The 72,089-nt window shown below is 38.8% G+C and overlaps 4 protein-coding genes and 1 long non-coding RNA gene across 22 annotated transcripts in view; 4 read left to right on the top strand and 1 right to left on the bottom strand.

Moving 5' to 3' along the window:
- The first annotated feature begins 45,033 nt into the window (after positions 1-45,033).
- On the top strand, positions 45,034-46,992 carry LOC110942293 (vacuolar protein sorting-associated protein 60.2). The gene is made up of 7 exons (XM_022184033.2): positions 45,034-45,300; positions 45,615-45,766; positions 45,838-45,931; positions 46,039-46,110; positions 46,176-46,287; positions 46,376-46,533; positions 46,822-46,992. Exons 1-7 carry the CDS (start codon positions 45,232-45,234, stop codon positions 46,873-46,875), a joined length of 711 nt encoding a protein of 236 aa, XP_022039725.1. The 5' UTR covers positions 45,034-45,231; the 3' UTR covers positions 46,876-46,992.
- Positions 46,993-50,524: 3,532 nt separating this feature from the next.
- On the bottom strand, positions 50,525-53,461 carry LOC110942294. Of its 2 annotated transcripts, none has more exons than XR_002594733.2 (7): positions 53,154-53,461; positions 52,959-53,055; positions 52,782-52,875; positions 52,405-52,515; positions 52,121-52,323; positions 50,972-51,753; positions 50,525-50,897 (listed from the first exon to the last, which is right to left on the bottom strand). It is a non-coding gene; the product is annotated as an uncharacterized LOC110942294 (long non-coding RNA). The 2 variants fall into 2 exon arrangements; XR_004879715.1 differs by having other exon boundaries at positions 52,994-53,055.
- Positions 53,462-57,420: 3,959 nt separating this feature from the next.
- Positions 57,421-60,735, top strand: LOC110942295 (dnaJ protein homolog). Of its 2 annotated transcripts, XM_022184035.2 has the most exons (7): positions 57,421-57,553; positions 57,634-57,815; positions 59,047-59,197; positions 59,294-59,444; positions 59,522-59,798; positions 59,891-60,089; positions 60,184-60,735. In XM_022184035.2, the coding sequence occupies exons 2-7, from the start codon at positions 57,666-57,668 to the stop codon at positions 60,504-60,506; spliced, it is 1,251 nt and encodes a 416-aa protein (XP_022039727.1). In that variant the 5' UTR covers positions 57,421-57,553; positions 57,634-57,665; the 3' UTR covers positions 60,507-60,735. The 2 variants fall into 2 exon arrangements, with proteins under 2 accessions (XP_022039727.1, XP_022039726.1); XM_022184034.2 differs by having other exon boundaries at positions 57,537-57,815.
- Positions 60,736-64,190: 3,455 nt separating this feature from the next.
- Positions 64,191-64,758, top strand: LOC110939492 (stellacyanin). Its single transcript, XM_022181071.2, has 2 exons — positions 64,191-64,450; positions 64,524-64,758. Exons 1-2 carry the CDS (start codon positions 64,249-64,251, stop codon positions 64,745-64,747), a joined length of 426 nt encoding a protein of 141 aa, XP_022036763.1. The 5' UTR covers positions 64,191-64,248; the 3' UTR covers positions 64,748-64,758.
- Positions 64,759-71,385: 6,627 nt separating this feature from the next.
- The window catches only part of LOC110942296 (mitogen-activated protein kinase 3-like), a 1,652-nt gene continuing 948 nt past the window's right edge, over positions 71,386-72,089 (top strand). For 4 of the 16 annotated variants that reach the window (XR_004879713.1, XR_004879712.1, XR_004879714.1 and 1 more), the window contains exons 1-2: positions 71,386-71,611; positions 71,679-72,089. The exon at positions 71,679-72,089 is cut by the window's right edge and continues 419 nt beyond it. Coding sequence is in view for 1 of the 16 variants with exons in the window: in XM_022184036.2 (XP_022039728.1) it covers positions 71,561-71,611 (51 nt within the window). In the remaining 15 variants the exon portion in view is untranslated. The remainder of the gene's footprint in view (positions 71,612-71,678) is intronic. The other 12 variants (XR_002594745.2, XR_002594742.2, XR_002594747.2 and 9 more) reach the window with 5 other exon arrangements.

Here is a 72,089-nt window from a genome sequence, read left to right as displayed (position 1 = left end):
AATAACAGCAAACCTGTTTTGAAAACGAAAACCTCACAACCTAGGAATAAAAACTCAACTTCTGTTAAAAAGATTAGTTTTGTTCAAGGAAGTGACATGCAAAACGAAGCAGCTGTTATTGAAAATGAATCGAACGTAGAGTTTGCAAAAAATAAAAACAATGAAAATTCTGAAATTAAGCAAACTAAACCAAATCCTTCTGTGCCATCATCATCAAAGCCTGAATCCAGTTCAAAGGCTTCAGATAAGAAGTCTTCGAAAAGGATGTCGTGCTTCAAATGTCATACCAAAGGACATGTAGCTAGCTGCTGTCCTAACAAAACGAATGAAGCACAGGTGAATGAGAGGAAGAGAGAGAAGTCACCAGAGAAAAATGGTGATAAGCAGGAGAGAGAGTCCAACTCTCCAAAGAAATCTGCTCCTAAGCAACCAGAGCCAGTTGCTGTTGGTGAGGATAAGGCTGAAAAAGGAACTCCACAAGTTCCTCGTTTTCAAAGAAATCAACCTAGATTTCAGCCTAGATCTCCACCAGGCAGATTTGAGAGACCTAGAAGCAGTTCACCAAGAATGAACAATCAAAATACCAATAATTTCAGAAGTCAAGGTCAATATCAAAATCGATACCAAAATAATGGTGGTCGAAATTTTTATAACAATGGCTTTAGAAATTATAACTATAATGCTTCTTGGTATCAAAATCAAAATTTTCAAAGGTCAAATAGTCCAAACACACATAGGAACCCTCAGGACCAAAGACCTGGTGGAAGTCAAAATCAATTTCCAACAGGTCTACGATCCAAGACTCCAGCTAGGAGTAATGGATATTGGATGGACGTTCCGGTGGTTGGTGAATTTGGACGACCCAAGACCATTAAGGCTTGGGTCCCCCAATCTAACTAATCTTTTGGTTGGTGTGTGCAGGAGCTGCTAAGGAGGATTATCAACTTGTGGTATGTTGATAGTGGCTGCTCTAGGCACATGACGGGGGATGCGAGGTTGTTGACTGAATTTGAAGAATATGATGGAGGACAAGTGAATTTTGCGGGTGCAAAAGGTGGTAGAATTACAGGCCGAGGAAAGGTGACCAATGGGAAGATCACACTGGACAAAGTGAACTATGTTGAGCAGCTTAAACACAATCTTATGAGCGTGTCACAAGTCTGCGACAAGGGTCACTCGGTCCATTTTACCAAGAATGAAGCATTAGTGTTGAAACCAGGTTTGAAGATACCGGACGATTGGATAGTCATGCGAGCGCCAAGGAGAAATGACACTTATGTCATGGACATGGGTGCTAAGGATCCAACTGCAGTGGTGGCGTGTTTACTATCAAAAGCATCTGAAGCTGAATCGATGTTGTGGCACAGACGCATGGCCCATATTCACTATCGCAAAATGAACTATCTTGTTAAAAATGAGCTAGTGAGAGGGGTTCCATTGCGGAGGTTTCAAGTGGAAGACAAATGTCTTCCATGTCAAAAGGGAAAACAACACAAGAAACCTCATAAATCTAAAACAGTAAATTCCATAGATGCCCCTTACGAATTACTTCACATGGACTTGTTCGGTCCAGTGAACGTGAGGAGCATAGGTGGAAAGTACTATTGTTTAGTTGTCACTGATGATTACTCACGTTATTCATGGGTTTTCTTTTTAGGTACAAAAGATGAGACAGCAGAGATGTTGATAGATCTTTTTACAAAATTGGAAAACGTCCATGATGCAAAGATCAAGAGGATAAGGAGTGATAATGGCACGGAGTTCAAGAATCGTATTCTGGATCTCTACTGTCTTCGCAAGGGAATTGAACATCAATATTATGCTCCTTATACGCCTCAACAGAATGGAGTTGCTGAGAGGAAAAACAGGACGTTGATTGAAGCCGCTAGGACGATGCTTTCAGATTCTAAGCTACCAGTTCTTTTCTGGGGAGAAGCTGTGAATACAGCTTGCTATGTCCTGAACAAAGTGTTGACTGTTAAACGTTTTAACAAGACTTGTCATGAATTAATGTTTAACAAGAAACCAAACTTAGAAGGCTTTGAACCATTTGGATTACCCTGCACCATTGTGCGAAATAAAGATAAACAAAAATTCGGTGAGGTGGCAGACGAGGGCTACTTTCTAGGTTACGTACCTGGCGCACCGAATAAAAGGGTTTTTAATCTAAAAACTGGTAAAATTGAGGTTGTATTTAATGTTGAAATCACTTCTTACAAACCTCAACAGTCAACGAGTGGACCAGCTATATTATATGATTATGAAAGTGTTTTTAAATCATTTAATATTCCTGAGTTTTCCGATGCAGATGAGTCTCAGCTAATTCAAACAGTGATTGGTGATGATGAAGGCGAGTTCATGCCTAGATCAAATGTTGATACAACAGATGCTCCGGGACCTTCTCAAGATGCTGCTGATACTGATTCAAGTGACGATGAACCCGAACCCAATCAGGGGGAGGATTTCATTAATCCGTTTGCGGATCAGCATATTCAGGGGGAGGTTGGCTCAAACCTTGGTGACAATTTAGAAGTCGATGCTGTTGCTACTACACGAGCAAATAGAGATCATCCAGTTGACATGATACTGGGAGATCCTACTGCAGGTGTTCAAACGAGAAGAAGCATAGCAGCGAATACAGGTTTATTTGTGTCGATTGAGAAGACTGGGATAGTGAATGAGTGCTTGTATAGTTGCTTTATTTCCCAAGAGGAGCCGAAGAACATTCATATGGCTCTTAAAGACAATTCATGGGTTGAAGCTATGCAAGAGGAATTGGCCCAGTTTGCTAAGTTGAAGGTTTGGGAGTTGGTTGATCTTCCTAAAGGTGAAAGAGAGATTGGCACCAAATGGGTATTTAGGTGCAAGAAGGATGAAAGAGGTATAGTCACGCGAAACAAGGCTCGATTGGTGGTCAAAGGGTTCAATCAGCAAGAAGGAATAGATTACAATGAGGTGTTTGCACCAGTGGCGAGGTTGGAGGCAATTCGGTTGTTTCTAGCTTTTGCTTCTTTCAAGGGCTTCAAAGTTTTCCAACTAGACGTGAAGAGTGCGTTTCTTTACGGGAAAGTCCAAGAAGTGGTGTATGTCTCACAACCAGATGGGTTCGTTGATCCAGATTATCCAGATCGAGTGTACAAACTTGATAAGGCTTTGTATGGGTTACATCAAGCTCCCAGGGCGTGGTACGAGACACTGTCTACACATCTGATCAAGAATGGTTTTGAAAGAGGTCAGATTGACAGTACACTGTTCATCAAGAGGAAGAAGGAAGATTTTCTGCTGGTACAGGTGTACGTGGATGACATCATCTTTGGGTCATCTGATGTCAGCATGTGTAAAGAGTTCGAGCAGGTGATGAAGAGCAAGTTCGAAATGAGTGCTATGGGTGAGCTGTCCTACTTTCTGGGATTACAAGTTGAATAGAAGGCGGATGGGATGTTTATTCATCAAACAAAGTATGTGTATGACATTTTGAGTCGGTTCAAAATGAATGATTGCACTACTTCCAACACACCCATATGTGAAAATCACAATCTTGGCCCAGATCATGAAAGTACTGAAGACGTTGATCCTACTCAATACAGGGCAATGATTGGTTCTCTGATGTACTTGACTGCTTCAAGACCTGACATCATGTTTGCAGTATGCTTGTGTGCCAGATATCAGGCAAATCCTAAAGAGTCACACATGAAAGCAGTGAAGCGAATTATTCGTTACTTGAAGGGGAAACCTAAACTTGGGTTGTGGTATCCAGCTGATAGTGATTTGACGTTTGTTGCTTACACTGACTCAGACTTTGGAGGATGCAAATCGAACAGGAAGTCTACAACAGGTGGTTGTCAGTTCTTAGGAGGCAGGATCGTGTCTTGGCAATGCAAGAAGCAATCCTGTGTGTCTACCTCTACGTGTGAAGCTGAATATATTGCTGCTGGAAGCTGCTGCTCTCAGGTTCTCTGGATACAACAGCAAATGCGCGATTACGGTTTGGATTTCACTCGTACTCCTATTATGATAGACAATAATGCCACTATTTCAATAACTAATAATCCCGTGAACCACAGTCGCACAAAACATATTGACATACGTCATCATTTTATACGGGATTGTGCTGAAAAGAGACTAATTGAATTACATCGAGTCGACACAGAGGATAACCTGGCAGATCTTTATACTAAAGCATTTGACAGGGCTCGCTTTGAACACTTAGTCGAACTCAACGGGATGAGGAATCCTGAATAACTGGTTTTTCATAAGAATTTTTTGTAAATAATTTATTGCTTTTCTTAAAAATCAAAAACACAAAAAAAAAATTGAAAAATCAAAAACATAAAAAAAAAATTAGAAAATCAAAAATGAGTTATCACTGTGTGAAAAGGAGAAATGATAGTACATCAGCAAGTTAGACTGTCACACTGAACTTGAAATTAAATTGCTTAAGTGTGATAGCAGCTTCATCATATGATGTACCAGTAGGCAAAAGCATGAAATAATCAACTTACCAATGTGATATAAACTTAAATGAATTGAATATGAGTGGGGAACATATCAGTGATGTATGGGTTAATGACCTTAATTCTTGCGTTGATAGATTGCCAAAATCTGAAGTTTTGGGTCTTTATACTGTTGTTTCAACTAGGGATATCTTGACTGTTTGTCTGTTAGAACTAAAATTGTACATGACCCCAGGAAAGATAGTCACTTGGAATTAGCTCATTTCTATTTGAATGTCTGTATATTTCCTGATACACACAATTTTGATCTGATTCTGAAATCTTCTCTGAAAAAAGTCGTGTACCTCCTCTGCTGCATCCAGATATATGCTGACCTGGAGGTGCTAGGCAACGACAGCTTCTGCTGCATTCAGATACATGCTGACCTAGCTGTTCGTTGTCGCACTATAGATCTAATACACCCGAAAGAGGCCCTCAAGTGCCCAAAAGAAACCCAAGAAACCTATATCAAACTGAGAAAATCTCATTTGATCTGTATATTATACCATCTCTACTAACGATCTATTCTGTTCTCTTCTCAACCTATTCCCAGTTAAGATTTCAGAAATCTGGATTGGACTTGTGAAATATGTGGTAGGGAAGATACTTGCATGATAGAGTGTGATGTTTATATTTCCAGGATTTGATTAGTATTTATTTGGGTGTTCATGGTTACGAAATCAAAACATGATAAAACAGGTTAAATGCAGAACTAAACACAGACAGGATATCTTAAAGGTTGACATCAGTATACTCACCTACTACGATGAATCTTTGTGCATACCTTGATCGTGGGGGTATATCCTGAAGTGGGACACGCTCGTATTTTAGAAAATAAAATTACCTTAATGTATCATATGGTAATGGTACTTGAAATGTTCATGCATTTTGTTTAAGAGGACAAACATACTGGTAATCGTCTTGAACTGCTTTTCACGAAAAATTAAATAAAGAATTATATGATTGTGTGAAACAGTTTGCTTGTGCTGATATGATCTTCTTACCAGTGATTCTCACAAAAATAGAGTGTTTATTGTTTTTGTTTATTTACTTGCTTTCAGAAAAATATAAAAATCCAAAAATAGTGTCATTTTCTGTTTAAAATTCTTAACGTACGGAAAACTGTTATTCATGGAGGAATTGTTACTGATAGGGGGAGACGGTGTTAGAAAGTGAGTTCAAAATTTTCAATCAGGCAGGTTCTTGTGTGTTGAACAAAAAGTTTTGCGTGTTGGTGATGAAATTGAAAATGCTTAATCTGTGATACAGTTTAACTAATCTCTTGAAAAATAATAATTTATTTAACTTTGTTGAAAAATTCTTATGGTTTCTCGAGATGTTTGTTTTATAGTATACAGATTGAAGCAGTTTGTTGCTGAGAAGTTGCTGAGAAGTTGTTGTGAAGTGTGAAGATAAGAGTTTGATTGGATGCATGGTAGAACCTCCTTTCTATATTGCAGACAAGATTGAAGAGTTTGAAGATTGCTTTGCAAATGCTGAACTGGAGTTTGCTCAAACGCTAACGTGTTGAAGATTTGGTGATTGGATGCATCAGCTTAGGGGGAGTCATCTGTTGCTGATAGAAGCTGTTGAAGCTGAAGCTATCCAAAGACCAAAGACAGTGCGAGACTACTTGAAGATTGCAAGAAGACTGAAGACAAAGTTTTGACTCAAGACAAAGTTTTTATGAAGCTATTGTCAAGGGGGAGTTTGTTGATGCATGTTTGTGACAACAGCTTAGATTTGGTCTTTGGATATCTTGTAATTAGTTAAACGATAAACAGTTAGCGGGTTTAGCTTTGTAATAGTTAGTTGTAATGTTTGGGCTAACTAAACCCAAGGAATTGGGTGATGGGGGCGAATTGGGCCTGTCCAATTCGCAGCCCAGGAGTCTTTAACCTAGCCCAGTTGTGAACCTTGTGTTATATAAACAAGGTTAAACATTAGGGTTTAGGTTAATCAGCCAAAACAGTGTTTGTGAGAGGATTTTCGTGAGAGTTCTAGCAATTTCGTGTAAGGGTTAGAGCTTGGACGAATTAGGGTTTGATTGATTGTAATACGTTTGTTTGATAATCAATAGAAACCCGGTTGAAAGTGATTTGCTGTTCTACACGTTTTCTGCTACAATCTGATCTAGAGGATTCCGCACTCTAGGTTAGATAGACGATTCTGTGACGATCCATAAGACTCAAGGGGACCTACATTGTCAAAGTGTCAAAATTTTATTTTTGGCCGACAAGTACCAACCACATTTAGGGTACGAGATCGTCAAGTTAGGGGTGAAACCCGCATCTTGTCGATTAAGTCCCATTCCTTGATTTTATTCTCGCCAAAGTCCCGAATGTTCCAATCATTTAGAGATGTGTAGTAACCGGAAGGGTAAGATACCGTTAATCGCTTCTCGACGAGAGTATCTTACTTATAGGCCAAAGCACAATATCTCTAAATCGAAAGGACTTTCAACCCACTTTGGAATTGTCGACGTTTCTCTACCCGAAACAATCCTATGTTTTATTGAGCCTCTCTTTTATGTATCTCAATTTATATGTGATTTTATACTTGAACGTTCATTTGTTTCGAAATGTCGTTTTAATCATTTCGCACGTTACCGCAATCACAAACAATAATAATTCTCGTAAACAAACTAAATTTATACCCTCTTTACGCAACTTATGTGTTATACTTGTTGAATGCATGTTGGAAACTTATGCTTTATGTGAACTTTACTTGATGCATGAACACTTACTTGCTTTTACATACACAAACCTTATTTTCAATTAATGATCAAGTCTCATCCTTTCCTTCTTTTTTCAATCTTTTAGATGTCGTCTAGTTCCTCCAAGAGACGCAAGTCAAAGAAGGGTTCGACTTCCACTGCCATGTCTCAAAAAGATTGCATGAAATTTATGGCCAAACAATTTGCTAAAGTCCTACCCGACATCGTTAGCAAGATTCAAACCGATTCACCGCATGGCTCTGTTGACTCAAAGGCAGACAAACCCAAACCGACCTTCCAATTTAAGCAGTTCATGGCTTGTAAACCCTTAGAGTTTACTGGCAAGAATGGCGCTACCGCCATGATGAACTGGTTTGATGCCATCGAGCTTACCTTCTTGCAAAGTGGTTGCCCTGACGAACTAAGAACCTTGAATGCAACTGGGGTGTCTCGTGAAAAGGCACTCGAGTGGTGGACGACTGAACGCAACAAAAGAGGAAACGAGGTTGCACATGCTATGCCTTGGGACGATCTCAAACAGCTTATGAAAGACCACTTTTGTCCCCCTCATGAACTCCAAAAATTGGAGAACGAATTTTGGAACCTTACTCAGAAGGGGAGTGACATGGATGGCCTGATTACGCGCTTTAAACATATCAGTGTTCTCTGCCCTGGACAAGTTGAAACCGTTCCCAAAACCGTAGCCAAATTCGTCCGTTGTGTTGCACCTTCCGTGACAAACCACCTTGCATCTGCCAATCCCCAAACCATTGAAGATGCCTTTCGTGTAGCCACCAAACTTAACAACAACTGCGTTCTTCATGGAACCTTTGACAAGGTTTCAACAAAGAGTGCACGCCAAGCTACAATTGACTCTTCTGATGAGCCCAAACCCTCCCAACCGTCTAAGAAAAACCAAGGCAAGAAGCGGAAGGCTTCAAGCCAAAACTGTGCGGTCGTCACTCCGCCAAACCCACAACCCCTACAAACCGTGCCTGCTTTTACCAACAATGAAACTCCACGCAAGGTTTACACTGGAACGCAACCGAAGTGTGGCAAATGCCAGTATCATCACCCTCCAAACGTTCAATGTCGAAAGTGCGACAAGTGTGGCCGAGGTGGGCATACTGCTCCATACTGCCGCTTCCCACCTCATGCCCACCAAGACCAAGCCCTTTTAGCTCCGAATCAAGCCGCCCCTGCGCGAGCATGCTACACGTGTGGTGATACCAACCAAATGGCCAACGTGTGCCCTCAACGATACCAGCCACAACAACCTCGACAGCAGCAACCGCAGCCTCAAAAACAACAGCAACAGGTCCAAGAACCCGCTAGAGGTCGAGCTTTCCTTCTCACCACTGCTCAGGCTCAAAACGCGAACGACGTCATTACTGGTACGTTTCTCGTTAACCATGTCTATGCTTCATGCTTATTTGATACTGGTGCCGATAAAAGTTTTGTGTCGTTAGAATTCGAGTCCTTGCTCAAGTGTAAACGCTCTAAGTTGCCAAAATCTTTCGCTGTCGAAGTCGCTAATGGTAAAACCGTCGTTGTGAATTCTGTTCTCTCCAACTGCTCGTTGATTCTAAACGATCATACGTTTTCAATCGATCTCATACCTATGCAAATGGGTAGTTTCGACGTCATAGTAGGTATGGACTGGCTTAGGCGAGTTCGTGCTGAAGTTGTCTGTTCTGAGAAGTTTATTCGCTTACCTCTTCTAAACGGTGACTCTCTACACGTCTATGGTGAAAAGCCTTCTCAAGGCCTTAAACTTTTGTCGTGTATCAAAGCAAACAAATGCTTACGCAAGGGTACCTTCGCCTTTCTCGCCCACATTGTGGAAAAGAAGGACAAAGGCCCAAGCATAAGCGACGTTCCTATTGTACGCAACTTTCCGGATGTATTTCCCGACGATCTTCCTGGTCCGCCTCCTGCTCGTTCTGTCGATTTTCGCATCGACTTAGTGCCTGGCGCTACGCCTGTCGCTAAGTCTCTCTATCGTTTAGCACCCTCTGAGATGCAAGAGCTCTCGAGTCAACTTCAAGAGCTTCTTGACAAAGGCTTTATACGCCCTAGTACTTCTCCTTGGGGCGCTCCCGTTTTGTTTGTCAAAAAGAAAGATGGATCTTTTCGTATGTGTATTGATTATCGTGAACTCAACAAGCTTACTATCAAAAACCGATACCCTCTTCCTCGCATTGATGACCTCTTCGATCAATTGCAAGGCGCAACCTGCTTTTCAAAGATCGATCTTCGTTCTGGGTATCATCAACTTTGAGTACTCGAAGAAGATGTACCTAAAACCACTTTCCGTACACGTTATGGTCATTACGAGTTCGTGGTCATGCCCTTTGGTTTGACCAACGCACCGGCTGTTTTCATGGATTTAATGAACCGCGTGTGCAAAGCATACTTGGACCGTTTTGTGATCGTCTTCATCGACGATATTCTCATCTATTCCAAGACGCAAGAAGAGCATAAGCGACACTTGCACCTTATCCTTGAACTCCTTCGTACTGAACGTCTATACGCCAAATTCTCCAAGTGTGAATTTTGGCTAAAAGAGGTTCAATTCCTTGGTCATACTGTCAACGAGCTTGGAATTCACGTTGACCCCGCTAAAATCGAAGCTGTGAAAAATTGGATCGCACCTACATCTCCGTCTGAAATTCGCTCGTTTCTTGGTCTTGCTGGTTATTATCGTCGCTTCATCTCCAACTTTTCAAAAATCGCTGTTCCTTTGACCTCCTTGATTCAAAAAGAGAGACCTTTTGTTTGGGGTCCCGAACAAGAGGAATCTTTTCAAACGCTCAAGGATATGCTTTGCAATGCTCCTATCCTAACGCTTCCTGATGGTAACCATGATTTTGTCGTGTATTGCGACGCTTCAAACCTCGGCCTTGGTTGTGTCCTTATGCAACGTGACAAGGTTATCGCTTACGCATCGAGACAACTCAAAATTCATGAGAAAAACTATACTACCCACGACCTTGAACTTGGTGCAGTCGTTTTTGCATTGAAGATTTGGCGACACTACCTTTATGGTACTAAATGTGTGGTCTTCACCGACCATAAGAGCCTTCAACACATCTTCAACCAAAAGGAACTAAACATGCGTCAACGTCGTTGGGTGGAATTGTTAAACGACTACGATTGCGAAATCAAATACCACCCAGGTAAAGCGAATGTAGTAGCCGACGCTCTTAGTCGTAAAACCCATGTCAAAAGTATCCGTTGTTTCCAACTCGTCCACGATCTTCAAAATCGCATACGTAACGCTCAGTATACATCCGTTAATGAGGGTAACCTCTACAACAAGATGCAATGTGGTGCTGAAAATAGTCTCGTGTCCAAACCTGATGGCATTTTATACTACCTCAATCGTATCTGGATTCCCAACCGTGATGATCTTCGCAAATTCCTGATGAAGGAGGCCCATAACACGAAGTATTCTATTCACCCTGGTGCCGATAAGATGTACCATGATATGCGTACATCCTATTGGTGGCCTGGAATGAAGAAGGATATAGCCACCTTCGTTTCAAAATGTCTCACATGTTCCAAAGTGAAAGCTGAACATCAACGTCCCTCTGGCTTACTCGAACAACCAAGAATTCCTATCTGGAAATGGGAGAGCATTGCCATGGATTTATCACTAAGCTTCCTCGCACTACTGCCGGTCATGACAGCATTTGGGTAATCGTTGATCGATTGACCAAATCAGCTCACTTCCTCCCCATTCGTGAAGATTTCAAAGTCGAGAAATAGGCTAAGGTCTACATGAAGGAGATAATCTGTCGTCATGGTACTCCCATTGACATCATTTCTGACCGTGATGCTCGTTTTACGTCTCGTCTCTGGCAAACTTTTCAATCTGCTATGGGTACTAAACTCAACCTTAGCACCGCCTTCCATCCTCAGACTGACGGTCAAACCGAGCGTACTATCCAAACCCTAGAGGATATACTTCGTTCATGCGTAATAGATTTTGGTGGCAACTGGGATTCACACTTGCCCTTGGTCGAATTCTCGTACAATAACAGTTATCACGCGAGTATTCAAATGGCACCTTTCGAAGCATTGTATGGTCGCAAGTGCCGTTCGCCTATTTCTTGGCACGAGATTGGTCAAGCCCAAATCACCGGTCCCGAGCTTATACAAGAGGCGACGGACAAGATTTTACAGGTTCGAGACAACTTATTGAAAGCCAGGAGCCGACAAAAGAGTTACGCTCACAAAGGACGCAAACCTATGGAATTCGAGACAGGTGACTTCGTGCTTCTCAAGGTATCCCCTTGGAAGGGCGTGGTTTGATTTGGCAAGAAAGGGAAACTCGCACCTCGCTACGTTGGTCCTTTCAAAATTCTCGAGAGGATTGGCAAGGTTGCGTATAGACTGGACCTGCCCGAAGAACTCAGCAATGTACACCCTGTCTTCCATGTGTCCAACTTAAAGAAATGTCTAGCTGACGAAGGACTCCATGTTCCTCTCGAAGACTTGCAAGTCAACGAAACACTTCACTTTGTGGAAAAACCGGTCGAAATCATGGACCAAGGAACCAAGCAATTGAGGCGCAGTCGAATTCCTATTGTCAAAGTTCGATGGGAAGGAAAACGTGGCGCTGAATTTACTTGGGAGCTCGAAAGCGAAATGAAGTCTAAATATCCTCATCTTTTCCCTAAGTCTTCCTAAATTTCGGGACGAAATTCCCTAAAGGAGGGGAGACTGTAACGCCCAGCGTATTTGTACTTTCCATTTATAGCTTGTCTTGCTCGTATTTCTAATTTTGGAAGCTTTGTATCATTGTACTCGTTCTTTCTTGTACTCGCTGTAAACTCGAGATTTTGATCATGAATGAAAAACTTGCACTTTGTTGTTACATACTATGCATACATCATAATACAATTAATCATGAGATCATTTGATACTTCTTTGTGATGCTTACAAACATATGTTGAACTTGTAAATATGTAACATACGTACTTTATACTATGCACATATTGATTTGATCTTAAACATACTCATTTGTACGCTTATGCAACTTTTGGAACATGTTACATAAACTTAAAATACCTAAAGAAGTCCCAAAACCCGTAACATACAACCTTGGAACATGTTACAAATCAAGAAAACACAAAACAAAAACAAATGTGTTTCTGGCTAGGCTTGACGGACCGCAAAGCTTCCCCTTACGGTCCGTAAGGGGGTCTGGCGGGCAGCAGATTTGAAATGGTCGCGGAAATGCACGAAATCCCAAGATTTCTTCTCCTCCAATGGCCTCAAATCCACCTCCAACCTCCTCCAATCAACCCTAACTCATTCCCCTATAAATACCCATCCTCTCCAAGCATTCTTACACTTTCACGACATCAAAATCTCTCTCAAACACTCTCAAGTTCTTGCAAATTTCAGAAATTCGGACAGATTCATACACCTTTACAAAAGTGAGCATAACTTGCTCATTTCTTAACGAAATCACTCGATTCTTCTTCCTACTGGCTTGGATAATCATGGAGTTTGATTCCTTGACTTCTCCTTGGAGAAATCAGACCTGGAATTGCTCCGAAATTGTTCAAAAACTTTCTGTTTTGTTTTATGTTCTTCAAAAACTTGTTTAAACTTATCCAACTTGTGTCTAACACATCTCATACCTATGTCCCAATGCTTACAACCTCTTTTATGGTTGGTTAAGCTTAAAAACAAGGTTGAGACACTATAAATCAGAGGTTAAAACCTCAAATACTTTCTGTTTTATGAGGGTATTTCACCCACAAGTCATGTTCAAGCTTGGTTCTTGATGAAGAGTGATTATGGAACAACTTGGGTTGTTCCAACATAAAATCCTCACATGGTTTGATGATTTCTCGTTAGTTAAGTTGTTTGTATTATTGTACTAATCCTAGTTCGTGACCCTCCTTGGTTGTTTTTACATCAAGTGAAGTGGTGAACATTCAAGGGGTCCCTAAATGGAAGCATGTTCTTCCTACCCCATACATGACTTTCATGAAAACTCGAGGTGCCTAAATGAGGATTCTAATCCTCTACCTCCTATTTGAATTATTGGACTAAATAGCATATAAAACCTAAATATATGTATACACTCATTCGAACCTTTAATGTTGAACTTGTGTTTATATGTTAAAGTAGTAGAATATCATCGATGACCTAAAACCACAAGTATGATTCTAATGGGCATATTACCCATGAAAGCATTCTAACCATATTGGTTACACAGTGTCATACAAGGGTTACTAAGTTAAAGATGATTACTTTTCGTAGCATACTTTATTCTACTTTATGTTATGTTAAAACTCCGAATCTATAATCTTCCGTAAACGACAAACTCACACACCTTGTTTGCCTCGTGTAGAAGGACAAGGTGCTCCAAACTAATCCATCCACCAACTCACTCGCGGGAATTCAAGTAGGAAAAGCTTGCAACCACCGTAAGTATACTCGTATTCCCCTTTTTACTTTTACCACTTTTGGGGTGTAACATGTTTATCTATCCACAAACTTACACATAAACATTTTTCTTAAACACATGAACATTCCTATAACATGCTTGTATACGTGATGGCTTGATGCTTTATACTTGGATTAATCTTATGTGTTAAATTTATCATTAACTTCGTACGAGCCAAACCGTGACATATGTAGCGCTATAGGATTAACGACCCGCCTCTTTATCTTCGGTTATGTCATGAGCATATTGCATTTCCTTGGTTTGATATGTTAGACACATACCATGTTTAGATGTTTATCTTGAATCACATGCTTGCTATGAGGAATTGTTTAAAACTTATCTTTTGCTATGTATGTATCAAACTTGTATACTCGCCTTTGCTTTTGCATTGAATTGTATTTTTAAACATATACAGGTTGATGATGACGATGCTATAAAAAGAAGTAGCGTTGATGCCTAGATACACATATAGACGTTTAGGTTAATATGTTGTATCAAATTTTGCTTATGTTGTTATGTATTACTTTTGGAACTTGTTGTCATTTGAGTTTATGTAATGTTGACTATTTGAAGTTATGAAATGAAATTGGGATTATTAAAATATTGTCACAAATAGCGTTATGATGTCTCTAGCAATCTTCACACTTCGTCTCATCCCGATGTTTCCGCCATTGGTTGGGGTGTGACAGATTGGTATCAGAGCCATAACTATAGGGAATTAGGAAAATTGCTATGCTTTTCCCCTAGTCTATAGTTTTAGGAACTTTGTCTCTTATTTGTTGTTTAAAACTTTTGTACTCTACCATGCATGCTTCCTAGCTACACTTCTTGTTATTAAATTTATGCGCCTTTCCTAAGGCTAACACGAATACACTTATGCTATTTTATACTCTTGTAACATCAACGAGACAACTTTACCAAAATAGGCGTGAAACCCACAATTTGGTAAACGACTCTCACTCTACCTTTAATCTATTTTTGCACGAAATTTCACCATTAAGCTAGGAGTGACATCCACAACTTAATGGTAATTTCCATTTCAACTCTAGTGGACCCTTGTCAAAGTGTCAAAATTTTATTTTTGGCCGACAAGTACCAACCACATTTAGGGTACGAGATCGTCAAGTTAGGGGTGAAACCCGCATCTTGTCGATTAAGTCCCATTCCTTGATTTTATTCTCGCCAAAGTCCCGAAGGTTCCAATCATTTAGAGATGTGTAGTAACCGGAAGGGTAAGATACCGTTAATCGCTTCTCGACGAGAGTATCTTACTTATAGGCCAAAGCACAATATCTCTAAATCGAAAGGACTTTCAACCCACTTTGGAATTGTCGACGTTTCTCTACCCGAAACAATCCTATGTTTTATTGAGCCTCTCTTTTATGTATCTCAATTTATATGTGATTTTATACTTGAACGTTCATTTGTTTCGAAATGTCGTTTTAATCATTTCGCACGTTACCGCAATCACAAACAATAATAATTCTCGTAAACAAACTAAATTTATACCCTCTTTACGCAACTTATGTGTTATACTTGTTGAATGCATGTTGGAAACTTATGCTTTATGTGAACTTTACTTGATGCATGAACACTTACTTGCTTTTACATACACAAACCTTATTTTCAATTAATGATCAAGTCTCATCCTTTCCTTCTTTTTTCAATCTTTTAGATGTCGTCTAGTTCCTCCAAGAGACGCAAGTCAAAGAAGGGTTCGACTTCCACTGCCATGTCTCAAAAAGATTGCATGAAATTTATGGCCAAACAATTTGCTAAAGTCCTACCCGACATCGTTAGCAAGATTCAAACCGATTCACCGCATGGCTCTGTTGACTCAAAGGCAGACAAACCCAAACCGACCTTCCAATTTAAGCAGTTCATGGCTTGTAAACCCTTAGAGTTTACTGGCAAGAATGGCGCTACCGCCATGATGAACTGGTTTGATGCCATCGAGCTTACCTTCTTGCAAAGTGGTTGCCCTGACGAACTAAGAACCTTGAATGCAACTGGGGTGTCTCGTGAAAAGGCACTCGAGTGGTGGACGACTGAACGCAACAAAAGAGGAAACGAGGTTGCACATGCTATGCCTTGGGACGATCTCAAACAGCTTATGAAAGACCACTTCTGTCCCCCTCATGAACTCCAAAAATTGGAGAACGAATTTTGGAACCTTACTCAGAAGGGGAGTGACATGGATGGCCTGATTACGCGCTTTAAACATCTCAGTGTTCTCTGCCCTGGACAAGTTGAAACCGTTCCCAAAACCGTAGCCAAATTCGTCCGTTGTGTTGCACCTTCCGTGACAAACCACCTTGCATCTGCCAATCCCCAAACCATTGAAGATGCCTTTCGTGTAGCCACCAAACTTAACAACAACTGCGTTCTTCATGGAACCTTTGACAAGGTTTCAACAAAGAGTGCACGCCAAGCTACAATTGACTCTTCTGATGAGCCCAAACCCTCCCAACCGTCTAAGAAAAACCAAGGCAAGAAGCGGAAGGCTTCAAGCCAAAACTGTGCGGTCGTCACTCCGCCAAACCCACAACCCCTACAAACCGTGCCTGCTTTTACCAACAATGAAACTCCACGCAAGGTTTACACTGGAACGCAACCGAAGTGTGGCAAATGCCAGTATCATCACCCTCCAAACGTTCAATGTCGAAAGTGCGACAAGTGTGGCCGAGGTGGGCATACTGCTCCATACTGCCGCTTCCCACCTCATGCCCACCAAGACCAAGCCCTTTTAGCTCCGAATCAAGCCGCCCCTGCGCGAGCATGCTACACGTGTGGTGATACCAACCAAATGGCCAACGTGTGCCCTCAACGATACCAGCCACAACAACCTCGACAGCAGCAACCGCAGCCTCAAAAACAACAGCAACAGGTCCAAGAACCCGCTAGAGGTCGAGCTTTCCTTCTCACCACTACTCAGGCTCAAAACGCGAACGACGTCATTACTGGTACGTTTCTCGTTAACCATGTCTATGCTTCATGCTTATTTGATACTGGTGCCGATAAAAGTTTTGTGTCGTTAGAATTCGAGTCCTTGCTCAAGTGTAAACGCTCTAAGTTGCCAAAATCTTTCGCTGTCGAAGTCGCTAATGGTAAAACCGTCGTTGTGAATTCTGTTCTCTCCAACTGCTCGTTGATTCTAAACGATCATACGTTTTCAATCGATCTCATACCTATGCAAATGGGTAGTTTCGACGTCATAGTAGGTATGGACTGGCTTAGGCGAGTTCGTGCTGAAGTTGTCTGTTCTGAGAAGTTTATTCGCTTACCTCTTCTAAACGGTGACTCTCTACACGTCTATGGTGAAAAGCCTTCTCAAGGCCTTAAACTTATGTCGTGTATCAAAGCAAACAAATGCTTACGCAAGGGTACCTTCGCCTTTCTCGCCCACATTGTGGAAAAGAAGGACAAAGGCCCAAGCATAAGCGACGTTCCTATTGTACGCAACTTTCCGGATGTATTTCCCGACGATCTTCCTGGTCCGCCTCCTGCTCGTTCTGTCGATTTTCGCATCGACTTAGTGCCTGGCGCTACGCCTGTCGCTAAGTCTCTCTATCGTTTAGCACCCTCTGAGATGCAAGAGCTCTCGAGTCAACTTCAAGAGCTTCTTGACAAAGGCTTTAATCGCCCTAGTACTTCTCCTTGGGGCGCTCCCGTTTTGTTTGTAAAAAAGAAAGATGGATCTTTTCGTATGTGTATTGACTATCGTGAACTCAACAAGCTTACTATCAAAAACCGATACCCTCTTCCTCGCATTGATGACCTCTTCGATCAATTGCAAGGCGCAACCTGCTTTTCAAAGATCGATCTTCGTTCTGGGTATCATCAACTTCGAGTACTCGAAGAAGATGTACCTAAAACCACTTTCCGTACACGTTATGGTCATTACGAGTTCGTGGTCATGCCCTTTGGTTTGACCAACGCACCGGCTGTTTTCATGGATTTAATGAACCGCGTGTGCAAAGCATACTTGGACCGTTTTGTGATCGTCTTCATCGACGATATTCTCATCTATTCCAAGACGCAAGAAGAGCATAAGCGACACTTGCACCTTATCCTTGAATGTAACGCCCTGCGTTTTCAAACATCCTACATTTAGAAACCTTACGTGAAATTCTATCTTTGGAAATCTTGTGTTCTTATAACCATTCTTTCATCGTAATCGTTGTAAAATACGGAACTTGCTTCGTAAATAAAACTTGTACATTACACTTTTTACCTAGTTAAATCATGTTTTATTTCATATTTCACCTTGTTACAAGTTAGGGGAAACATTGTTGCATATTATTACACAACTTAATTAACAAAATTACTCATTATAATGTTTTAAAAAAATAAAAAAATAAAGAAATATGGCAGCCCAATTCAGCAAAATTCAGCCCCATATAGTTGGGTTTTGTGGGCTAGTTTCAAGGTGTAACCCCTTCTAAACACTTCCAAAGCCCAACCCATTGAAACCCTAATCCTTCCCCCTATAAATACCACTTATAACCAGCCTCCCTACCACTTTTGCAACCCTAAAAACTCACAAAACATCCACCAAACCGTAGCTGAAAGCAAGGGTTCGAGTAGATTGACACCCCTTCACGAAAATGAGCATAACTCACTCAATTCTTATCCGATTCACTCGATTCTTTTTCCTACTTGCTTGTATAATCATGGGGTTCGATTCCTAGACTTCTCCTTGGAGAAATCAGACCTGGAAATGCCCCGAAATCGTCCATAAACTTTCTGTTTGTTTTTATGTTCATCAAAAACTTGTTTAAACCTATGTAACTTGTGTTCAACACATCTCATACCTATGTCCTAATGCTTACAACTTATCCCATGGTTGGTTAAGCTTAAAAACAAGGTTGAGACATTTAAAATCAGAGGATTAAACCTCATAAACTTGGTGTTTTGTTTAGGGTTTCAACCCACAAATCATGTCAAACATAGCCTTTGATACATGAGTGATTATGGAACAACTTGGGTTGTCCTACATACAATCCTCACATGATTTGATGATTTCTCAATAGTTAGGTTGTTTATGTTATTGTGCAAATCCTAGTTCGTGACCCTCCTTGGTTGTTGTTACACCAAGTGAAGTGGTGAACATTCAAGGGGTTCCTAAATGGAAGCATGTCCTTCCTACCCCATACATGACATCTATGATAACACGAGGTGCCTAAATGAAGATTCTAATCTTCTACCTCCTACTTGAATTATTGGACTAAATAATATATAGTACTTAACCTAGATATATATATACACTCATTCGAACCTTTAATGTTGAACTCATGTTTATATGTTTTAAAGTAGTAGAACATCACCTAAGACCTAAACCTTGTTGTGATTCTTATGGGTGTTCAACTCATGAAAATATTATCATAACCCTTGTGGTTACCAAGTGTCATACAAGTGTTATGGGTTGAAGATGATTACTTTCACATGCTATTCTCATATCTTACTTTTATGTTGTTTTTAAATACCGAATCTCGACTCTAAGCATACATGAACTTTAACCCTACACATTCAACCTTCTAACCTCATCAACTCGTCAACAATTGGATAATCGGAAAACATATGCAAACTTTGTGAGTATACTCGCATCTTCCCCTTTTTACTTTTACCACTTTTGGGGTGTAACATGTTTACCTATTGAAACTTACACATGAACTTTTGTCTAAACACATGAACATTCCTATAACATGCTTGTATATGTGATGGCTTGATACTTTAAATTTGGGTGATTCTTATGTGTTGAACTTATCATTAACTTCGTACGAGCCAAACCGTGACATATGTAGCGCTATAGGATTAACGACCCGCCTCTACTGAAACTTTGGTTATGTCATGAGCAAGTTGCGTTTTCTTGGTTTGATATGTTATACACATGCCATATTTAATGTTTATCTTGAATCGCATGCTTGCTATGAGGAATTGTTCACATTTTTATCTTATGCTATGTATGTACCAAACTTGTATACTCGCCTTTGCTTTTGCATTGAATTATTTTAAACATGTTACAGGTTGATGAGGACGATGCTAAGAAAAGAGATAGTGTTGATGCCTAGATACACATATAGACGTTAGGGTTTAAAATGTTGTATCAAAATTTTGTTATGTTATCATGTTGTTTTGTTAAACTTGTCGTATTTGAATTTCTTGTAATGTTGACTATTTGAAGTTACGAGATGAAATGAAATTTGGATTTTCTAAATATTGTCACAAATAGCGTTATGATGTCTCTAGCAATCTTCACACTTCGTCTCATCCCGATGTTTCCGCCATTGGTTGGGGTGTGACATTGAACTCCTTCGTACTGAACGTCTATACGCCAAATTCTCCAAGTGTGAATTTTGGCTAAAAGAGGTTCAATTCCTTGGTCATACTGTCAACGAGCTTGGAATTCACGTTGACCCCGCTAAAATCGAAGCTGTGAAAAATTGGATCGCACCTACATCTCCGTCTGAAATTCGCTCGTTTCTTGGTCTTGCTGGTTATTATCGTCGCTTCATCTCCAACTTTTCAAAAATCGCTGTTCCTTTGACCTCCTTGATTCAAAAAGAGAGACCTTTTGTTTGGGGTCCCGAACAAGAGGAATCTTTTCAAACGCTCAAGGATATGCTTTGCAATGCTCCTATCCTAACGCTTCCTGATGGTAACCATGATTTTGTCGTGTATTGCGACGCTTCAAACCTCGGCCTTGGTTGTGTCCTTATGCAACGTGACAAGGTTATCGCTTACGCATCGAGACAACTCAAAATTCATGAGAAAAACTATACTACCCACGACCTTGAACTTGGTGCAGTCGTTTTTGCATTGAAGATTTGGCGACACTACCTTTATGGTACTAAATGTGTGGTCTTCACCGACCATAAGAGCCTTCAACACATCTTCAACCAAAAGGAACTAAACATGCGTCAACGTCGTTGGGTGGAATTGTTAAACGACTACGATTGCGAAATCAAATACCACCCAGGTAAAGCGAATGTAGTAGCCGACGCTCTTAGTCGTAAAACCCATGTCAAAAGTATCCGTTGTTTCCAACTCGTCCACGATCTTCAAAATCGCATACGTAACGCTCAGTATACATCCGTTAATGAGGGTAACCTCTACAACAAGATGCAATGTGGTGCTGAAAATAGTCTCGTGTCCAAACCTGATGGCATTTTATACTACCTCAATCGTATCTGGATTCCCAACCGTGATGATCTTCGCAAATTCCTGATGAAGGAGGCCCATAACACGAAGTATTCTATTCACCCTGGTGCCGATAAGATGTACCATGATATGCGTACATCCTATTGGTGGCCTGGAATGAAGAAGGATATAGCCACCTTCGTTTCAAAATGTCTCACATGTTCCAAAGTGAAAGCTGAACATCAACGTCCCTCTGGCTTACTCGAACAACCAAGAATTCCTATCTGGAAATGGGAGAGCATTGCCATGGATTTATCACTAAGCTTCCTCGCACTACTGCCGGTCATGACAGCATTTGGGTAATCGTTGATCGATTGACCAAATCAGCTCACTTCCTCCCCATTCGTGAAGATTTCAAAGTCGAGAAATAGGCTAAGGTCTACATGAAGGAGATAATCTGTCGTCATGGTACTCCCATTGACATCATTTCTGACCGTGATGCTCGTTTTACGTCTCGTCTCTGGCAAACTTTTCAATCTGCTATGGGTACTAAACTCAACCTTAGCACCGCCTTCCATCCTCAGACTGACGGTCAAACCGAGCGTACTATCCAAACCCTAGAGGATATACTTCGTTCATGCGTAATAGATTTTGGTGGCAACTGGGATTCACACTTGCCCTTGGTCGAATTCTCGTACAATAACAGTTATCACGCGAGTATTCAAATGGCACCTTTCGAAGCATTGTATGGTCGCAAGTGCCGTTCGCCTATTTCTTGGCACGAGATTGGTCAAGCCCAAATCACCGGTCCCGAGCTTATACAAGAGGCGACGGACAAGATTTTACAGGTTCGAGACAACTTATTGAAAGCAAGGAGCCGACAAAAGAGTTACGCTCACAAAGGACGCAAACCTATGGAATTCGAGACAGGTGACTTCGTGCTTCTCAAGGTATCCCCTTGGAAGGGCGTGGTTTGATTTGGCAAGAAAGGGAAACTCGCACCTCGCTACGTTGGTCCTTTCAAAATTCTCGAGAGGATTGGCAAGGTTGCGTATAGACTGGACCTGCCCGAAGAACTCAGCAATGTACACCCTGTCTTCCATGTGTCCAACTTAAAGAAATGTCTAGCTGACGAAGGACTCCATGTTCCTCTCGAAGACTTGCAAGTCAACGAAACACTTCACTTTGTGGAAAAACCGGTCGAAATCATGGACCAAGGAACCAAGCAATTGAGGCGCAGTCGAATTCCTATTGTCAAAGTTCGATGGGAAGGAAAACGTGGCGCTGAATTTACTTGGGAGCTCGAAAGCGAAATGAAGTCTAAATATCCTCATCTTTTCCCTAAGTCTTCCTAAATTTCGGGACGAAATTCCCTAAAGGAGGGGAGACTGTAACGCCCAGCGTATTTGTACTTTCCATTTATAGCTTGTCTTGCTCGTATTTCTAATTTTGGAAGCTTTGTATCATTGTACTCGTTCTTTCTTGTACTCGCTGTAAACTCGAAATTTTGATCATGAATGAAAAACTTGCACTTTGTTGTTACATACTATGCATACATCATAATACAATTAATCATGAGATCATTTGATACTTCTTTGTGATGCTTACAAACATATGTTGAACTTGTAAATATGTAACATACGTACTTTATACTATGCACATATTGATTTGATCTTAAACATACTCATTTGTACGCTTATGCAACTTTTGGAACATGTTACATAAACTTAAAATACCTAAAGAAGTCCCAAAACCCGTAACATACAACCTTGGAACATGTTACAAATCAAGAAAACACAAAACAAAAACAAATGTGTTTCTGGCTAGGCTTTACGGACCGCAAAGCTTCCCCTTACGGTCCGTAAGGGGGTCTGGCGGGCAGCAGATTTGAAATGGTCGCGGAAATGCACGAAATCCCAAGATTTCTTCTCCTCCAATGGCCTCAAATCCACCTCCAACCTCCTCCAATCAACCCTAACTCATTCCCCTATAAATACCCATCCTCTCCAAGCATTCTTACACTTTCACGACATCAAAATCTCTCTCAAACACTCTCAAGTTCTTGCAAATTTCAGAAATTCGGACAGATTCATACACCTTTACAAAAGTGAGCATAACTTGCTCATTTCTTAACGAAATCACTCGATTCTTCTTCCTACTGGCTTGGATAATCATGGAGTTTGATTCCTTGACTTCTCCTTGGAGAAATCAGACCTGGAATTGCTCCGAAATTGTTCAAAAACTTTCTGTTTTGTTTTATGTTCTTCAAAAACTTGTTTAAACTTATCCAACTTGTGTCTAACACATCTCATACCTATGTCCCAATCCTTACAACCTCTTTTATGGTTGGTTAAGCTTATAAACAAGGTTGAGACACTATAAATCAGAGGTTAAAACCTCAAATACTTTCTGTTTTATGAGGGTATTTCACCCACAAGTCATGTTCAAGCTTGGTTCTTGATGAAGAGTGATTATGGAACAACTTGGGTTGTTCCAACATAAAATCCTCACATGGTTTGATGATTTCTCGTTAGTTAAGTTGTTTGTATTATTGTACTAATCCTAGTTCGTGACCCTCCTTGGTTGTTTTTACATCAAGTGAAGTGGTGAACATTCAAGGGGTCCCTAAATGGAAGCATGTTCTTCCTACCCCATACATGACTTTCATGAAAACTCGAGGTGCCTAAATGAGGATTCTAATCCTCTACCTCCTATTTGAATTATTGGACTAAATAGCATATAAAACCTAAATATATGTATACACTCATTCGAACCTTTAATGTTGAACTTGTGTTTATATGTTAAAGTAGTAGAATATCATCGATGACCTAAAACCACAAGTATGATTCTAATGGGCATATTACCCATGAAAGCATTCTAACCATATTGGTTACACAGTGTCATACAAGGGTTACTAAGTTAAAGATGATTACTTTTCGTAGCATACTTTATTCTACTTTATGTTATGTTAAAACTCCGAATCTATAATCTTCCGTAAACGACAAACTCACACACCTTGTTTGCCTCGTGTAGAAGGACAAGGTGCTCCAAACTAATCCATCCACCAACTCACTCGCGGGAATTCAAGTAGGAAAAGCTTGCAACCACCGTAAGTATACTCGTATTCCCCTTTTTACTTTTACCACTTTTGGGGTGTAACATGTTTATCTATCCACAAACTTACACATAAACATTTTTCTTAAACACATGAACATTCCTATAACATGCTTGTATACGTGATGGCTTGATGCTTTATACTTGGATTAATCTTATGTGTTAAATTTATCATTAACTTCGTACGAGCCAAACCGTGACATATGTAGCGCTATAGGATTAACGACCCGCCTCTTTATCTTCGGTTATGTCATGAGCATATTGCATTTCCTTGGTTTGATATGTTAGACACATACCATGTTTAGATGTTTATCTTGAATCACATGCTTGCTATGAGGAATTGTTTAAAACTTATCTTTTGCTATGTATGTATCAAACTTGTATACTCGCCTTTGCTTTTGCATTGAATTGTATTTTTAAACATATACAGGTTGATGATGACGATGCTATAAAAAGAAGTAGCGTTGATGCCTAGATACACATATAGACGTTTAGGTTAATATGTTGTATCAAATTTTGCTTATGTTGTTATGTATTACTTTTGGAACTTGTTGTCATTTGAGTTTATGTAATGTTGACTATTTGAAGTTATGAAATGAAATTGGGATTATTAAAATATTGTCACAAATAGCGTTATGATGTCTCTAGCAATCTTCACACTTCGTCTCATCCCGATGTTTCCGCCATTGGTTGGGGTGTGACAGATTGGTATCAGAGCCATAACTATAGGGAATTAGGAAAATTGCTATGCTTTTCCCCTAGTCTATAGTTTTAGGAACTTTGTCTCTTATTTGTTGTTTAAAACTTTTGTACTCTACCATGCATGCTTCCTAGCTACACTTCTTGTTATTAAATTTATGCGCCTTTCCTAAGGCTAACACGAATACACTTATGCTATTTTATACTCTTGTAACATCAACGAGACAACTTTACCAAAATAGGCGTGAAACCCACAATTTGGTAAACGACTCTCACTCTACCTTTAATCTATTTTTGCACGAAATTTCACCATTAAGCTAGGAGTGACATCCACAACTTAATGGTAATTTCCATTTCAACTCTAGTGGACCCTTGTCAAAGTGTCAAAATTTTATTTTTGGCCGACAAGTACCAACCACATTTAGGGTACGAGATCGTCAAGTTAGGGGTGAAACCCGCATCTTGTCGATTAAGTCCCATTCCTTGATTTTATTCTCGCCAAAGTCCCGAACGTTCCATTCATTTAGAGATGTGTAGTAACCGGAAGGGTAAGATACCGTTAATCGCTTCTCGACGAGAGTATCTTACTTATAGGCCAAAGCACAATATCTCTAAATCGAAAGGACTTTCGACCCACTTTGGAATTGTCGACGTTTCTCTACCCGAAACAATCCTATGTTTTATTGAGCCTCTCTTTTATGTATCTCAATTTATATGTGATTTTATACTTGAACGTTCATTCATTTCGAAATGTCGTTTTAATCATTTCGCACGTTACCGCAATCACAAACAATAATAATTCTCGTAAACAAACTAAATTTATACCCTCTTTACGCAACTTATGTGTTATACTTGTTGAATGCATGTTGGAAACTTATGCTTTATGTGAACTTTACTTGATGCATGAACACTTACTTGCTTTTACATACACAAACCTTATTTTCAATTAATGATCAAGTCTCATCCTTTCCTTCTTTTTTCAATCTTTTAGATGTCGTCTAGTTCCTCCAAGAGACGCAAGTCAAAGAAGGGTTCGACTTCCACCGCCATGTCTCAAAAAGATTGCATGAAATTTATGGCCAAACAATTTGCTAAAGTCCTACCCGACATCGTTAGCAAGATTCAAACCGATTCACCGCATGGCTCTGTTGACTCAAAGGCAGACAAACCCAAACCGACCTTCCAATTTAAGCAGTTCATGGCTTGTAAACCCTTAGAGTTTACTGGAAAGAATGTCGCTACCGCCATAATGAACTGGTTTGATGCCATCGAGCTTACCTTCTTGCAAAGTGGTTGCCCTGACGAACTAAGAACCTTGAATACAACTGGGGTGTTTCGTGAAAAGGCACTCGAGTGGTGGACGACTCGGACAAACAACGAACCGGTCACAGAGGGTCATACCATCATGTAACCTGGTCCTAAGAGAGTCCTAAGGCATATCTAAATTATACCAAAACGGGTCAAAACTGAAGTCAAAGCAAAAGTCAAAGTTTTGCGACTTTCGGTTCCGAACCGGGTCAAAACAGTAAATTGTCGGATCAAACAAGCTTAGACTAGTTAATATACTTATTATCATGTTATATGAGTGTTAAAACAGGTTACACGCTATCTACATTACCGATTATGCATAAAATCGCAAAATAGCATTCTGTTGACTTTTTCTAAGCAAGTTTGACTCGACATTCGGACTAGTTAGAGTGGGAATCAGAGGGTGCCCTTTTAGGGGTTTAAGGCCCACATGATTACCAACATATAACTACCTTTGATTCGACAAACCACTGGACCATTCGTGATTTATCATAAAGTCAATCGTTAATTACGACGGATTGACTTTTAAGCTAAAACTATGTAAAAACTAAACCACAAAGGGTTAGGCATACTTACAGAAGCTTGGTGCACGACCAGAGATGATAGAAGAGTGTTCTTGAGCTCCAGAAGTGATCAAGTGTGACAACCCGAAATCTAGAACTTTTCGTTGTGTCGTGATGTGACTTGTTTGTACATTATGTGACTAGTGACTGACTAAACTTAATGATAACGTGAATCTTTATGTGATATGTGCTTTGTTATGTGTGCATTGGTATGCATATATGTATGTGTTATATGTGAGCCGAGAACCCAACCCGAGAACAAGGAACCCGACTCGAGACCATGAGGTCTCGAGTGATTTGTGACCATGACTCGCAACCGGGCGGTTGCGAGTGGGCCTTTGGGCCGTAACCGGTTTGGGCCGAAACCCCAAGCCCAACCCGAAACATCCCTTGGTATATATACCCCATCTTTCCCCACTTTCCCTCATTTCATACACAACACACAAACACACTTCTACTATTTCTCTCAACTAGAAACCCTCAACAACACACCCCAATCCCTTTCAATTTTCGGTTCAAGCTAGGACCCCGGACAAGAAACTCGGTCATGACCATCACTCGGACACTCCATCTTCTCTCATTTTCTTCCTTTCTTTCGGCTCATCCTCCTTCTTCACAACCGGTTAGTGTTGTTACTATGTGCATGAGATTTATGTATGCTTATGAACTAAGAAATGCTTGGTTAGTAGTTTTGTATGATTTTTAGGAGGATTTGTGAAACTTGACTATATGTGAAAACCCTTGTGAACAAAGCTTGATAACATGTTTAAATGACTAACAAATGGTAGTTCAAGAATGATTATGACTAACCATACTATGCTTCTTTATTCCTTGCAAATAATGATGTTAAACTTAAGATTCGGATATATAAAGTATGTTTTGCATGTTGATCTTGCTAAAACATGTGATTTTGGTTCATAAATATATGATTATGTTGATATGAAAACCCTAGAAAATGATGAACATAAGATGAACTTGTTTGAATATGACTTGAAGATGTAAAAATGGCAAAGTTTGATCTATTTTCATTGCTGGTCAGTTTAGGAAAAGTGTTAAGTGGAACCTTATTGGCTGTTTCCTAATCTGGGTCTGATTTCATATGTACAATCTGGACTGTCATACCTGCATCATCACGTGTACATGAAAGTGACAGATTACGACTCGCAACGACGGCATTACGACTCGCAACCACAGCATTTCCGACTCGAAACCACACCGTTGCGACTCGCAACCAAAGCATGACAAGTCGAAACCACGTGATTGCGACTCGAGACTACGTCGGTTGCGACTCGCAACCACAGCATGATGACTCGAGACCACGGTTACGACTCGCAACCATAACGTGACGAGCCGAAACCACCTGGTTGCGACTCGAGACCAGCTGGTTGCGAGTGGGCTGTCCACTTTGGTTATTGGGCCATTATGTGTTATGGGCTATCTGTTGACTGGGTTATGTGTTACTGTTGACTGCTTAATTGTTTAGGCCGGCCCAATAACCCCATGACTGTTTACTTGTATGCATGTTACGTGCCAGTATGTGTTTTACGTGAATACTTGTATCTGACCTATACCGGTAACCATGTTAGGACGTGGTGACCAGCGTGTTTGACCAAGTAACCTAAACCTACCGAGCAACCCGAGGTGAGTTCACAACTTAAAAGCATGCGTCCCGGTGGTTTGGGACACGAGACTAACAACCCTATCCCCTGGTAAAAGGGGATACCATTTACATACTTTCCCTGGTTATTGGGAACAAAACTTACTTTTCCTTCCCTGGTATTGGGAAACCTTTTGGACAATCCTATCCCCTGGTAAAAGGGGATACCATTTACATACCTTCCCTAGTTATCGGGAACAAAACTTACTTTTCCTTCCCGGGTATTGGGAAACCTTTTGGTTAATTACTGTTTATACGGATTGCAACTAACGGCACTAAACGAAACTCTATCACTCAAGTCCCTACTACAAATACCGATTAGTCGCCGGGTTAGGCGAGCGGGTTATTAGTTGATAGCGCTATTTAGGTGTTTACCAGCCTCACACCGTGCCCTGGTTTGGGATCGGTCGTGAACTAATAGACTCAGAAATCCGTCAATGATGATAGAACATTGACATCGGGGCATCCTGCGGATACGCAACGGTTACCTAGTGTTCGGTATTGGAAAAACAGTTTAGTCGCTAACTTTTGGGGTAGCTCCCCAGGGCATGTATAAACGGATAAATTAACCGGTGAAACAAAGTTTTGGTAATTAAAACTGGACAACTAGTGAACTCACTCAGCATTATTGTTGACTCCTTACTGCATGCTTTGCAGGTAACCATGATTCAGGAGCTGCTGCTTGGGGATGTGTAGTGTTCGTCAAACCCGTGTGTTGGGATAACGGTTTTGAACAATGAACTGCCTTTAAAACTATTCTGGTTTATGCTTCCGCTGTTTTGATTAAACTAATTACCGAACCTAAACTCTAATGTTGCTAATTACTTCGGATATTAAATATTTCTACTATTAATTACATGCTCAGTATAATTGGTGGCTGGATCCTGGTCAGTCACGCCCTCGAAGCGGGTGTTATCCGCAGGTGGAATTTGGGGGTGTGACAGATTGGTATCAGAGCCATTGGTTATAGTGAACTTGGTTTAAAAAAAAAAAGGGGAAAATCTTTTTGGAGAAAACCAGACTATAACCCGTGACTCGTGACGACACTACACTCCAAGTACAAGGCTCAACACTTTTGACCTCATAGCTCGGACCAGTGTTTACTTGTTTGCTTACTTTATGTTTCCTGTTTCGCTATACGTACTAGTATGCCTAACTAGTGAACGCCCACATACGATATTGCATGTGATTGCACGTTAGCACACCAATATGAATTCATGAACACTTTCTCGTATCATGTGATTGATAGGGTGGTAATTCCCTAAACCTCCGTGACTTACACTACTTAATACTCTTTGAAATCTACTCGAGTGTGGGGAACCATTTGACATGAGTTAAGAGGAGCTGAGATGAACATGCAAATCACAATATTATTGTGGGTGCACACATAATAATATAGTGGGGTGGATGTAAGTCCCAGTGAGGCTTAACAAGTGAAAAAGGGGTTCCGTTTCGTTATCTGTATGATGAGAAACACAACAGTCCATAGGAGCCAACTCTTACGAATCAGTCGGGCCATAAGCGGTGACAGTTGACAATGGTGCGGAAACGCGTAACGGCCAGCTCAATAAGTACACCTTGGGACGCGGCACGGAAACGTGACAAGATGGACTTGTCAGTAAAGGATCGTAGCGCACCATTTCAAGCAACGACATCAGAAACAACAGTCGCGACAACATCAAGGTCAACAACCAGGGGAATGATGATAGTAATGGGAGTCCTCGCAACCGTAACAACAACATTAGAAATGATGCTCGTGGAAGGACATTTAGGATTGGCGCAGGCGACGCCAGGCATGGTAGCAACATGGTAGCTTGTATGAGTAGTTGTTTGCTTCATCTCTATTCTGTTTGACCCTGATACTTCTTGAAACCGAACCAGATGCGGAATCGACTGATGGCAAGTCAAATAGAATCTCAAAAGTTCGTTAGGATGTAAACACGACCTTGTGGGACGAGTGTCCGATGTCGACCTTCCTTCTACCACCCTCGATGGTTACAACGCAGTAATTAGTGTGAATTGGTTACCCAGGAATCACGCGAATATAACCAGTAAGGAGAAAACTTTGTGTGGAGAATCGGCATTTGTTCTAAAGCATCAGAGTAGTTCTATAGTTAGCGCCATTTCAGCTGCGAAGGCCAGAAGTGTCTACAAAGGGATTACTCCGCTGTGTTGGCAACCGCTACGGATGTTAGGGCTAAGGAAAAGTGGATCGAGGACCCACCAGTTGTTCGTTGTTTCTCTCGGCGTGCTATCCGAGGAACATTCAGTTTTTCTTCCGAAAATTTGTTAGGCGGAATTTCAGTTTGATCTCACGTCTGAGGCAGCCCTGATTACTTGTACTTTTACCATTTTGCGCCAGGAAGGTCGCAAGATCCATCAAGGCAACTATAGGAACCGTTGGACAGGAGTTTTGTAGGGTCTAGTTCTTCGCCTTGGGGGAGCCCCATTTATCCTAGGGAAGATGGACCTTTTCGTGTGTATACTGACTATTAAGAACTCATCAAGGTGACAGCCCAAAACCGTTTGACTCGATCCTGTATTGACAACCTGTTGACCAGTTACATGGGTCATGCTCCTATGTGAAGATTGAGTAGCGAACGAACTAACATCAGATGGGAATCCAAAGGGAGGATGTTCCTAAAACGGCATCGTGAACGCAATAAGGCCATTTCCAGGAGACACCGGATGAATTATTCCATGACCTTTTGGGGTGAACAACCCACCGGCTGCTTTATGGATCACACTGCAACTGTGTTTATCTAGTACGTTTGAAATCACTTCTAGGAAAAAGGGGCACCTTGAACAACACTTGTATTCCATTGTAGAGCTTCTAGGGGAGGAGCGTCTACGTGCGAAGTCTACCTAGGTATAACTTCAGGATTCGGGAAGTACACACTTTCTTTTTATCAAACAACGAAGTGGGAATACACATGGATCTCGCTAAGATCCATTTTGTTAGGAACTGATCAACATCAAAGATCCCTTCGAGGATACAGGAGTTTCTTGGTCCCACTAGGTACTATCGCAGCTTAATCACAAGATTTTCGAAGGTCGCACAACTTAAGTCTCGTTGGCACATCAGGGTGTTGTGTTCGTGAAAGACCAAAACAGGAGGACGTCTTTTCAGCTTTCGAATCCCAACTTTGTAATGCACTGAGCATCGTCTTCACCCTAGGGTACGGGTGATCTAGCGGTATACCATGATGCTTCGAATTAGGATCCCAGTTACACACGGATGCAACGCGAGAAGGTTATTGCTTACGCCTCTCGACAACTTAGGACGCACGAAAGGAACTACACAACGCTTGATTTGGAACTGGGAGCAGCGATCTTCGCACTTAAGTTATGACGGCATTACCTATACGGAACCAAGTGCGCCATCTACACCGACCACAGAAGTTTAGAACACATATTCAAGCAGAAGGAACTGAATATGCGACAGCGACGATGGGTCGGACTGCTGAATGATTACGAGTGCTCTATCAGGTATCACCCGGGCAAGGCCAATGTAGTGGCAGACGCCCTCAGTCGGAAAGACACTACGCCTAAGCGCGTAAGGGCTTTACAACTCACGATCCATTCTAGTCTACCTTCGCAAATACGAGCTGCTCAGATAGAAGCACTGAAACCAGAGAACGTTAGAGCTGAAGCCCTACGCGGGTCAACGCTTAGAAGGAAGACGGTGCTTATTATGTAACAGGACGCATTTGGGTCCCACTCTATGGCGACTTACGAGAACTTGCGATGGATGAAGCGCACAAATCTCGCTACTCAGTACACCCTGGTTCGGACAAGCTGTACCACGATATTAAGACTACGTATTGGTGGCCTAGCATGAAGGCCCACATAGCAACTTACGTCAGCAAGTGTTTGACTTGTGCGCGAGTCAAGACGGAATATCAGAAACCCTCAGGCCTACTCCAACAACCAGAGATGCCACAATGGGAATGGGAGCAAATTTCCATGGATTTCGTTACTGGCCTACCTAGATCACAGCGCGGAAACGATACTATCTGGGTGATCGTGGATCGACTCACGAAATCCGCACACTTCTTGGCAATCAAAGACAACAGATAAATTCTCCACTCTGGCGAAGATATACCTCAAGGAAGTTGTTTCGAGGCACGGGGTGCCCACCTCTATCATCTCTGATCGAGATGCACGTTTTACTTCGGAACTGTGGCAAGCAATGCACAGGTCTTTTGGCTCACGTTTAGATATGAGCACAGCATATCACCCACAGACGGACGGGCAGTCCGAACGCACTATTCAAACATTAAAAGACATGCTTCGCGCTTGTGTAAACGACTTTGGCAACAGCTGGGAAAGGCATCTGCCACTCGTGGAATTCTCGTATAATAACAGCTACCACACCAGCATTAAAGCTGCTCCGTTTGAGGCATTGTACGGACGTAAATGCCGGTCACCTCTTTGTTGGGCAGAGGTGGGGGATAGTCAAATCACTGGTCCAGAACATGTGGTAGACACTACTGAGCGGATTGCTCAAATACGACAACGCATGGCGGCCGCTCGTGACCGTCAGAAGGCCTACGCCGATAAGGGCAGGAAACCACTTGAGCTCCAGGTTGGGGAGCGGGTATCACTCAAAGTTTCACCCTGGAAGGGTGTGGTTCGTTTTGGTAAACGAGGCAAACTCAACCCATGGTACATTGGACCTTTCGAAATCCTTGAGAAAATAGGCAAGGTGGCCTACAGACTGAACTTACCAGCAGAACTCGGTGCAGTTCACAACGTTTTCCATGTGTCGAATCTGAAGAAGTGTCTGTCAGATGAGACGCACGTAGTTCCTCTGAAGGAACTCACGATCGACGAACAGTTGAAATTCGTCGAAGAACCTGTCGAAATCACGGACCGGGATGTTAAGGTCCTCAAGAGCACTAGAATACCTCTTGTTCGAGTTCGTTGGAACTCACGGCGCGGCCCAGAGTTTACCTGGGAGCGCGAAGATCGGATGAAACAAAAACATCCCCAACTGTTTGAGAACAGTACAAACGCTACTGAGGCTGAAGCTACGGAATTTCGGGACGAAATTCCAGATCAACGGGGGGTGGATGTGACACCCCAGGATAACCGGGAAAACCTTACAACTTGACTAGCTTCCTCAGTGAGTGCCATCAAATTTCGGGACGAAATTTCTTTCAACTTGGGGATGATGTGACAACCCGAAATCTAGAACTTTTCGTTGTGTCGTGATGTGACTTGTTTGTACATTATGTGACTAGTGACTGACTAAACTTAATGATAACGTGAATCTTTATGTGATATGTGCTTTGTTATGTGTGCATTGGTATGCATATATGTATGTGTTATATGTGAGCCGAGAACCCAACCCGAGAACAAGGAACCCGACTCGAGACCATGAGGTCTCGAGTGATTTGTGACCATGACTCGCAACCGGGCGGTTGCGAGTGGGCCTTTGGGCCGTAACCGGTTTGGGCCGAAACCCCAAGCCCAACCCGAAACATCCCTTGGTATATATACCCCATCTTTCCCCACTTTCCCTCATTTCATACACAACACACAAACACACTTCTACTATTTCTCTCAACTAGAAACCCTCAACAACACACCCCAATCCCTTTCAATTTTCGGTTCAAGCTAGGACCCCGGACAAGAAACTCGGTCATGACCATCACTCGGACACTCCATCTTCTCTCATTTTCTTCCTTTCTTTCGGCTCATCCTCCTTCTTCACAACCGGTTAGTGTTGTTACTATGTGCATGAGATTTATGTATGCTTATGAACTAAGAAATGCTTGGTTAGTAGTTTTGTATGATTTTTAGGAGGATTTGTGAAACTTGACTATATGTGAAAACCCTTGTGAACAAAGCTTGATAACATGTTTAAATGACTAACAAATGGTAGTTCAAGAATGATTATGACTAACCATACTATGCTTCTTTATTCCTTGCAAATAATGATGTTAAACTTAAGATTCGGATATATAAAGTATGTTTTGCATGTTGATCTTGCTAAAACATGTGATTTTGGTTCATAAATATATGATTATGTTGATATGAAAACCCTAGAAAATGATGAACATAAGATGAACTTGTTTGAATATGACTTGAAGATGTAAAAATGGCAAAGTTTGATCTATTTTCATTGCTGGTCAGTTTAGGAAAAGTGTTAAGTGGAACCTTATTGGCTGTTTCCTAATCTGGGTCTGATTTCATATGTACAATCTGGACTGTCATACCTGCATCATCACGTGTACATGAAAGTGACAGATTACGACTCGCAACGACGGCATTACGACTCGCAACCACAGCATTTCCGACTCGAAACCACACCGTTGCGACTCGCAACCAAAGCATGACAAGTCGAAACCACGTGATTGCGACTCGAGACTACGTCGGTTGCGACTCGCAACCACAGCATGATGACTCGAGACCACGGTTACGACTCGCAACCATAACGTGACGAGCCGAAACCACCTGGTTGCGACTCGAGACCAGCTGGTTGCGAGTGGGCTGTCCACTTTGGTTATTGGGCCATTATGTGTTATGGGCTATCTGTTGACTGGGTTATGTGTTACTGTTGACTGCTTAATTGTTTAGGCCGGCCCAATAACCCCATGACTGTTTACTTGTATGCATGTTACGTGCCAGTATGTGTTTTACGTGAATACTTGTATCTGACCTATACCGGTAACCATGTTAGGACGTGGTGACCAGCGTGTTTGACCAAGTAACCTAAACCTACCGAGCAACCCGAGGTGAGTTCACAACTTAAAAGCATGCGTCCCGGTGGTTTGGGACACGAGACTAACAACCCTATCCCCTGGTAAAAGGGGATACCATTTACATACTTTCCCTGGTTATTGGGAACAAAACTTACTTTTCCTTCCCTGGTATTGGGAAACCTTTTGGACAATCCTATCCCCTGGTAAAAGGGGATACCATTTACATACCTTCCCTAGTTATCGGGAACAAAACTTACTTTTCCTTCCCGGGTATTGGGAAACCTTTTGGTTAATTACTGTTTATACGGATTGCAACTAACGGCACTAAACGAAACTCTATCACTCAAGTCCCTACTACAAATACCGATTAGTCGCCGGGTTAGGCGAGCGGGTTATTAGTTGATAGCGCTATTTAGGTGTTTACCAGCCTCACACCGTGCCCTGGTTTGGGATCGGTCGTGAACTAATAGACTCAGAAATCCGTCAATGATGATAGAACATTGACATCGGGGCATCCTGCGGATACGCAACGGTTACCTAGTGTTCGGTATTGGAAAAACAGTTTAGTCGCTAACTTTTGGGGTAGCTCCCCAGGGCATGTATAAACGGATAAATTAACCGGTGAAACAAAGTTTTGGTAATTAAAACTGGACAACTAGTGAACTCACTCAGCATTATTGTTGACTCCTTACTGCATGCTTTGCAGGTAACCATGATTCAGGAGCTGCTGCTTGGGGATGTGTAGTGTTCGTCAAACCCGTGTGTTGGGATAACGGTTTTGAACAATGAACTGCCTTTAAAACTATTCTGGTTTATGCTTCCGCTGTTTTGATTAAACTAATTACCGAACCTAAACTCTAATGTTGCTAATTACTTCGGATATTAAATATTTCTACTATTAATTACATGCTCAGTATAATTGGTGGCTGGATCCTGGTCAGTCACGCCCTCGAAGCGGGTGTTATCCGCAGGTGGAATTTGGGGGTGTGACATCAAGAAAGCAGGTTTGAGGTGTGGTTACAATGTGCACAACTTATGGCCTTTTATAGTGAAAATTGGTGCATTAGATCATGACAACAAGGTCTATAATTGATCATGGATGTTTAACAACTGTCCCTGAGTGTTAGGGGACGTGTAGGGGGCGCCCATGCTGCCATAATTGCATCCAAGGTCGGTTAAAATAGCAAACAGTGAACCTGTGTACGTTTTCTGCATCTGGGGCCTTGACGCGGCCCGCGTGAAGGATCAGGCTACCCTTACGCGGGTCGCCTGAATCCTGATGTCAGGAACCGGATCTGCACTGCCCGCGTGGCCCGCGTAAGCTGCTTGGTTTCTTCGACGCGGCCCGCCTGAGGCTTGTTTTTCAAGATTTTCAAATATTTTGCCATTATTGCCCTGGCCTTTCGGTTTCGAAGGGGTAACTTTGCGTTTTGGGCCTCGTTTATTTACGAATAAGGGCCTCGTGACTTTTACCCGCGCCGTTAAGTCCCCGGTTAGTTTAATTACTATTCGAAAAGCCCTAACTTTTATTGTTGACGCTTCTAACCCCTCGCATACGAAATTGATCATAACTTTCTCGTTTTAAAATGGAACTTCACGAATTTTATATCGTATATTCTAGTGAGCGTAATTTACTGTTACAAAGCCTCGGGTATGTTAAAGGGTCACTCAGAGGTATAACTTAAACATGTTGACACGATTAACCCCTGTAGTTTGTAATCTCTCACTTTCTTCCGCTTTTCGTTTCGTACGATCCATGATTTATCCGTTTGAAGGTACGAGCATCATTTAGGGTTACTGTACAGTATATTTATCCCTCGTTGACATTTTTAACCCTCGAATTTACATACTTTCAATGTTTGTCAACTTTAGTCCTTTATTCAGTATTTAACACCACGTGTAAACTCAAGACACGTGTCAATACATTATTGGACGCAAAAATTTCGAGGTGTTACAAAAAATCAGTAACAAAACATCTTTGTCTTTGAAACAGTTACCTGTTTGTCTTGAAGGTTGCGTCGAACTATATCACATCGCCAAATTCCATATAGTTAAGCTTGCATAAACCATCAGCCCAGAACAAACCAGTTAACCGTTTGCCATCATCAACAGAGTATTCAAACGAATAAACAGCTAAATATTTTTTTTTGTCAGTCATCCTATTTATAACCATGTCAGCGTCATACTCTCCTATATAGCTGTTTATTCGCTTCCTAAAATTTTTGCAATCATCAACCGTGGCACCAACGTTCTCGAAACCACCATAACGTTTCCTCGTTATATGGAAAGCTTTGACAGGACCAAGGTTTAAAGTGCCTAGTTCCCATACCATCTCCTCCTGTACATCTGACAATTGTCTGTAAGCTGGGAGCATGTGAATGTCATTTTGACAAACAAACTTATGATTATGACCATCAACAAATCTCTTTACTGTATATAATCTACCATCCACAGTGCAAATCATAAGTTGAGCTTTGCATCCGGTCCTAATAGTCCCCGTGTTCCTGTTTTGAATTGCTTTTTTTGACTTCGAATGATCATCAATACACACAGGCTTATGTCCCTCTTTGGAACAAACAAAATACTTAGTTTTGATTATACCACCACTGTATACTTCACCACCTTTCCAAATAGAAAAACCAGCTAACTTAGCATATGATTGATAAAACGCATATGCTTGTTCAATGGAGATAAATTGCATTCCAACAACAGGTGTAGCTGATGCCTGAACCTTTGGAGTGTAAACCCTTTCATCTACATGAATCAAAATAAAAAACATAAAACGTCATATAAACCACATACGAATCGTCTGATCAAAACATGCGAAACGATGATATTGATTAATCTGAATTACATATGCGATTTATTACATAGTAACGTGCGAAAATTGCAAAAAAAAAAATCAAATGCGAATTGTAAAGAGTAATAACATGCGAAGTTATACATGTTGCTTCTCAAAAAATACAAAAGTGTAATCAAACATTCAAACTACAAAAACATCTACAACAATGCTACGATTAAACAAAAAACAATTATACGAACAATTTAGATATCTGAATTAACATAATTACCAATAGAAAACTCGTTTGCAGCACTTGAACTTGAAATTGGAATTGGATTTGCAGGTCGCGGATTTAAAACATCCTCAATTGAAACTCTCTGATAAGCAGATAATTGAGCATGATCACCGATCGGTCGATTTTCTTCAAAATCATCTTCTGTTCGTCTAGTGCTACTCTGTGGATCCATCGAAATAGACAAATTGAATGAAACCCTATCACGTACGAACGAAAACTGCAAATTGTGAATTATGGAAAATTTGAAACTGATTTGAATAATAATTACCGGGATATCAGTGTAACGAACTTCTCGCTGAATGAATGAAGAGACGAATTTGCCCTCTGATGGTTAGGTTAATTGTCTGATTTAACCTTCTTAAACCGAACTGAATCAGGACACATGTACGGCTCACAATATAGCGTACATAATGTAGGATAACCATATTTGTACCATACTCTTTACCTATATATATATATATATATATATATATATATATATATATATATATATATATATATATATAGCTCAAACTATCTACACACCAAGTGTGTAGATAGCCAACCCAAAAAGATGTTTTTTGTTCTATGTGCATACCATACAGTGTCGAGCTGTGGCCAAAGCGCGACGTTTTGGTCCGATCAACCAGACAAATACTGACGGGTGTCTGACGAGTCTGTTGACCGGACCAAAATGCCGAGCTTTGGCCGCGTTTTGGTCCTGTCAACCAGACCGGGTGTCAGTCTTTTGTCTGGTTGACAGGACCAAAACGCGGCCAAAGCTCGGCGTTTTGGTCCGGTCAACAGACCCGTCAGACACCCGTCAGTCTTTGTCTGGTTGACCGGACCAAAACGCCGCGCTTTGACCACAGCTCGACACTGCAGGGTGTGCATATAAGACAAAAAAACACATTTTTGGTGTGCCAATAGTCAAATGGGTGTGCAAATAGGTACACCCTTCTATATATACTATATATATTTTGTTTACTATTCATTCAATCCTCTTTTTAATATATATAAAAACTAAACATGCAGGTAAAGAGGGCTTACTTGAACGTCGTCGGATCGTCGTCGGAGGGTTGCATCGTCGGTGTACCAAAAGGGTCATCGGAACCCTAAACTCCACCGTCGCCGCTGCCGTGTCGAACCAAATCCCCTCTGCAGAAAACTTCCGCCTCACATTCGGATAACCCTAGCCGCCGCCGTCGTTCAGTGGCGCTGTTAGATATGTCAGCCGGAGGCCATGGTGGGCTACAATCGGCCGGAGGCCATGACGGCAGCTACGCTCTCAGTTTCTCTTCTCTCTTGTGTTTATATGAATTACCCTAGGTTGTGGCATGTTATAAAAAAAGTTGACCAAAATAACCTTTAACTGTTCATTGCGTTTGTTTTTTAATATAAGGATAATTCGGTCTTAACAATAAGTGTAACTATATATTTATATATTTCATATTCACCTTACACCTTACTTAAAACGAAAACGAGTACGATAAATTATCATATGTATTTCATTTAAACTTACACTTAGTTGGAACGGAAGAAGATATGATTGAATGTTTATAGCGAAGTAAAAAACAATGAAGACGTCAAATTATATGTTAGTTAACACATGACGGTTTTTTTTTTTTTTTTTTGAAAGGTGTGAATTATTCGCGAATGTCGGGAGGTCTAGCATACATTGTCTTAACCAGGTCCGCGCTAAAGAGCACCTCACGCAATAGATCCCCAATTTAAACCCTTCAATGAGAAAACCATATCACCCAGACTCGAACTATAGACCTGATGGAGAAAACTCACCCAGGCCCACCATAGGTAGAACTTAAATACATGTGGCCACCACAAGAGCACTAGTGATGGTTAACACATGATGTTTAACAATACATTTTATAAGTTAGTGTTAGACCATGAGTAATGAGCATTATAGGGGACATGAAGTGGCTTGATAATTCCCCAACACCATCCTCATGGGGTTTATAGGGGCTTAAAGAATGAAGATGGATTGGATTTATAGTATAATGCCCTTTTACATTAAAACAAAATTGGAAAGTAATAATGAAATGAGGGTATTAAGGGACATTAAATATCAGTGGCAGAACTAGAACATTAACTCAAGAATATCCAAAAATCACCATGCAATCACACAATATTAAAAAAAAACGACAATAAATAAATAAAGTAAAACAAATACCTAATAGATTTGTCATCTTCTTTATTTATATCTTGAAGTCGTTCCATCACATCATTGTCTTTTACTTCATGTAAAAAATCCTTTTCGACCGCACAAACCACAGCATTGTTCAAAAATCCCAGGCCCATTCGATTGTGTAAATCCGTCTTGACAAGCTTCAATTTCGAAAAAACATCTTTCAACGGTTGCGGTTGCAACCGGTAAAAGCAAAGCTAGCTTCATTATCCGATAAACTAAAGAACAAGAACTATGCGTTCCCATTTCGAATGAGTTGTTTCATTCCGAATTGTATCATCATTGCCAACCCAATTTTCATTAACTTTTTCGTATTTTCTTTTGAAAAAGTTCCCACTTAAAGATTGTTTTTTATATTATGGTTTTATCATCACTTCAAAGAATTCAAGATTGAACAACAATCCCTAGTTTAAAAAAGAAAAATACAAAAGTATAAATATAAAAATTACAAAATTACAAAGAAATCAAATAATTAAACAATCAACGAAAAGCACAAGAAGAAAAGAAATAAAGAATACTCACAATTCACAAACAAACTTCGATTTCTGCTTGTTCGAATAGATAAATTGATGGATGATGCTGCTTGTTCTTGTTTTGCCACCTGTTCGATTAAAGATGAATGATGAATCAGTGTTGATGACTGTTCCCTGTTCGAATTGAACAATTCTATACGTAGGAGTGCTCCCTATTCGACTTTGAGCCTTTGTCGTTTCGTTTCCTAATCGTTCAGCCTTACACAAATGTCGCGCCAGAGCCACTTCATACTCAAAGGGTTATCAGTTTATTACGTATTGGACTATTGGGCTAGCTATTAATCAATAGAATTGGGCTGCCTTATCAATTAAATTGTTTTGGGCTTACAATTTTAAATAAGAATTGGGTTGCCTATCAATTATAAACTGATTTCGACTTTTGTATTTTTCGTTGGGCTAGATATAAACGCTAAACAACTTTTGGGCTTATGAACTTTTTTTTCAGATGTATCCTTTGTACAAAACCGGAAAAAAATACACTACCAAACGAAGTTGAGCCGTAGCCCATGCTAAGTCCGCCCTTGTTAACCATTACACAATTTTGCCTATTAGGAGGCATTAACCATTACAGATGACCTTTGTATATGGCAATTTCACTTATGTCATACATAATGTAAAAAAAAGATCTGAAAGTTTTGGAGTTATGATGTTTTAGTTAAAACGAGTACAACAAAATTATGACTATGTATTCATCTAAACTTCCACTTAGTTGGAACGGAAGAAGATATGATTGAATGTTTATACCGAAGTAAAGAATAACGGAGACGTTAAATTATATGTTAGTTAACACGTGACGTTAAACAATAACATTTTATAAGTTAGTGTTAATGATATGTTGATTTCCTTCTGTCATATATAATGTCAAAAAAGGATCCGAAAGTTTCGGAGTTATGATGTTTTAGTTAAAGGAATACAGTAAATTATAACTATGTATTTCATCTAAACTTCCACTTAGTTGGAACGGGAGAAGATATGATTGAATGTTCATACCGAAGTAAAGAATAACGGAGACGTTAAATTATATGTTAGTTAACACGTGATGTTAAACAATAACATTTTATAAGTTAGTGTTAATGATATGATGATTTCCTTCTGTCATATATAATGTCAAAAAAGGATCCGAAAGTTTCGGAGTTATGTTGTCATTCATTAACTGCATCGTGATAATTTTTCTAAAAATCGCTATTCTTGGATAGAATGTATAACCTCGACTTAATTTTTATAATTATAATAATATATATAAATATAGTTTGTCTAATTTGTTTGTTTTATAATAATTATTCGTGTGCATGTTGTTAATAATTGTAGATTTAATTAATTAATTTGTTTGTTATTTTTAAAATATACAATAAAATCCAACAGCTAATCAAAATGACATAAATGAACACAAATTAGTTACGAAAATGTGATATTTAGAAATAATTAAGGCTTTCACTTTTTTTTTGAACGACAAATTTCTTACTTATGTCGTATGTGGGAGTTGAACCTAAGACCTCCCCTCCTAAGGTGTTTAAAGGTTTTACCTTTGCCAATGGATCACCACCCCATTAGTAATTAAGGCTTTCACTATTCTAACAAACCTAAATCTTATTTTTACATTTTTTACGGGCTTGAGATCTATAACTTGTAGTGATTATTTAATATTAAAGAAAAGTGCCAGGATAGTTCCTGTGGTGTGCTTCGATTTCACCTTTAGTTCTTACAGTTTCAAAATTACAGCTATAGTCCCCAACTTTGGCAAATTCGTTATCGGATAGTCCCTGAAACAGATGAAGGTTAGTTTTTTGGTATTAAGTGGGTGTAAAATGACCAAAATGTCTTACTAATAAATAATTAATAAAAATATTATTAAATATCTATTTAATCATTTAATAAAGTGGGGGCCCACCTTTCACCCACATACCCACCCCCACCCCTTTCCCCTGACCTGTTTTTTCTTTATCATTTTGGGTGACACCACCACCACCCCCAAATACCAACCACCACCACCCAAAAGTGTAACAGTTTAAATCAATCAAACAGTTTAACTCTTTGTTGAGCTCAAAGATACGATTTATTAATCAAACAAATCCTACAAAATCAAGCCTTTAAACAATAACACAGGACAATACTGAAAGCAATATGAACATTATCAGAGATTACAGTAGAAATAATAATGAGCCACATTGGCGTGATAAAGCCCCTAGGGGCTTTATAACACACCCTACAACCTAATGCACAACACAACTGACATGATCCTGATGCACAACATAGAAAACACAATTGATTCTAACCCAATTTTAGAATCCTGACAACCAAACACAATTAATGTTATCAAAGTCATTATCATCCACTTTATTAGCAACACCCTATTTAATAACATAAAACATATTTAATAAGCATCCACTTAATAAGTAAAAGTATCCTAATGAACATCACAAAAGGCTTAATCCTGAACATAAACTTCAAAAACCCAAAAATGATCAGGATCAGTCGAAAATCAACCCTTTAAAGTGTTATACTTATCCTAATAGTTAGATATAATATGTACAGCAAACCAAGCACACCCCGTCTTCATACTCGCCGGCTGAAACAAAGCTCAATCCTGAACCCCCCTTTAAGTCCTAAACAAAACCCGGTATTGGATCCGGATTGTGCGTCGGGTAACCTGCACGTGAATTCCAACTAAAATTCGATGAAAACCGACCCACATTTTAGATTATATACATGGTACGCATAATGAAATCAACGAATTTAAGTAAAATTTACACAATGTTGTACCAACAACATGGATTGTCATCAAGATTATTGTGTTTGCCTCATGTTTTCAAAGATCGGAGTTGTCTGTGAGGTTGGCCGGAAAATCGCTGTGCACAGGAGGGCTTTGGAGGAGAGAGGGAGTGATTGTGTGCTTCTTTGTGAAGTTAAAGGGTTAAATGGTGTGAAAAGGGTCAGTTTTTGGTGAAATGACCAAACTGCCCTTCACGCCGTTAAGTAATCTAACGGTCAACTAACGAAAGTTAGTGTCAGGGTTTCAATTGTGAGCAATTGAATACGTCCGGGACTGGAGTGTTGATTTTTTTGAAATAGAGACTGAACCTGAGAGCGGGTGTAAACCTCAGGGACTGAAACCGTACTATGCTCAAAATTGTAAACTAAGAAAACGTACATGACTGATTCCTCATGTATATCACGAGTTCTATGAAGATAGACCACTATGTAAAACTAGTTATTTTCTGCCCGCGCGTTGCGGCGGGACCCAATGACTACAAAAGGCGTGTCAGCAACGGTAAACAGATACCGAATATCAAAACATAAATAAAATGACGTGGTAAGGATAGTCACTCCGTCATAAAAAGCGATTTTAAATAACCTAATATATAATAATAGGACCCACACGTCCTACACGTTGGAAATTCGGTTGTTTTCAGTTCAGTTATTACGGTGCTAACACGTTAAAATATGGATGAGCTCGGTACTGGTAACGGCAGCGAAAGTAACGATCCGGAAAAGCATCGAAATTAGGTACCGGCACCGAAAATGCTCCGTACAATACGGTATGGTATTTGAAGGTAAAAATCAATAAATACAGGTATGGTGCTAGATCGTTGTCGAACCGAAAGTAATGATTCTGAAAACGCCAAAAGGTGGGTACCAAATTGGTATCGAAAATGATTTGGTATAGTAAATTTGGTACCAATACGATACCGGTTCGTTTACAGGATTTGATACGATTTGCTTATCAATATTCTAAATATCCAAGTTAATTTTACATACTACAGTTCATTCATTACAGAAAAAGACAAAAAAGAAAGCAAAATAAGTTGTTGTGTATATAAAACCTCATTCAAACGAAATACAGTTTACTTACTGTGTGTATGAGAAGTAATCTAAACGGTGCAATTACTTGCATTGCTGCGTTGCTACAGGATTTGATGAGCTCGTTACCAACCGGTACCGAAAATACCGTTACCGAAATCCCCAAAAGTGGGTACCGGTACCGAATATACCTACTATGGTACGGTTCGGTACCGGTCAGTACTGGTACGACACCGATATTTGAGAGTAAAAACCGGTGAATACCTGTGCAGAACCGGTAAAAAAAATACATCGATTTGGTAAATTTGAGACCGGTACCTACACCTGATACCCTCTTAATTATGTTACTAATTCTAATTCTAATTTAACTTTTGAATTTAATATTAAATCACACTGTTCATTCAGTTTATTTTTTATCATATAGTAAAGTAATAATTTCCTATTAAACAATCAGCAACTGTAAACCAAGAAAATGTACATGACTGATTCAATAAACTGTTTAATAGTATAAGGACTGTTTTTATAAATAGTCGGAACAGATAGATTGACGAGATCAAAATTCAAAACCCACCAGAAAAGACGACACACAGTTCACCAACATCGTAAGTAATTTCTCACGCATCACATCCAAACTTCAAACGCAACATCTCTCGTTGACTTTCTTCCTTCTTCCCCGTTGCCCATCCCCTTCTGTTGAATCAATTGGGGATTATTATAAATCCAGACTAAACCCTAAATCTAACACACCCGAAATTCAAGTAATCAAACAACGATGAGGAGAGTATTCGGTGCTAAGAAAGACAAAGAACCACCCCCTTCCGTCAATGACGCATCTGATCGGGTATTCATTTCTATATCTTTCTTCTGTTATTCGATCTTAATTATTGTATTATTATTAGTAATCATGTCACTTGCTAATAATTATGATTTTAATTTGGATGCCAAGGTGTTTATGAATTTAAGCATTCGAATCTCTAATATTTAGGGTTGAAAATAGTTTTTTGTGAATATTTGGAAAGGCCTGAAGTTTTCTTATTGCTGATATTGCATGACTTTTAATATCTTGGTTTTGTTTTGACTTATTATTATTATTTATTTATTTTGCTTGGTTGTTATGGAAATGGATGGCTGGTTAATTTGTGTAACTTGTTTTAGATCAATAAACGAGGCGAGTCTGTCGATGAAAAGATCAAACGGCTTGACGGGGAACTTGCTCGATATAAAGAACAGATTAAGAAAACCAGACCGGGTCCTGCTCAAGAAGCTGTCAAGGCTCGAGCGATGAGAGTTCTTAAACAAAAAAGAATGTAGGTTACTCTTTAATACGACAGACTTTGTGATATATGCTCGAAAAATAACGTTTAGTTTTTATTTTCAGGTATGAAGGACAACGTGACATGCTATACAATCAAACGTTCAACCTAGATCAAGTTGCTTTTGCTTCCGAAGGGATTAAAGATGCTCAGCAAACAGTACGTTTTCCGATCATTAAGTTTTATTGTTACTGGTTTTGGTTATTATTTTTTGTATTTTTATATGACTTGTATTTATTGTCACTCGTAAATTTTGTATCTTCCAGATGTCGGCTCTGAAATCAGCAAACAAAGAGTTGAAAGGAATGATGAAAACCGTGAAGATTCAAGACATTGATGTTAGTACATGATTTATTCTGGCTTTCTTTGAGTAATTTCTAATTGTTGACCATTTTGACTGTAGAATTTGCAAGACGAAATGATGGACATGATGGATATTAGTAATGAAATACAAGAATCTCTTGGTAGAAGTTACGGTGTGCCGGATGACATCGATGAAGATGAACTTTTGGGTGGTAAGCACACGTGTTGCTTTTGTTTGGATGATTGGTTTCCATGATCAAATAGTTTTTTTTTTTTTAATGTGGTTACTTGGTTATGCAGAGCTTGATGCTCTGGAGGCTGACATGGGTCAGGAAACCGAAGGTGAAGGGGTACCTTCGTATCTTCAACCTGATAACGAGCCCGATTTGAATGAAGAGCTCAATCTGCCTTCAGCTCCAAGTGGACACGCAGTGCCAGCTGGCAGAGTTAACAATCAGGTAACTTCGTAATACTTGTTGCCATACGATCGTGGTTGATTTGGGTACTGTTTTATCAAATGGGTCAAATCAAATATAGCGTTTTAAACTTTTAATTATATATAATGGATTACTTATTTATAAAAATTCTAGAAAATATTTTTGGACACACTAAAAGCTATATGTTGTGATCTGAACCTGTTTTGACACATTATTCAATCCGTTAATTTTGCCACTTGTACCCTGGGAGTATCAAATGATGATAATGTCAAAGTTGCATAGTATTAATCAGTAACATTTGCTTTACAGGCTGTGGATGAATTTGGTTTTCCTGCTGTCCCTCATGCATCGCTTCGTAATTGAGTAGATATTATCAACTTTTAGTTTGTTTATTCTTTGGCTGGCTTCAATGTTTGCTACTACCTTTTTTAACCTTTGTAAACAATAGTGTGCATAATCTGAACATGATTACTTTTGTTTGCTGTCGCTTAGGATACATGGGCATGCTTATGATTAGACCTGGCAAACTGAACCCGAGCTCCCCTTTTTGGCTCTGTATGGGTACTTTTTATTTTACTGGTGGGCTCATTTGGGTCATAAAAAAGAGCTTAGCGGGTCTATTTGGGTTAAATTAAAAGGTCTAAAAAAATCAACGGGTCAAAGCGGGTTGCTTGGGAAAAATCACACGGGTTATGATGGGCGGATGAGAAAGAAACTAGGGTTTCAATGGGTTGCTGAAACAGAGCGATTCTTTTGAGATTCAAAGCTTATTTCATTCTACAATCGATCATCATTCTACAATCGATCACGGCCGATCGTCTTCCAGCTGGTTTGTCACCCCCTTCGAAACATTCAGGCTTAGATAAATCACCGGCTTTTGCTTTCTACCGATTCTCTCAGATCCGCAAAATTCGACCGTTGATTGGGTCAGATCTGGCGCTATAAACTAGATAATCAGTCCAAAAGAATAGTCGCCGGAATCCGACCTCAACAACGGCGACATTGCAGGTAGCTACCGGAGGAGCTTAAATTGCTTACTGATATGGCGTCATGTCACATTAAATCGAACAGGTTTTGCGGAACAATCCCTAAAAACTCTCCGAAATTGAAGAATCTTTTCGAGCTTGATATTGGCAACAACAGGTTCGCCGGGAAAATGCCGGAACAGGTTCGCCGGAATATCAATTCCATGGTTGTCTTCCTGCAAGCTCTACATCCTGTGTGATTCTTTGAGCATAGTTTTTATAAACATATCACTTTTAAAGTGATGTTTCTTTTCATAGAAAAAAGGCACTATTTTAAACTGACCTGACCCGACCCGAAACCCGTTCTGACCCGGACCCGTTTCAACCCAAAACCCGTTCTGACCCGGACTTGTTTCAACCCGAACCCGTTCCGACCCGAACCAAAACAACCCTTTCTTTAATTGACCCGTTTTGACCCGGACCTGTTCCGACCCAAACCCGTTTTGACCCGCCACCCAACCTGACCCGACCCACCCGTTTTGCCAGGCATACTTATGATTTTGTAGATATCTGCAGGATACTTTTTTTGGTTTATGTAGAATGCCTTTGTATGTAAAAGCACACGCACCCACACCACCATGATCCTCTACGCGTTAAGAAAATCTGGTTTGGTCGATGTAAAAAACTTAACTATAAAAGATATGTTTAAAGCCGGTGGATGGTGACCGATTGAGCAGGTGAAATGACAAACCACGGATGAGGATGGGTCCGTGTGGTTGCGTTAACCACACCTACGGTTTTGGTGTTTTTATAACCGAGTCAGTTATAAAGGGTTGCGTTGTTGAGAAAGGTAGTTTGCTAATTCGGTTAATTATCTCTTTAGGACCTACCTGGGTCAGTCAACTAATCTAAATAGGTTTAAAAAAAACTAAAAAGCAATATGCCTTTTGGTTTCTCTAAGAGATAGTGTGGTGGTAAGGTGTCTCCTTTGTATCTAAGATGTGGATGATTCAAATCCTCAAAGTTGCATGTATAAGGGTAGTTTATTGAGAAAGGGGATAATAATACATTACTAATAAAAAGTTCAAATAAAACTGTATTTACATATAGTTTTTTATGAAGGCATAGGGGTTGTTTGTTTACCTCTTAATGGGGCTTTTAATGGTTCAGACATCATCCTACTGGTTCAACACTTAATGGTTCAGACTTTTTGTTTCGTGAGCAGATGTTTGAATGGTTAAGACATTTGTCTCTGAATGGTTAAGCATTATACTGAGTCTAAATGGTTGAGACCTCTAATCTGAATTTGTTATACATTTGCCTCTGAATGGTTAAACATTATACTGCCTCTTACTGGTTCAACACTTAATGGTTCAAATCTTTTGCTGGTTCAACACTTAACCATTTAGAAGTTGTCAAACAACCCCTTAGTTTGGTTAATTTACACTTAAGCATAAACGGTGTTAAAAAGTTATAACATAACCGTTGATTTTTATTTTTTAGTGTTAATTTATCTCAGTTATTCTAAAATGTAAAATTGCTATACACGATTTTTTTGTATCTATATTTTAATATACATTATGTATCTTTTTATATTGTGATTTCATTTCATATAGTGTTATGTGTCTTGAGACAGATCGTAAAATATTTAATGACACCGAAAAAAGTAATCTATATCGGCAATTTGAGACTTTTGACTTCCATTTTTAGCAATCCGACTTGCATAATTTTCTGAACTCCTTTTGCCGAACTCTCTAAAGACTTACGCCCTTTACCACTACGCCCCTAAGTGGCATGGAACACCACCCTAGGCGTGAGGGGTGGAGAGTTGAAAATATATACTTCATAAAAAACACACCTCCGACCCAAAGGGCAAAAAGTCCTAAAATTAATAGGTAAACTTTTTAGAAGTCCTAAAATTTAATCGAGTTAACTGTACAATTTTTTAAACCTAACATTTAGACCATACCTAATAGGCTTGCGCCCTTTACCACTACGCCCTAAGGTAGCGTTCGTTTCATGGAATGGAATGGAATGGAATTAGAAAGTTTTTCTTTGTAAAATTGATCTTGGTTGGGGGAGGGAGGAATTTGAATTCCCATGAATTTCTTTAATCAATGAAATTTGTGACTATTTCAACATTCCTTTGAAATCCTTCACTCTAATGAAGGAATGGAATGGAATGTTGAAATAGTCACAAATTTCATTGATTAAAGAAATTCATGGGATTTAAAATTCCTCCCTCCCCCAACCAAGATCAATTTTACAAAGAAAAACTTTCTAATTCCATTCCATTCCATTCCATGAAACGAACGCTACCTAAGTGGGCATGGAACACCACCCTAGGCGTGAGGGGTGGATAGTTGGGACAAATCACGAGCGAGGGGTAGAGGGTATGAAGAAGCATAACTCTTGACTCATTTTTTTTATCAATCATATGCACATGCTTCATTCATTTTTCTTTTCTTTTCTTTTATTTAATTTCCATGTGAAATCACACACTTTAGTAAAAGTGGTTAGTGAAACCATTGATGCCTACGTGACAATAATACTGCAACATTTTTAGTAAAAAAATCACACATGACCTTTATCTCCGTCAAAATGGGGTAGACTTAGGGTTGGCAGCACTCACTGAATGGGTTTTGGGTAGGGTACCCGATTCAGTACATCGTCGTCACCCATTCGGTTACGCAAAATTAGGTAGTGTTTAGGGTAGTGCTTACCGATTGAAGGGGTGTGAAGGTAGGAGATAGATAGAGAGAGTAGTGTGTACAGAAAGATAGGGTAGTGTAAAAAGGTGTGATTCATGGTTTAGGGTAGCGGTGCCACCAATAATGTGTTTTAGGGTAGTTTATGATAAAAATGAGTTGACAACGCGCGATTGGTGGAATTTCGGATACATTCGCTTGTGCCTCGACCCCCTTAGTATTGGTGCATACGTCACATCCATAATTGACCTTGGTCATGTCATGGTCCTTCTAGCAATACTTTACCCTATAAAAACTAGTTCTATACCCGTTCGTTGGACGGGTTTTTCAATGTACTCATATGAAAACTGATTAAGACATTTAAACAACATAACATAACATTTAAAGAAAATTGTGTATTTAATGCCTCGCTGCATGATGGCTGCACTGCGAAAATTATTAAAACTACCAACTTCAACAGCATCTTGCTTATCCTCCGACAACATTTTCTCAATGGCAGCACATGAAACTGTTTCGAAGATAATCATCACTTCTTGAAACCTTGTTTCAACATAGAATTAAAGAAACCTCTGCAAGCAGTCGCCATGCTTTTTCTTTAATGAGATGAACATATTCCTCTGTTTTCAACACCATGCGTCCACTAATTTCCCACACGGCCGGGTTCACCAGAATATCTAAAAGCTAGGCACTCACTTCACCTATAGTCGTTATCCTGAAAATGGTAAATTTGACCCGTTCCGTGAAAATGGTAACTTTGACGCGTTCAATAAAAATTATTAATCAGACCTGTTTTACTAAAACGATACGTTTAAAACGTCAAACCCGTTGCTTAATGATTCACCAACCAGCCTCCAAAACATAAAGACAGTCTAATCTTCAGCATCATACGCATCCAATTTTGGGTTTAGACGGTGTCTGACCAAAACCAGCAGGTTTAGGCAGGACAAACTGATTAATATAAAACCAAATAAGTTCTATAAACCATCACATTTAAAATTTAGTAGGTAAATGTATTGAAAAAACAAAATCCACAAACCAAGTACATCAGAAAAAAGAATGTCGACTCTCATTATGACCATAGCTGTGATGAAACCCTGCGTTGTTTTCACTTTCTGTAGCTTTTTTAGTGGTGCATGCTTTTAAGAAACATATTTACACGTGGAGTGGGCAAGATGTAATTTCCCTCGATTGTGTTAAAAGTGCATGCCCTCAATACTCGTTAGTGTTGATTCAAAGTTTTTGAGGTTGCTGCTTGAAAGCATATCTAGAAAAGGGTCGTTCCTGGTCTGAGGACACAACAGGTTAGCTCCTTTGGGCCAACCTTGAACCATTGTTGAGTACACAGGGGCTTACATTTGTAGTCCGTGCACGGGATGAGTTAGGTTCACTAACTCTAATGGCACATGTGCCAGGTGGCGAAAAGGGCCGGTTGGTGAAAGGTCAAAACACAACTTGCTAAGCTTTCAAGGCTTTGTTGCTCGATCCAAGTCTTTCCAACACACAAATATTTGCCTATTCAGGTTAGAAACCAAAGGAAGGGCTCCAGCACTTAGTCCAGCATTAGCACCCTAAAAAATAATATAGATTACTCTTAGTGTACAGAGCATCTTCAAGTTATAAATCAATTGCACCAAACTTATTTCAGCTCCAATGCATGCACCAAATTTTTGCATCGATTCTTTACAATAGATTACACATTAATTTGATTCCAATAAATGTTTTATTCAGAATAATAAAACATATATAATAATTTTAGTCTTATATATAATAAGTTTTTTTATCAAGGTGTTTATAACAATCATTAATGTATAATAAACTAAAACATAACTAACTATATTCAGTATGGTAACAATTTTAGACATCTTGATGAAACTGTTTTAGTATTATAGTTTTTTTACTTCTTTATGTTAATTAAAATATATATCTATAACTTACAAGAGTGGCGGATTGACAAGTTGCGATTGTTGATATCCAACGAAAGACGTAATCAAACTGGAAGTCTGAAGCAAAAAAAAGGAATGAAAAAAAGGTAAATCAACCAAACGAACATCATCCAACAACCTTTTTAAGATTTCAATATCCAAAAAAGTAGGGTAGAGATTAGAGCCATCACGAATAGACATGTCACTAAAGATTCCCTGCAAATAAACATAATCAAGTTTATGATCGAACCTTAATGATCGACAGTAGTGAAAGTTTATGAAAGTTTATGATCGAACCTTAATGATCGACAGTAGTCAAACACAAATTCTGGAACTTCTAGTAAAGATGGCCAAAAATGAGTGAAGAAAGTTCACAAGTAGCCCTTTGATGTGTGAACCATCATGATCCTACACAATATAATATATTCTGTCAGCAGAACGACTCGGCAATACCGGATTTATCAAAAATAAAGTACAGATTTTAAAGCAAACTTGATCAGCCATAATCATTGAATGCCCATACCTCAATGACTTGACATTGTCATAACTCATAAATCATCCTAAATGTCGATAGTAAAAAGAGAAATTGAAGAGATAGCACCATATGAACAATTATCATCAACTAAAACCCTAAAATTGAGATTACTGGAAGTTCAATTATAAACAGAACTGACCTAATTTGCACATTGCCTTCTGTAATATCTTGAAACTTCAATCCACATACTGTGAGAAACAACCAATGTTAGCCCGAGATTGAAGACCGAATAACTGCACAAACAAACTTCTAAAATTAATGAAGCTAAGTCGCAATTCGATTCGATAGTGGTGTAGCATAGGATGAAGTTGGTTACCTGTTACCAGCGGTGAGGATTAAATAGAAAATTACCTTGAAGATTTAAAGTTCCTTCAATGCCATCATATCAGCCTCAAGGCCGCCTATTTGTTTTCCTGGATTAACGATGAAAGAAAAAATATCCATCATACAGATCAGTGTTCGCCAATTCAAATGAATCTTGGTCTGCTATGGAAGCAGAATGGAATATTACCTTAAAGATGATAGGAGTTCCTCGAAAATTAAAAGGAAAGCAACATATGAACAATTATGATCATCAACTAAAACCCCAAATTGGGATGAATGGAATCACGGGGAGAAGATGATTGAAATGGCGGAGGAGTTTTGTAGGTGAGGAGGAAAAACTGACCGAAATCACCGGGAGAGTGGGATGGTGGAGAAACCGCTGTTAACTTCTGCTTCTAGAAGAATCAACCTATTTTATGCGGCTTAGATTTAACCTCAACAGGATCGGACAGTTGTGAGTAAATATAGTATGGGTTTGACTTTAACGGGAACATTAGAATAGATAATTTGGCCTCTTTTGAGTTTTAGTGCATGGCTTCAAAAGGTAGTTAACTCACATATGCATCAGTAATCTTATTATCCCAACGAGAAATGTACTAAATCAACGAAAATTGTTGATCAGTATTATTATATTCAGTTTGGGTTTTTATCATCGTATATATAACTATTTTACATGTAAATTATTTGAGTTATTCGTATTGTTTATTTATGTATGTTTTTTCGTATAAAGATATGGTTGTCTATATCCCACCCTCTCAGATCCTACCAATAATTTGGGTATATGCCGGATTCAAACAAACGATTTTATACATTATTTAGTATTTTTATTGGGTTGTTGAATTAGGTGGATAAGATCACTTATATTGCATCAATTTCTTGTTGTAATATGTAAATTTCTTTATTAAATTAAAGAGATAAATGCTCGGATAGTTCCTGTGGTTTGCTCATTTTTCACCTTTAGTTCTTAACTTTCTAAAATTACAACTATAGTCCTCAAGTTTTTGAAATTCGTTCCCGGATAGTCCCTGGCGTGGATGGGGGTTAGTTTTTGGTGTTAGGTGCGTGTAAAATGACAAAAATACCCTTCCTGTCAAATTAATAACAAAAAAGTTAAAAGAAATATAATTAATATTTTACAATTTATGTGAGACGCACTACCCACCCTACCCACTTTATCTTCCCCACTCCACACTACACCACCACCACCATCTACCCCCCCCCCCCAACCCACCCACCGTAACCACCACTGCCACAACCATCCCCGCCACAACGACCACTGCCGCCATCATCAGTGGGCGATCTTCAGCGGTGATGTTGGAAAGGAAGACAGGAATTGATGAAGACAATATTTTTCAAAGTGAAGAAGGAAGCACCCCAAGGGGGCATCTTGCTCCATCTCCGTTTGGAGTATTCATTTCAAGCGATACAGAGGAGCACGTAGCAGCAGCGTGATGTTGATAGAAAGCAAACGCAAGTATTTGTCTTTAAACGCAGAGGAATCATATATAGGAAAACAGGCATTGATACTAGACCTGGTATGAGATCCAGTGCTCCTGCAAGTCTAAATTGTCGAAATACCCTGCGGTCATCTAGTTCACATGTTAATAGCACAAGTAGCATAGATGATGAGATCTTGTGGGAAGACTTAATAACTACACAACAGATTGGGAAAGGTAACAAATATCCCGCTTTCTGCATTTAATACATTAACCATAATTGGTATGTAATACACTTAAGTATTGACAATTTGGCTGGGATCGGTCTGTGGAATGGATCAGTATGTTCTCCATCTCCCACTCCTTGATTAATATATATCATTTCTTGTCTACTGTGTATATATATGGCTTTAATTTGTTTTTCTGTTAGTTGTGCATCACCGGAACATATAATAAAATGAAAATTCTAACTTATGCAGGATGTTGCGGTCAAGGTATTTGCATATCAAGAGTTTGCAGATGATGGCGGCGGTGGTGTTGGTTACGGTGAAGTGGGGGGGGGGGGGGGTAGATGGTGGTGGTGGTTGAAGGTGGAGATGGTGGTGGTGTGGAGTGGGGAAGATGAAGTGGGTAGGGTGGGCCCTTTTAATTTTTTTGTTATTAATTTGACATAAAGGATATTTTTGTCATTTCACACGCACCTAACACCAAAAGCTAACCCCCATCTACGCCAGGGACTATCCGGGAACGAATTTCAAAAACTTGGGGACTATAGGTGTAATTTTAGAAAGTTAGGGACTATAGGTGAAAAATAGACAAACCACAGGGACTATCCGAGCATTTTTCTCTAAATTAAAAGAAAAACTATATAAATTTAAAAGTGGTGTCACATAGCGATCGTTCACCTTCTTCAATTAACGCCCCCATATTGTGGTGAACACACTCTTAGCGCCCCATCCCCTTGCAAGTTGCAACCATCGTTCAACCACCAATCAGCGTCCCTCCTCCATGCCTTACGCCTGTGACTCCAATTGCGCTTATACCACACGCCTCCAATAGCACCACCTCTGTGGCTGTGTGCACGCCTAGCGCCTAAGGTGGCATGATTGACACTCAAATACAACCCACAATACATATCCTTATAGAGATCATATACTTTAAAAGCTAATAGAGGGTAATACTAGTTGGCTGTAATTGGTGGAGGGGGCGGTTGCCTAAACTTTTGCTTTCCCGATCGCAACATTAGGATATACAAATTTGGAAACAAATTCTAACACAAATAATGAAAGTGGTGTGATGGAGAACACTCGAGCTTTTAAACGTCCAAACTCGGGTTTGAATCCCGTCTTAGGTAATTTCTTTTTCCTTTTTTTGCTTATTCATAAATTAGGAGTGTCTAACTAGAAAGAGTAAATTGCCATTTTAGTCCCTGAGTTTTGTTCAAATTTGCCATTTTAATTCAAATAGTTTTTTTTTTGCATCTGGGTCCCTGACTTTTACATTTTGTTGCCATTTTGATCATTTTGTTTAACTCCATCCAAAAACCCAGCTTGTAACAGGGGTATTTTGGGGATTTCCTTAAAAAATGTTTTCAGTTGCCTTTTTGATCCAATTCCAAAAAATCAAAAAAAAATTCCAAAAAATTCTAAAAAATCATAAAAATTCTAAAAAATTCTAAAAAATCATAAAAATTCTAAAAAATTCAAAAAAATATAAAAATAAAAAAAAATTCTAAAAAAATCATAAAAATTCTAAAAAATCAAAAAAATTCTAAAAAATCCAAAAATCATTAAATGTTTCGGCACGAACCGTTTCGAGCCGTACCGTTTCGAACGAACCGTTTCGACCCGTACCGTATCGAACCGAACCGTTTCGACGCGAACCGTTTCGAACCTGTACCGTATCGAACCGTACCGTTTCGACGCGAACCGTTTCGAACCGAACCGTTTCGACGCGAACCGTTTCGAACCGAACCGTTTCGACCCGTACCGTATCGAACCGAACCGTTTCGACGCGAACCGTTTCGAACCGTACCGTTTAGACCCATACCGTATCGAACCGAACCGTTTCGACGCGAACCGTTTCGACCCGAACCGTTTCGAACCGTACCGTTTCGAACCCGAACCGTTTCGAGCCGAACCGTTTCGAACCGTACCGTTTCGACGTGAACCGTTTCGAATCGAACCGTTTCGACCCGTACCGTATCGAACCGAAGTGTTTTCGGCTTCGAAACGGTATGGGTCGAAACGGTTCGCGTCGAAACGGTACGGGTCGAAAGGGTTCGGCTTGAAACGGTTCGGCTTCGAAACGGTACGGGTCGAAACAGTTCGCGTCGAAACGGTTCAGCTCGAAACGGATCATGTTCGAAACGGTTCGCGCCAAAACGGTTCGTGTTCGAAACGGTTCGCGCCGAAACGGATTTTTTGGATTTTTTAGAATTATTTGGATTTTTTAGAATTATTTGGATTTTTTAGAATTTTTATGTTTTTTTAAGAATTGGATCAAAATGGCAACTGAAAAGGTTTAAATTGAAAAGAGTAACTGGGTTTTTGGATGGAGTTAGGCAAAGTGATCAAAATGGCAACAAAATGTAAAAGTCAGGGACTCAGATGCAAAAAAAAAACTATTTGGATCAAAATGGCAAATTTGGACAAAACTCGGGTACTAAAATGGCAATTTACTCAACTAGAAACCTGAACTATAATAATTTACGTTACTATCTTTTAAACTTTAAAATTTACTATAGTAGTAAAAACTAAAGTTATTTTTTTCATTTGCCTTTGGTCATTTTACTATTGTACAAACTTTAATAAAGTTATTTTTCACTTTAGTTGCTTTTAAACTGAGATATTAAATTAAGTATATGTATCGTATAACGAACCAAATCGATAGTAGAAATAAAAAAATATATATATACGTAAAAAGGGCGTAACTAGAATATGTTAAATCATAACAAATTCATTAAATTTTACTTTTAATTTGATGGGACCAAACAATTGGAATGGTCTCCATTGGTTTGGTTGTTAGAGAGACATAGAAGCACGCGGAGGATTCTAGAGGCTTCTTTATATCGTTTATAAAACTTAACATGTTCAAACAACCTTTAAATAACATACATTCGAAACCCAACTCGCGATCTATTCCTTCACCGGTTCGCTTCTCTCTCTTTCTTCCCGATTTTCTCTCTTTTTTCATATAAAGTTTTCATCTGATTGTGTTTTTCTTCGTTAGATTTTTACTTGAATACCAAAAGATCCCTCAGGATGTTTGGAAGAGCACCGAAGAAGAGCGATAACACCAAGTATTATGAGATCCTTGGGGTCCCTAAAAACGCCTCGCAGGATGATCTCAAGAAGGCTTATCGTAAAGCCGCCATTAAGAATCACCCCGACAAAGGTGGAGATCCTGAAAAGGTACCCTATTAGGCAATCTGCTTTGGTTTTTTTTAACGTAATTGTATGTAAGTTCTTGTTTGAAGATTATGGAGTGATTTTGTTTTGTAACTGGATTTAAAACAGCTATAATGATTTACTGGATGATGAATTACGCTAACTGACAATTGAAGATCTATTATGTATGACTTGTTAAATAGTAATTATTTAATCATTAACTTATTAGCAGCCTTTGTCGGTTCTTTTATTCTATACGGGCCGTATAACCTTATACGCCCCATATACGCCATGTTAGAATAAGATTTTACCATGTGGAATTATTAGGACATTATTTAATCATTAACTTATTACGTAGCTATACATGGTTGTATTATTAAGTGCAGTTGTTTGGCTGCTGGTTAATTTCCAATGATTTAATAACTCTTATTATTAGGTGTTTGCTGATTAACGGAAAGATTATGTTACATACCCTGCCCCTTACCTTTGGACTCTTATATTTTAGAACATTAGATGATTCTTTCTTTGTATACAACTATGTGCAAAGTTTGATCCGGAAAATTGGCTGTCACTGTTACTGTGTTGAATCCAACAAGGGTTTTTGTAGTAGCAACACTTGTGTTAATTCTCTCTCTCTGTCTCTCACAGACATATGCATACATGTGTGTGTGTGTGTATTTTGGTATCTGGTGGTTTTGGGAGGATATCCTCTAAAATTTGGGAGTTTTGGGGAGTTGGAGAAAAGCTTATGTGGTAAATTACAAAAATCGTCCTTTATGTATGTTACTTATTGCAAACTGTGTCCTTTATCTTCAATAATTACAGAAAACGTACTCGATGTTTGCAAACCCTTGCAAGTTATGTCCTTCAGCCCTAACTCAGTTAATTTTTGTGGTTAAATCTGATCAAATGGACACCACATGAGGGTATTTTTGTGGTTAAATCTGACCAAATGGACCCCACATGAGAGTAAAATGACCAAAATACCCTCATGTGGGGTCCATTTGGTCAGATTTAATCACAAAAAATTAACTGATTTAGGGCTAAAGGACATAACTTGCAAGAGTTTGCAAACATCGACTATGTTTTCTATAATTATTGAAGATGAAGGACCCAGTTTGCAATAAGTGACATAGACGATTTTTGTAATTTACTCTATTTTGGTGGATACCTTCTACCCATATGAATGGGAAATTATAAAATGTTATTGTTTGTATAGACACTGGTCTTTATGTAATGTTTGTCTATCTTTTAGTTTAAAGAGCTTGCCCAAGCATATGAGGTACTGAGTGACCCAGAGAAGCGTGAGATATATGATCAGTATGGTGAGGACGCCTTGAAGGAAGGAATGGGTGGTGGAGGTGGCGCCCATGATCCCTTCGACATCTTCCAGTCTTTCTTTGGTGGTAAGCAATCTTCATCCACCTTTTGTTTAAGTTTTATTGTATTCTGGCTCTGAATGACTTTTTTTGTTTTTACTGTCGGTTTTAATTAAAAAACAGGTGGTGGCGGCGGTGGTAGCAGCAGGGGACGAAGGCAGCGCCGCGGAGAAGATGTTGTTCATCCTCTCAAAGTTTCTCTTGAGGATCTCTATAACGGAACTTCCAAGAAGCTCTCTCTTTCTCGCAATGTAATTTGTTCCAAGTGTAAAGGGTATGCTCTCATCAACTGCTAATATTATCTTCTACTCTTGTTTATTTGATTCTCTAACTCGAGTTTCGGTTTTGCAGCAAGGGTTCAAAGTCCGGTGCTTCAATGAAATGCGGCGGCTGCCAAGGTTCTGGAATGAAAGTTTCTATCAGACATCTTGGACCGTCCATGATCCAGCAAATGCAACATCCTTGTAACGAGTGCAAGGGTACCGGAGAAACAATTAACGATAAGGATCGTTGTACCCAGTGCAAGGGTGAGAAAGTTGTTCAGGAGAAGAAGGTTCTGGAAGTACATGTGGAGAAGGGTATGCAAAACGGGCAGAAGATTACGTTTCCTGGAGAGGCTGATGAAGCTGTAAGCGTTTTTTTATCATATTATTTTCTATATGAATTCGTTTACGGAGATCTTAATTGTTATCGGTGCTTGACTTGGTTTGTGTTCTGCAGCCTGACACAGTTACCGGTGATATCGTGTTTGTGTTGCAACAAAAAGAGCACCCCAAGTTTAAGCGAAAGGGTGATGACCTATTTTTTGAGCATACGTTGAGCTTGACCGAAGCCCTGTGCGGTTTCCAGTTTGTGTTAACGCATTTGGATAACAGACAGCTTCTCATCAAATCTCAACCTGGAGAAGTTGTGAAGCCTGGTAATTTCCACTGCAAAATTATAGTTCCTATTTAAAAAAAAAAATCTATTTTTTTTTAGATTGGCGATTTGATTGGGTTTTGATTGATTTGTAGATCAATTCAAGGCGATAAATGATGAAGGAATGCCGATGTACCAGAGGCCATTTATGAAGGGGAAGCTGTACATCCACTTCACTGTGGCCTTCCCTGATTCATTATCCCCGGAACAGTGTAAGGCGTTAGAGGCAGTGCTGCCGCCAAAGCCGTCAATGGAGATGACAGATATGGAGCTGGACGAATGTGAGGAAACGACGTTGCATGATGTCAACATTGAAGAAGAGATGAGAAGGAAGCAACAACAACATGCTCAAGAAGCTTATGATGAAGACGAAGACATGCCGGGTGGCGCCCAGAGGGTACAATGTGCACAACAGTAGTTGAATCAGTTTTTGTATGGTATCTGTCCTACTAAGAATGTATTGATGATTAGCTCGGTTTAAAGTGTCTTTTGCTGTGCGCTTGTTGCGTGTTACGAAAAGTAGTTCTCAGATGTGTTTTGTTATGTTTAATGATAAGTTTTATATCGTTGAAAATTGGCAGTGTTGATGTGGTTTGTGATGTTAAAACAGACTTTGGGAATACGGTGGTCCTAAAGTATTGCGAGTGTCCTGTCTACTAAGAGATCACAAAATACTTTATCGAACCGATTTGTACAATTAGACTTGGTATGTCAAACCTACACGTTCCGTTTGGGTGTTTGTGGACATTTATAGAAAGGTAGCGAGTTATTTTCGCCTCAGCCATTGATAGTTGTTCCAACGGGTTTGTAAAAGAGCTAGTGGGTCAGGATGGGCAAGCATTAAGACAACCAGTACCATCACTTCTATGGATTCTCTTCATACCAAATTACCATTGCTTCTTTTTCGTTGATGCCCGATTACCATCACAAATTTCAATTGATAATCAAGTTTTTGTTTTTATTACTTGTGTTCTTAAATTTGAGTGTTATGCGTCTGTTGTTTATTCAAATGGTAATCATCAATGTTTCACTCGCACCTGTTGTGAGGTATGAAGAGACTTCAAAGAACCTTAGCATCACCGAGCATATGCAATTGTAGGAATAATCTTGATATGTGAAAAAAGGATCGGATGAGGTTGGTTGGCTAACTTGGTCATCAAGTAATATTCAAACAATCACATTGGAAAGAGTCGTGAGGAGTTTTTACAAAATACTAACAATTTGATTCACTTGAGCATTTGAGGACTTTGTGTAAGACCATCACGAGGGGGTTTTGGGCGTTTTTTCCCTAAAAAACTCCCCTCCACGCCATGATCACCGCCCCCTGGGCGTTTTTTTTCAAAAAAATAAAAAAAGGTTACAGTAGCACTATGGTGATGCTAGTGCTACTATGAAAAATTGAAAACCAACATGTGTATTTATAATTGGGAAAATTACGATTCTAGCCAGGAAAATTGGTTGACCACCAAATTAGCCAGCTCATGCCTCTTTGGAATAGGGCATCCGCCATCTAATGCGTCCGCCAGTAGATGATTGACACGTGGCAAAACTTAGTGGAAAGGTCAGCCGCCGACGCATCCAGTCCAAAAGGTAGGCTGATGCGTCCGGCTTAGCTGCGTCAAAATGCAAATGGCTGGCTCGGCTCAGTCTGGTTGAGTGGCTCGTTGAAGCAGCTTTTAGACGCGAAATGGGGCATTGGGATGTGTTCGACGCATTGTGGCGCATGGGGGGCATCGGTATCCGTGATTTTGTTTTTCTTATTTTATAAAAAATTCATTTACATTTTTTTCTATTTACATTTCTCCCTCCTATATATATATTGAAAAAAATCAGATATATTTCAATATTTTCTCTCCAGACCAACTGATTTTTAAAAGCCTTTATAAAATGCTTATGTCAATGTATCCGCCATTTGATACTCTCCAAATAAAAATCAAGATGTTTAACAGTTTTGAAGATGACGTTTTTCTGAGCTTTAGAAGTGCTAGTGTTTATGGGTGACGGGACCTGCCACTAGTGCTCGAAGAGATCGTCGTTGCCATTTATTGTAGGGGGTTTAACGAAGAAATGTGAAGAACTCACCTACAAAGGGAACGTTGGATCACTTCGTGTTACCGGAGTTCCTCGTCCACGTCCTCCACCGCTCCTCCTAAGGCCCGAAATTGTTTAAAAACAAAGAGGAATTGGAGACCGAGCTTTGTGGAGGAGTTGGATCACTTCGTGTTATTGCTTAAAAAAAAAATTTTATTATTGTTTTCCTTTATTTTTGTAATTTAATTTAATTCTGTAATTTAATTTGTTTGTTTAGTAAATAAAAAGTTGTACGTTATTTTATTTTTTTTATTTAACATTATTATCCATATGTCCATCTATATATTTAAAAATTTTTATCTAGTATATGACTTTAGAAGAGATGGGTGGTGGTGAATTTGAAGAATTTCAACCCTCGGGGTATTGCAACCCACCACCATGCTACCCTTCATTGCCACCAACCTACCGTGACCCGCCAGTAGCCTTCCCTTCACCGCCAACCGGCTGCCGGGCACCGCCAGCAGGCTGCCCTGCACCGCCACAACACCACTGTACACCGCCAGCAAACCACTATACACCGCCACCAGGCTGCCATGCAATGCCACCAGGCAACCGTGCACTGCCACCACCCCTTTTAAATCCTAATTTATTCAACCCGCCGCCTGGTAAAACTGATGATGAGTGGGACGGTATCACCGATGAAGAAGCAAGCTTTGCTTACGATTGTGCCATGGCAGAACTCCAGTTTTCCTGTCTGCGAGTTGGTGGTAGTCAGTCAAACTATAGCGAGTGTGAGAACCCCAAGGAACGTGAGCAGCGGTTAAATTAGCAAAGTAGTTATTAATGGTGTAATGTATGTTAATGTTATTATGTAATATTTTAAGAAAAACTAGTCCAAATTTAAAGTTAATAAAAAACAAATTTCGTATTTTATTTACAATTCAGTAATTTCTTATGAATACACATGCAAGTATTTTGTAAATGTTAGATATTAAAATGTTAATATGTTTGAAATTTATATTTTAGGTTATTTGTTATAAAAGTCAAATGAAAACCAATAAATATCTTGTTATTTGGTTATTTTTGTAGTATTAATTAAATTATATTTATAATTGAATTATTACATAAAGAAAAAAAAACTGAAACAATCATGATGATAAATTTAAAAGGCCAAATTTTGTTAAAAATTACATATTAAAAGGCCAAATTTTGCTAAAAATAGAAACGCACACATTTATAATAAAAGTAAAAACAAAAAACAAAAAAAAAAACAAGTAGCTATTGTTTTTGTGGTCTAATGCGTCTCGTAGACTCCTCGGGTAGACGCCTAAATAAACGTGATAAGACGCATCACATCATCCAGCTACTGACACTGGAAGCGCCTCGAAGACGCATCCGAAGCAGCCTTTAGGGGCATGGCTCTGACAATGGAAGCGTCTCTCAGACGCATAGCAAGCAGCCTTTAGGGGCTTTAAAAGCTGACATCGGAAGCGTCTGTCAGACGCATAGGAAGCAGCTGATAGGGGCAACCAAAAGCTGACATCGGAAGCGTCTGTTAGACGCATAGGAAGCAGCTGATAGGGGCAACCAAAAGCTGAAACGGGAAGCGTCTGGTAGACGCATAGGAAGCAGCCGATAGGGCATCCAGCTCTGACAATGGAAGCGTCTCGTTAGACGCATAGGAAGCGTTTCCAGAGACGCATAAAAAGTAGTGCCCAGCCAGACGCAACAAATTCAGCCGGACGCAAGCTACAGTGGATGCGTCACTTAGGCGCCTTCGAAGCAGCAGATTTCTCTGCCCCAATCATTGAAACATTCTTGCCACGTGTCAATCATCTACTGGCGGACGCATTAGATGGCGGATGCCCTATTCCAAAGAGGCATGAGCTGGCTAATTTGGTGGTCAACCAATTTTCTTGGCTAGATTCGTAATTTTCCCTTTATAATTTCATATACTGCATGTTATAAGTTTTTTTTAATCTGAAGCGTGGACGTGAAAAACTAAAAACAGTTATAAAATAACTAGCCTCTCTAAAAAAAACAGAAATATATTTTTATTTCGTCAGTTATCATGTAAAAACTGTCATCTTCACTTCCTCTTCTCATAACTGCACACACACACCCTTACAATGGCAGCGGACGGAGGTCACTGGTTTTCAATATTAGCGACAATTATAGTACCACTGGCGACAGTTATAATACTCTTTACCCCAGCCTGCAGTGGAACGATCACACACACAGTGGGTGACTCCATTTGGTCGATCCCACAAACCGAAGGCTTTTATAACAAGTGGGCGTCTTCTCGGCTTTTTCGTCCAGGAGACATTCTCTGTATGTGTTAATTACTTATAATTCAATTCACTTAAACAAACCGCTTTAAGTTGAATAGAATAATTACTTGCAGATTTCGAATTTGATCGAGATTTATACCACGTGATGCGGGTTCAGAATTGGGAGTACCAGATGTGCGAGACCAACATTGTAATTCCGTGGGAGGTTTACCGTGACGGGAAGGCGTGGGTTACTTTACCAGAGGAGGGTTATTATACTTACATATGCAATGTGTTGGACTATTGTTCCTTAGGGTTAAGATTTGAGTTAAAGGTTAACAAGAGCGATTCCCCTTGAGGAGGCTAGTTGACGTTTGTTTCATTGTTTTTTAAGGTTTGTTTATGAACATGATGGATGTTATTCTACCAATGTAATTGGGTGTTTGGATTTTCGTTAGTTATGTTTCGTACAGCTAATTTGCTTTTCTATTTTTCTAGCATAGATATACTAGAGAGAGAGACTTAACTAAAGCATTCAAAATTCCAACATTTTGGTTATGAATTACAACATTTACCATTGTGGGTGTTGCCTTAAACCCTTAATGACCATAAACTAATTTGCTAAAATGGACTTTTTCACCCTAACTAATTTGTTAATTCGAATAAGGTGCATTTTTCAAAACATTGTATACGATTCGAATTTCGAAAACATGATGATAAAATCATAGTTATTAAAGGTGTTAGGCGCATTCAAGGCGCATAGGCCTCGCCTGAGCCTAGGTGCAAGAAAAGCAACAGCCTGAGAAAAGAAAAACGCACGATGAAAAAGAAAATGAAAAATATATCATGTATTTTTTCAAAAAAAAAAAAAAAAAACAAAAGTTTTTAATAAAAAACAAACATTATTAGAAAAATAATAATATTCTTTAAATAAAATAAACAAAAGCTATTACATAATATTTAATATCTTATATTTTGTACCAAAAGTTCTAAAATATTTAGTGTACTTGTGTATAAAAGTAGTTTGCATTAGATAAAAGTAGAAACCTAGCTAGAATTTTGCCGGAATTTAAAGCGTAATTGTCTCGTCTCGCTTGAAAAATGGGTCTAGACACAAGAGACTGTGCCTTTTAATAACTACGGATAAGATAATGCCTTATCAAAATGCAATCTCCGATACCCTTTAATGATCAGTGTAATTTTGAAGGTATTCAAACAAATCCATCCATTATATTATAGTGTAAACACAATTTATAGACTTATCATTGTTTTTATAGTGTTTGGATTAGCTTATTTAAATTGTTTTTGTGTGTTAAGAAGTTAAAAATGATAAGTTAGTATTTGTAACTTATAACTTATCACTTATATAAGTTAATAAATTGTTTTTGATAAGGAATCCCAAACACCCCAGAGTATAACGAGAACACCTCTGGTTCTGATAGGAAAAACGAAGAAGATGCAAAGAGTGAAAAGTAAAAACCTATTTGAACTTATTTATTTTAAAATATTAATCTGATAAAAGTACATAATCATCTACACACATCACTTTACACATGGTACAAGGTATTGTGTTTTACGTTTGTTCACACTTTTATATTATTGGATGTTTTTACTTAGTTTTGTTTCCAATTTATATATAAGTTAATAAATTGTTTTTGATAAGGAATCCCAAACACCCCAGAGTATAACGAGAACACCTCTGATTCTGATAGGAAAAACGAAGAAGATGCAAAGAGTGAAAAGTAAAAACCTATTTGAACTTATTTATTTTAAAATATTAATCTGATAAAAGTACATAATCATCTACACACATCACTTTACACATGGTACAAGGTATTGTGTTTTACGTTTGTTCACACTTTTATATTATTGGATGTTTTTACTTAGTTTTGTTTCCAATTTATATATAGTTTTAAATGGATTGTTTTCACATAATTTATATATAAATACAAAATAACAAAAATTAAATATTGATTACCTACTCAGCAACCAAACATCTAATAAAGCCCTTCCCATTACATCCATTTTAGGCATTTTAAATATATTTAACAATATTTAGTTACATTTTTAATATATAAACTAAAATAAGTAAATAAAAATAAGAGTTAAATAATAATTACCTAATCACTAACCAAGCCCCCAACAAAGCTCCTCCCATTACACCCCCCTTTTGAGCATTTTTAAGTGATAAAAAAGTGCTTCTACGTGTCGCCTACATGATAACCACTTTTTTCTCACCCAAGCCCCTAGCCAAGCCCTCATAACACGTATCCTTAGTAATAATAACATACTTGTTCATTCGGGAACCACTAGCTAGTTATCAACTAGGAGTTAGACTGGCTTACATGTGCCAATTTTATAAATAAATTAGACAAGTATTTCAATTTATTAAGAATCGTGTAGTTACACGATCCACTTGACACATATCGTTATCATTAATAGCTCCAATTGATATATACAATCCATATTCTACAAAAACACGGATTACCATAGATAAGTATGTATAGATGCTTTCACTTTTTGAAAAGTCAAAATCTATGAACCAAACCTAATGGATAAGTAACATGTACAAAGTAAACTGCTCTGTAGGGGAGGTTTTGAGTAAGTCTTACAGACAACAAGAAAACAACTAATATGTACAAAGTAAACAACTCAAATAAAAACATATTTAGAAAAGTCACCACCGTCAAACTGATTTGCGTTAAAAAAAAAGTCCACGAAGACCATCAAAAAGTCCAAGAAGACCATCACTGGGGTAACCAACTTGGCCTTCATTATAGAGAACACAATCACACATATAACTCACATGAGTCTCTCTAACTATGATTGTAAGGTGATTTGAATGATATTATCTCACACTCAGTGGTGGACCCAATATTTTTTTTAATGGGTCCATTTTTTTCGATATTCAAAACTTTCATAACAAAACGTTAAAATTTTTGGGTTGGTGCTCGTGCGGGTCAGAGCGAAGTTTGAATTAGATTAAAAAAACAGAAAAACAGACTTTACAAGGATTGAACCCATGAACTCTTGTTGTCAAAGAGAGGGGTTTACCACTACAACAGCTTTCCTTTTCATGGTGTCCACCTAATTGTATTTATGGGGTCCTTATAAAATTTAATATACCGAATCTACTATTTTTTTAAACATTGGGGTCCGGGGATCCCGACCCGCTCTATGTGAGTCCGCCCCTACTGACACTAATATTGTTTAATACATATGTTATATATATTAAACAAGTTTAAAACATATTATTATTATTATTATCTATTATCTATATGAATACAAAGATGCCATGAACAGTAGATGTTTTCTTAGGTTTTTGTTTTTTATTTATTAGTTGCGTATTAATATTAATTATTTGTTACTTTTAGTAGCAACCGATAAGTTTTAAGTATATTTATTCTTATTACTAATATTTTATTGATTATTTAATTTGAATTTTGGTGTTAAATTTAAAAAAATTGTAAATCCATATCTGTGTTTATTTTTTTTAACATTTCAAGTTATTTGTTTGCGCGTTATGATAGTATGTTACCGCGTGCATTAGATCGATTCGTTACAGTACTAGTATGAGACATGCACTTGGTATAGAACTCAACATACGGTTTACATGACCGAAAACGATAAAAACGAACACTGGTACTGGCATTGATGTTGTTCATACGACACCGATCGGTTTAGAGTGTCACGGTACTGACAACGTTATTCGTTTATCCTCATAGATAGAGTTGTATGAATTTAAAAGATTTTTTATCCACGCATCGATAAAAGATTTTTTAAAATGGTTATAAGCTATAGTTTGTGTCAATATCGTAACGTTAGCATAGTGAATCAATTGATACAGATCAAACAACATTGGTACTAACACCGATATATGTTTTTATGGTTTTCAGTCGAAGTAAAATATGTGTCGAATCCTTTTGAGCATATTTTTCGGTTGCTGAGTGCCGATATCATATTGATACGACGAAAAAACCAAACTGGTGTCATAACAAACCAAATTAATAACGACCAAGCACCCGCTACGAAGCGCGAGAAAAATTCCACTAGTTTTAATTAAAATTAAAACATTCTTGAATATAGAAACCCACGAATATGAAAGTTATATTAATATATAGTGATTTGATATTAAATAAATTTTAATTGCTTTTCTTATAATTTTTTAATTCTTAAATTGTTCCAAATTCTTTATCAACAAAATGTCATCAAAAGATTTAGTTACTACATTTTTAAACAATATTAATTGTTAGAATTTGAAAAAAGGACATTAAATTGGTGCATGAGGCTTCCACATACGTGTCACGCCCTGACTTTTGCGGAAGTATGGGTTTATTTGGTGTGACTTCTTAATACCATAGCAATCAATCATAACAATGCTATATGATAAAAAAAACAAGAGATGTTCATCCATTAATAAGGTTTAGAAATAACAATACAACATCATTTTTAAAATGTCGACTCATAAAACAAGATACAACCATAACATAATTTAAAACGTATTCATATGACACAATAAAAGACTTGAATAAAAACATGGTTTAAGGACATGTAACCCGTCCAGGTAAGGGTTACACCTCCAGGTAAGGGTTACACCTCCTGAACCTACTACCCTGGATGACGTCTTTATTTAGTACGCAGCTTGACACAAATGCAGACACTTGCCAGATCCCTTAGTTTTTCCTGAAATATATGTAAGTTGAAAAATCAACAAAAGTTGAGCGAGTTCATGTGTAAGTGAGTATGTATAAACCTTTATAATGTATTTGTATTTATGAAAATCCCTGGTATGTAGCAATTAAGGAAAAAGAGATCACCATTGGGTTGCAAAGCCAATGATATGTGTGAAGTGATGCAGGAAGACTCAAACCTAGCAGATTTGTTACCGGGCTTCGGCTGGAAGACACAGTCACCTCTATGGGCCGACCCGGCCTCACGGGTGTGGGCTCGCTACACCCAAATAGATCTATCAATCTTGTGTCCCTCGGTCCTAACAACGAGGATTGATGGCCTCAAGTGTTGTGCCCACCCCTCACATGATCTAGTAGTATAAACCCTCCCTACGCTAACCATACCATGTAATAAATGTTTGTAATAATTGTCGCATGTATTTCACCCCCGAAGTATAAAACTGAAAACAGTAAAGAGAAAAGGGGGACATAAACTCACAGTATTGCGTCTTCAGTATGTGTAACCCAAGTCTCCTCAGCCAACACGACTACCTACAGTGTACTAACGTCTATTAGACAAACGGATCGTGCCTTGTCTTAGTATTTGTGTTTTTGGGTTACGTTTCTGATATTATTCCAAGTTATAATATTTATATTTAGTTTTGGAATAATTGTTTATGCAGTGTTTCTGTATTAATACTTCTCAAGTATTCGTATTTCCTTCCCAAAGATGGGGTATTTCATACATGTATTTTCGTATTTGTATTTGTATATCTTGTCAAGCAATGGCGTCGTATTTCGGTGTATTGTTCCAAATAAAAATATGTTAATATATTCCCAAAACCATATATTTCAAGTCTCACTTAAATATATATAAACTTATTTTGTTCAATCATGTATTGTCCCAGAAAATATATATTTTTCTCAAAAATTATATATCTTCTAAATATACTAGGAAAATATATTTTTAACTCCCAAAAATAATATATTTTCTTGTTGTCAAAAATATGATATACTTGGTAATATTTACAAAATCATATTTTCACTTCTTTTTTCATTTCCAAAATAATATTTACCAAAAATATAGTGTAACGGTATAACCCGGAATATTTTATAAGTTACGTTTTCTTGTTTGGTTTCTCAACGTATGAAACTTAAATATTTTATACCTTGTAATTTTTGGTATTATTTTGGAGTTGTAATTTCCATGGTATTTTGTAAGCTATATTATTTTACCCTAAAATAATATACAAATAATCACACAAGTGTCTTAGTATAAAATATATATTCTAAATATATATTTACCCATTTTTATTTACGAAAACCCACCTCCGGCACTTGGTATTTTTGTAAATAAAATCATGGCGAAGTTTCATTTTGAAAACAAGGTCAAAAATATAATTGTAACACTTGCTAGAAAAATATTTTCTAAGTGTTGGATTTTTAGAAAAATTTCGCCAGAGTTTCCTTTGTAAATAGAGGTGTCCATGCTTACTAACATATCATTTTCTTTTGTAAAATCATTCAATCAATTTTCAATCAACAACATACAAAGCTCTAATTACCAATCTTGACAAAAATAAGCATAAACCATAAACTTATGAACTTGGAAAATTTATAAAAACATGTAGTAATTACTAGTATACTTAGTAAGTCTTGTTACCTTTAAAAATATGATTAGTTTCTTAAAGACTTTATTTTTAAAGGGTTTGTATTTTCACAACTTATAGTCAAAATTTCTAAAAATATTTCTTTATGAAATTTCTTTTTACACAAGTGTTTCTACACTTGTTTACCCACTAAAAATATGATTAGTTTATGTAAGATCCATTTCTTAATAAAACTCATATCTTTCACTTGGTTCTTTCGAAAGACCACTCATAGATCTTTAGATATACAAGATTACAACTTATTTTGATCTTTATTTTTCAAGAAAACATCCATTATTCAAGTTCATAGTTCATGTGTGAATGAGTTCATCATCCTACATATCTTTAACTTTCACATCTTGCTAGTTCATGTCTTTAAACATGATTTAGCAAGTCCATGTGATGAACCATACCATTTATATATACTCTAATTTTCAACATAAAAGTGCATTGGTTGTTGTAACATTTTTAACTTTCACATCTTGCTAGTTCATGTCTTTAAACATGATCTGGCAAGTCCATGTGATGAACCATACCATTTATATATACTCTAATTTTCAACATAAAAGTGCATTGGTTGTTGTAACATGTGCTTGTATTGTGTTTCATGCTTTAACATTGTATTTTGAGCATTGATAGTTGTACATTAACTTTTTGATGCTGTAAACTCAGCCCCACAAACACGCAGGAGAGAGAGAGTGAGACAAAAACATCAATAGAAACCCTAAGTATCTCCCACCGCCCTCTTCTCCGTCTTTCCGTCGCTCCTGCATCCGCTCCGACGCCTCCTTCACCCTCCTCAACAACGCCTCCACCTGACCACCTCTTGCTTCCTCACTCAATTGATAGGCGATGATGACGACAGAGATGGCGTACGCGGTGTTGTCCCCTTCGCGGACTACGGTTGGTTTTCTTTTGAATCTTTTCTATTCATCTCACCCTTTTGCTATTTTTTATTGATTATTCGCAGGTGGTTTGACGGTGGTGTTCTCCTTTCGCTTATCTGTCTTCTAAATTCTTCACTGTCAATTCTTTACTCTAGCTTCTAAGGTTCATCAATCTGGATTTCAGTATTAATTTGTTTTTGTTTTTAATTTCTTTTTGATGCCTTATATTATTTGATTGCTTGCATAAGCTTCACTGCTAGCAACCTACTTATTGTGAAGTTATGTGTGTGATACTTGCTAGCCCATTACAATTTCTTTAAGATTTTTATAATTTATTGAATAACACCATACGAGGAGCTATGTATCTTTTAACTTATAACATGACATACATTTGAAATTGGGTTTACAAAGTTTGACTTTGTGGCCAATCTTGTAGAAAGTTTTCTCTAATTTAGAACAATGTATAAGAAAGTGACATTTTTTTAATTCATATG

Source organism: Helianthus annuus, chromosome 14 (genome assembly GCF_002127325.2).
Source record: "Helianthus annuus cultivar XRQ/B chromosome 14, HanXRQr2.0-SUNRISE, whole genome shotgun sequence".
NCBI lineage: Eukaryota > Viridiplantae > Streptophyta > Magnoliopsida > Asterales > Asteraceae > Helianthus > Helianthus annuus.
Note: the sequence above shows the minus strand (reverse complement) of the source record. Positions and strands in the feature narration are given on the sequence as shown.

Bases quoted from the DNA above. Each gene is read 5' to 3' on its own strand.
- LOC110942293 (XM_022184033.2), top strand. From the start codon at position 45,232: ATGAGGAGAGTATTCGGTGCTAAGAAAGACAAAGAACCACCCCCTTCC. The intron at 45,301-45,614 runs GTATTCATTTCT...AACTTGTTTTAG, and splicing joins TCAATGACGCATCTGATCGG to ATCAATAAACGAGGCGAGTC. The intron at 45,932-46,038 runs GTACGTTTTCCG...TGTATCTTCCAG, and splicing joins TTAAAGATGCTCAGCAAACA to ATGTCGGCTCTGAAATCAGC.
- LOC110942295 (XM_022184035.2), top strand. From the start codon at position 57,666: ATGTTTGGAAGAGCACCGAAGAAGAGCGATAACACCAAGTATTATGAG. The intron at 59,799-59,890 runs GTAAGCGTTTTT...TGTGTTCTGCAG, and splicing joins CTGGAGAGGCTGATGAAGCT to CCTGACACAGTTACCGGTGA. The intron at 60,090-60,183 runs GTAATTTCCACT...ATTGATTTGTAG, and splicing joins TGGAGAAGTTGTGAAGCCTG to ATCAATTCAAGGCGATAAAT.
- LOC110939492 (XM_022181071.2), top strand. From the start codon at position 64,249: ATGGCAGCGGACGGAGGTCACTGGTTTTCAATATTAGCGACAATTATA. The intron at 64,451-64,523 runs GTATGTGTTAAT...AATTACTTGCAG, and splicing joins TCGTCCAGGAGACATTCTCT to ATTTCGAATTTGATCGAGAT.